We start from the raw sequence: 71591 nt of genomic DNA, 5'->3' as shown, positions 1-71591 counted from the left end.
CTTTGTTGAATGGATCATGTGAATTATATTGCCCGTGATGTGTTTGGTGTCCATTTTCGAATGATTCGATTGATTCGAGAGATAGCACCGATGATACATGAAATTTGGAGTGATTTAGTCATACTCCTGCCTAGGCGTATAATATGCATACTCGTAGTCTTCATAGTCGCCGCCGTTGTACCGGTAGTCGTCGCCTTCTAAGTTACCGCCGTCGTCGTCGGCTGCGTCGTCGTCGCTGTCGTCGGGCGGCGCTCGTGGCTCGAGCCGAGGGTAGCGCAGGCGGGGGATATCGCCGGCCGTGATGTAGTCCATGACGCTCCGCAGAGTCCGGCCGTACCACCATAGCCGACGGCCGGCCTCGTGGAAGTTCCCGGGAGGCGGACCGTCCTCGTCATACTCGGCGAGCACCCTCTCACGCCGATTGATGAAGAAGGCGTCCCAAGTATGCTTGGTTATCGGGATGCCGGCGGATTCATCCGCTGCTCCGGCGTGAGGTCGAGGTAGTAGTGGTTCGTGATGGCTGCCCGGCGCGCGGTACCCGAGGGAGGGAGGGACCGGCACGCCGCCGGCGCTCAGGCTCCGGCCCGGCGGGGACGCGGTAGCCCGGTGGGCAAGGGTAGTTCGAGGCGCAAAGCTCCTCCACCTGCTGGTAGGTTAGAGTGGGTGCGGTGGAAGCCATGAGAGAGTGATGAGAGATTGGAGAGATGTGATAATGCTGGCCAAGCCGGGCAACATATATGTAGTGAGAAATGGCGGGAAGAAAGAGGCGGGAAGAAAGAGCTGGCGGGAAGAAATTGGCGGGAAGAAAGAGGCGGGAAGAAAGAGCTGGTGGGAAGAAATTGGCGGGAAGAAAGAGGCGGGAAGAAAGAGGCGGGAAGACAGGTAAGAAATGGCGGGAAGAAGAGGAATCCAGAGCTGGGTCATCTAATCTTTAGTCCCGGCTGGTGGGTGCAACCGGGACTAAAGGCGGAAAGACAGAGGCGTGAAGAGGGGGCCGGCGCCGGAAAGACAGAGGCGGGAAGAGGGGGTCGGCAGAAAGACAAAGACTTGGATTTTTAAGATTTTTAAATGAATTAGTTTTATTTTTCTGAATTTTTTGATATATTATTTGTATTTTTAATATTTTTAAATGAATTAGTTTTATTTTTCTGAATTTATTGATATATTATTTGTATTTTAATATTTTGAATTGAATTAGTTTTATTTTTCTGAATTTTTTGATATATTATTTGTATTTTTAAGGATTTGAAATGAATTAGTTTTATTTTTCTGAATTTTTTGATATATTATTTGTATTTTTAAGAATTTGAAATGAATTATTTTTATTTTTCTTAATTTATTGATATATTATTTGTATTTTAATATTTTGAATTGAATTAGTTTTATTTTTCTGAATTTTTTGATATATTATTTGTATTTTTAAGGATTTGAAATGAATTAGTTTTATTTTTCTGAATTTTTTGATTTATTATTTGTATTTTTAAGAATTTGAAATGAATTATTTTTATTTTTCTGAATTTTTTGATATATTATTTGTATTTTTAAGAATTTGAAATGAAAAGAATTTCAGAAAAGACCTTTGGTCGCAGTTGGCCTGGCCAACCGCGACTAAAGGGTCTTAACGCGCGGGAACGAAATTTCCGGCGAAAATACCTTTGGTCGCGGTTGGTGAGATCAACCGCGACTGAAGGGTACCCTTTAGTCGCGGTTGGTCTCACCAACCGCGACCAAAGGGGGGGGGGCTATAAAAGCGCGCGGCCGTTCCGCGCCCGCCATTCTTCTCCAACTCGCCCGAACCGCCGCCCCGGAGATCGATCTGCTCCTCTCGCCAACGCCGCCGTTGCGCCGTCCCGTCGTCGTCCAAGTCGCCGTCGTCAAGCGCCGCCGCCGTCGCCGCCCTTCTCTGCTCGCCGTACGTCGTCGCGCCGCGCGCCCTCCTCTCGTCTCGCCGCGCGCGTCTGCACATGCATGCCGGCCCAAAGCGCCGCCACCGCCGCCACACGCACCGCGCCGCCACACCGATGGTCGCCGCCGGCGCCCACGCTTGCCGCCGGCGCCCTCGCCGCGCGCGCGCTCGGTGCGCCCCCTTTGGCCTGCGCGCGGGGCTTCGATCGGCGCCAGTAACGAGAGAGGAGAGGAAGAGAGAAGGGCAGGGGCGCCCCCTGGCCCATTTTTTTGTTTTTTAATTTGTAACTAAGTTTTTTAATTAAAAATGTAACTTAATTAAATTGAACTTGTATGAAAACTTTAACTTAACAAAAAATTGAACTTCACAAAAAGTAACTTAGTTTACTTAACAAAAAAGTAACTTAACAAAAAAATTGTGAGGATAAAAAATTGATTTAATAAAAAATCTCCCTCATTTCTTTTTTACTTAACAAAAAAGTAACTTAACTAAAATTTTGACTTAATAAAATTAAAACTTAGACTTCAAAATTTTGACTTAATAAATTTGACTTAAAATTTTTGACTTCACAATTTTTACTTAATAATTTTGACATAACAATTTTGACTTAATTAAATACACCGTACCCTCGCGCGAACCGCCGCGCCCCATTCTTCTTCTCCGCCGATCGAACAGAGCTCCGCGGCGACGCCGTTAGGCTTCCCCTCGGCACCGCCACCTCCCTCCGTTAGCGAGCCCCTCGTATACGCGCGGCTTCCCTCTCGGCACCGCCACCGCCCTTTCGCCACCGCCGCCCTTTCGCCTCCCTCGTCTCCATCTCTGTTTATATGTACAGAAGAGATGTGATAATCGTCGGCATATACACAATTACTTAGTTTTTACTACATGTTTTCGGGACCGACATATGGCGGACGATAGAGCTGACCCGATTATGGAGAACTATGATCAAGAAATTGAAGAACAGCTATTTGGCATCATAAAAGGCGATATTCCTTATGTGCCGAGCGAACAAGATGAAGAGGATATTTCTTCTTATCCGAATCTTGACGGTCAAGATGAAGGCCGTCGGCAAGATGATGGGGAAGAAACGTCGATCAACGACGATCTTCAATTGCAAGTAGCAACTAGCTCCGGCGCCGAGGTATATATATATACATTTTTCCTCACGGTGATACAAACTTACTGATTTGAATAAATATGTGTGTACTAACACGCGCGCCTCTCTTTCTTATTTTAGCCCTCGGCCGGATCGTCGAAAAAATCGAGTACGTCGTCCTCAAAGCGTGGCGCAACCAAGACGCTGAAACCAGGAGAAACATATACCATCGAGGTTGTCGACAGTGCAACCGGCGGGCCGCTGGAGCCCCGAAGTACGCCACCAAGTTTATCGGCCAATGCGGAGCCGTTGTTAGAGACAACATCTCGATCACCCTCCGGGAGTGGAATGAGCCAAAGAAGGCACGTCTTGGTTTCACTTTTGTTGACAAGAGAACTAAAAAGGATTGCTTTCAAAAGCTTATGGAGCATTTCATCCTACCTCCGGAATACCACAAATTCGATGAGGCGGGTAACAAGATTCAGGAAAACAAGGAGAGGAGGAGGCTACTCAAACACTTCGCTCTTGGTAAGATGGCCGATACATTCCGGAAATTCAAGCGAGAATCTAGCCCGTGACTATGTCAACGAGAACAAGACTCCGGAATTCAAAGGACGGTATGAGAGACTTGAACATGATTGGCCAGAATTTGTGAAGCGAGAAGAAATCGGAGCATTTCATTGAAATATCGAAAAAAAATAAGGAAAATGCGGCTAAGAAGGAGTACAATCATGTTATGGGGCCGGGAGGGTATCGCTTTTGGGAGCCTAAGTGGGAGAAGATGGAGAACGAGCCGAGGAGGCGAGGAATCCGTCCAGTGCGGAGGGATGGGACCGAAGGGCCAAAAGGCTGGTGGTACGGGCATGGGGGAACGCTAGACCCGGAGACAGGGGCGTGTGTTTACGGGAACAAAATGTTTAAACCCACCCAAGCCCTTATTGACGCAATGAGGGATGCTCAAGAGGGGAAGATCAAGTTCAACGGAGAGAACGACGCGGCGACAAGAGCCCTCGGGAATCCCGAACACGGAGGACGTGTACGAGGCATGCCCGGGAACATTACGTGGAAAGAAGGGTTCTCCCGGGACGATGACCCGTACGGTTACGTGAAGCCGTAAGAGAAAGTCGGATCGGGATGCCGATGTTGTGGCGCGGTTGGCATCGGAAGTCGATGAGATGAAGAAAACCCTGTCTATACTAGTACGGGAGAGATCGGCAGGCTGGGACGCATGAAGATCATCCGGCGGATCTCGGAAGCCGACGGCGGAGAAGCGGCATGGCTTCCACGGAGGTCCAGCCGGCTGCGATGCACCGGAGATCCAAATTACTGCACCGGAGCCTCCTCGCTACCCCGTGGACGATGTAAAGGAGATGAAAGAATGTCATCTGCATTATCCTACGGGAACATGTCCACGAAGGTAGCCATCGGCGGTGCTTTGTCATGTGAGCACGGAGCACTCCACCACAACAAACCCATTGCGAGATGGCTATGCTCGTGTCACGGTGGAGGAAATAGTCCCAGGGTTTGAGGACCTGGAGATTGACATTGCTACACCCGAAGGGGAGACAAGACTTGGAGGTGTCAAGCGCCAGTTTATTCTCTGGAAAAGAAGTTTATCAAGTTTCCAGACGAGGCGCCAAGGCGAACAAGTCCACCCCCTCCGGTGGTGGTGGCGGCGGCGGCGGCGGTGGTGGTTCACCTACACCCCTTCCACGTCGGCCCGACGCCGCCCCCAATTCACCTCCGGCGGGTAGCGGGCACGCCGCCCCCGGTCCACCTCCGGCGAAGAGCGGTCGCCCCCGGCAAAGAAGCGGAAGCGGTCCTGGGTTATTAACCCGGATCCTTATGTACCTAGGACCACAAAGATACCGGAGCCATCACCGAAGCCTCTCACCCCGAGACCTTGGGAACTTAGTGTCGAGGAAAATGCAAAGGCCGTGGCTGCTCGGCATGAGAAATGGCGGGCGGACTGCAAGAAGAAAAGAGAGCCCGAGCCCAAGCAGTATATTCGACAAGCAAAAGAAGTGGGCTAAGTCATTTTTGACCGAACCGTCCCAAGCCGCGAAGAATCTGCCGACTACTATTCACATGAACTTCGTAGGCAAGCATTCATCTTCAAGGAGAAGCAAGAGTTGGCGGAGAAGCAGGAGAAGAAAGCCTTGGAGGAGGCCGAGAAAAAATTACAAAGTAAAAAGAGGGGAAACAAGTTGCCCGGCTCGGGGAACAGAGTAAACAATCCATCGCCCCTCTCATAGTGAAAGCCGCCGATCCGGATGACCCCCAAATCATAGCAGCTGCGGCAGCACATGGATTGACCGTAGCGAGTGCCACGGAACAAGCGGCCAACTTAGGTATCACTCTTCGTGCGGTGTTAGGCCTTGATGAGGCGCCAAGAATGAAGGACGTAGTAATTACATATGTGTCGAATGGGCCTCTCGTCGAGCACTGCGCAGGAAAAGGATCTACCTCCACAAATGACGAGGTCTGCTAAATTGGTACAAGGCTTACATAAAATTAAAAAACGCCAAAGACTATATTTATGCGGAAGTTAGAGCTGAGCATCACTTCAAACATTACTATGTACAAATTCATCGGAGTGAATTGTTCCAGCTTTTCAATCTGCGCGAGCTCGACAAATCTATCATCAGTTGCTACGTTACGTAAGTGATTTATTTCTACCCCATCTCGTTCATTGCCTGCACTATATATATATATATATTGTCCTAACTATCTTGTTGTGTATGCGAGAATGAAGAAGCGGGAATGCATAATAAGGAACATCCATGATGTTGGGTTCATTGACCCACAAATCGTTAATTCATATGTGTTACAACATTTTCCCGCCGACATGGAGGCCGACCTGTGGATGTTTTTTTCAAGGCAGGAACTCAAAAGTGATATTCTATTTCCTTACCATTTTGGGTGAGTGTTTCTCGTCTTGAGCACATTCTCTTTTGTTTACTCCATGCAAGGTATGTGGCTAATCGATGAGTTAATTATGCATGACTGTGCATGTATCGTGTCCGCAGGTTCCACTGGATTCTGCTAGTAATTCAATTTCACGACTCCACGGTTCTCATCCACGACTCTCCGAATATGAATGCAAAGCTTTGGGCCGACTTGAGAAAAATGATGCAGAAGTAATTATATATATATTTTCATTCACTTGCGCTCTATATCGATCGGCCTATTTTGTTCATTTCCTAATATCAAGTAACTAATAACTCTCTTGTTCATTTAATTTTCTTTGCCTCGTAGGGTTTGGACACGGTTCGTAAACACAAAGGTCGGTGAATTCAAAAAAGAGCTACGAGTGGAAAAGGGTAGTGTACGCGACCCAAGATATTCAGCCAAAGGGGACCAATCTATGTGGATACTATGTTTGTGAGATGATCCGGAGATACACCTCCGAGCGGATTTCGTGTCCGAACAACATTAGCAGGAATAACCTTCGGAAGACGCTTAGTCTAGAAGCTCGCTTCCGACCACTTCAAGAGGAACTAGCTGGATGGATCGCGAAGCAAGTCATCGATCCTAGAGGAGAACACTATGTAGAGGACGTAGAACTTCATATGCGGTAAATCATATGTATGAAAACTAGTTCAAAATTGTATATGGCGGTCATCGATATTGAATATATATTGTCAATTCCTCTTGAATTCTTTTTGGTTCTAATTTCAAATTTGTTTGAAATTGTACGTTCATATGCATGTATATGTAGTATATAGTAGAATATGTGAAACTCCTTCAAAATTAAAATAAAACAGAAAAAGAAAATAAAACAATACAAACTAAAAAGAAACCAGGTTTAGGGGGGCTAAAACCCTAAACCCGTGGCGGTCTTTAGTCGCGGTTGGCGAGGAGAACCGCGACTAAAGGTCCTCCGCCCGAAGGACTGCTGGCGGCCACGTGGAGGCGCCTTTAGTCGCGGTTCGTAAAGAACCGCGACCAAAGGGGGGTGGGCTTTAGTCGCGCTTGCTTGGTCGCGGTTGCGCAACCGCGACCAATGGCAGTTACGAACCGCGACCGAAGCCCTTTTTTCCACCAGTGTGATATATGTGGTCTGATCAACACCATGCATCATACGTTATACTACTATGTCCTTTTACTGAAGTACTTGGCTCTTTATTGGTTACATTTGTACTACACCAATGACTAGCTCTAAATTCCCTTCAGAAAATACAAGTGACCACGTTACACCTTTTTGCCCCTAACAAAACTTGCAGCTATTAGAATCAATGGTCTCTGAAAAATGCAATTTTTCAAAGAAAATTGTGGAGCATATATACTCCCTTGTCCAGCAAATCATCAACCACCAACCTACACTTTTTTTTCAACAGGCACATTGACCAGATTATATTGTGCATCATATATGGAGTTGCAAAGGTATGTTTAAATCACTTGACTTTGAAAATCTGAAGAGAAAAGTCCCGCTCAATACAACTTTTGTATTGTTCATTTATCGTTATATGGAGATATCTAAACTGGCATTTACATTTAAGAAGCTTATTTTCAGCTACAGAAAACAACCTCATTGCAAACCACAGGTTTTCCGTAGTGTTTATGTTCATTGGCCATCAAGAAGCCGCAGTGGGATAAAGCGCCATCTTGTTTTTGAGTGCATGATGATTATTTTCTGTTTCAGAGCATGTGAGAGTATATGCCTGTAATTGGGTGAAACCTATCATGATTTAAATGGTATGGAATCAAAATCTAGGTGAAATCTAAGATGCCTGTAATGCTAATTTTAGACATATGAAAGAACAAATGGTATTCTTAGATGGTTGGCGAGGGTGCTCCTCGACAATGCCCTCCGATTGGGGCTTAGGGTTGATGAAATCCTGTAGGCTGACATGAGACATCGGTTAACAGACAAGCGGGAAGAGCAATTTACCCAGGTTCAGGGCCCTCGATGAGGTAACACCCCTACGTCCTGCCTGTCTAATCTTGATTATGAAAATATCGGGTTACAATGGGGTGCCGAAGGTTTCGGCTGTGATCTCGTCGAGAGGCTAAGTGCTACGGCGACCTAGCTCTAGACTTCTGGTGGCTAAAGTTGCTAAGATTGATCGTGTCCCTCGGCAGCCCCTCTCCTGGCCTTTATATAGGAAGCCATGTCTCAAGAGATCTGTCCGGGTACGACTAAGTTTACAAAAGACCTAGTACTAAACTTTCCTTGTTCGGCTCTTCGTCTTGTACTCCAATGAATCTTCTCCAGCACCGTCCTAGTGGCCCACCTAGCCGTCGAGTATCTTCATGGGCCTCCAGTTGGGTCGTACAGGATAGGGCAATGTCAGTTACCCGAAGGGTAATGCCCATGTCAGTAGTCCCCAAGTGTCTAGCCGAAGATTTTTAGGGTAGAGACTAAAGCATGCCTCCACTGAACGTTCTTCTCCCTTGATTGTTCTTGTCCATCTTGTAACATCTTCATCTTCTTCTATCGGGTGTGCGTCCTGCGCTCCCGATGGGAGTAGCCCCCGAGTCTATATATGGATGCTTGCAATCCGTGTGTAGACTCAAGTTGTACTACTCGAATGTTTTCCTCTGCCGAAGTTTCTTGCGAGTCTTCATAAACCATCCGATAAATTCATATCGAGGCTTGTGTTCTCCCAAATGCGTAAAGGGTAATGAGTAACGTGTCCAGATTTTGCTGATTAACTGACGTTGACAAAACAACGTTACCCTACACAGAATCAAGTCCCCGGGCATGATCCTGGAGTGTAAAAAACTTTTATCGGGTGCGCGTCTTGCGCTCCCGATGGGAGTAGCCCCCGAGTCTGGGCACGGGCACGTGTGACCGAGTGCAGACTCGAGCCAAACATAATGTTCTTTTCTTCAAATGCTTTTTCACGATCTTCTTTGTTGAAAAACCTTCGAGTGCACGTTTATCGGGTGCGCGTCCTGCGCTCCCGATGGGAGTAACCCCCGAGTCTAGGTTCAGATGTTTGCAATCCGTGCGTAGACTCAGGTTGACCACTCGACAATTTTGTTCCTTCGACTCCTCAATCGAGCTTTAAGACATCAGTGATGACGCAACTACTGGCGCAGTCCTGACATGACAAGACACGGCCTGTCGGGCCCATCCTACTCTTGTGTGGTCCTGTTTTTTGAGAAACGACCGCTTCCTGCGCGCGGTTACCAAAACGTCTCCTCGATTCTTGCGACTTGTTGATGAAAAAGAGACTCTTTCAGTAAATTGAGGGCACGTGCCCATTCAATCCTTGACTCCGCATCTTATAATCTCTCGTGGCAAATCTTTTCCTCTTTACGCTTCATCATTGCTTTCTTGTCTTCCTCATTCTTCTTCCGCACTCAAACCTACTGCGCCGCCGTCAAAACCAGATCCCGCGAGAATCCGTGAGATGGGGAAGAAGAAGGTCCCCACCATAGCTACCGATGCTACGAGCAGCGGCGCCGCCGCTAAATCTGGTGCAAAATCCTCCGAAAAGGAGCAACTCTCATGCCCCTCCTTCAGCTCCGGTGCCGCCAGCGCCATCGAGTTCCGCCATTGGGTCCGCCCCCGGCGATTGGCCTGCTTCCACTGCTACGAAACGGGACGAGAAGAAGGCTAAAAGCCTCGGATACATCCCTTCCGAAGAGGGGAATGTTATTCTTCCAGGTGCAATCTCACGGCCCAATCCTCCTGCTGGTTTTACCGTGATGTTCTTATCTTTTTTGCATTGAGGTCTTTCGCTTCCTGCCCACAAATTCCTTCGTCATCTCCTCCGAGTTTATGAGATCCAGTTATGGAAGTTAACTCCCAACTCTATCCTCCATCTTGCCATTTTTATAACTCTCTGCGAATCATTCTTGGGCATCAAACCACACTTCGGCCTATGGAAGAAAATCTTCTTCGTGAAAAGATACAATAGTAGTGGCGGATCCTTCGTTATTGGCGGAGTTGGTTTCGTTGCCCGCAAGGAAGTGAAGTACTTCAATTTCCCGATGAGGGAGTCTGTACAAGGGTGGAGGCTGAAGTGGTTCTACATTAGAGACTCTTCGACTGCCGAACTTCAGCTTCCTCGCTTTTCCGATGTCCTTGAAGCCAAGCCCAAACAATCTTGGAAAAAAATACCCTTTCACCCGACGAAAAACCAGCAGTCGATAGATTATTTGCCAGATTCCTTCGGATCAAGGGAGCCGATGGACAAACCATGATAGGCACAGAGGTAGCTGTTGTATTCTTGAAACGTCGTGTCCAGCCAATCATGGCCAGAGCTCACCCGATGTGGTTGTATTCGGGTCCCAAGGATGAGACTAGGATAAATGCTGCCGAATTATCTGAAAAAGAGTTACTTGACGAAGTTCGTCGTCTTACTCACTTCAGTCAAGAAGACTCGATTCCTCTCATATCTTCTCATATACCTTTTGATGTTGATCACCCGCCAACCGAGGTAATCCATTGCTCTCACATTCTCATTGTACTGTTGCCCTTGGTTAATACATCTGCCGTTGTACTTATTTGTTTTACCTTTGACAGAATCTCATAAATCCTGATTATGTGCAAGACCTGCCGAATGATACTTCCGAACGGGGAGATTCCAAGTCCCCGTGGGGTCTCATACCGAAGGAAACATAAACTTAGAAGCCGAACATGATGACCCAATAAATCCTGAAGCCACCCTTAACGATCCCAAATCTGCAGCTGATGATATTAGCGATACAGCGGGATCAATGCACGATGACGACGCTGATCACGCTGCCTTTGTTGATGCAGCTGCGGAGGAAGCTGAAGCTTTGCCTTCGAAGAGGTCATCCGGCGGTTTTGCCGATGAGGATGATCTTTGGGATCTGTAAGTCCATGCTTTTCCTTTATCTTTGCCTTTGCCATTCTCTGTTTGAATTCTACAATCCACTTGCTTCCATAGTGATGAAGACTTCATTGAGCCTCCGCCCAAGAAGCCTAAAACCGGAGCTGCCCCGTCACACCTTGCAGCTTCTGAGGCTTCGGCCCCTGCCACAATTCCCGTGGCCCAAATGTCAACTGCGTCTTCCCTTTCCAAAGGGAAGAATATTCCTTCGGCTGACGCTGCAGCAGCTCCTCCTTCTGGAAAGCCTGTAAGTCTTCTCTCCGTTTAAGCTCAACAACTCTCGAATAAGCCTTTCATACATCAGTCAATAAAACTTTCCCCTTTATCTTCAAGGACCTGCGAGCTGTGATATCCTCTTTGGAATCTTTCGCCTCCCACTACGCTTCCTTGGAGGTTGACAAGGCGCAGCTGCAGAAGGAGGTCGAGTCCTCCTCCTCCTCAAAGTTGGAAGGCGCAATTAAAATTGCTGCCGAGGCTCGCACGGAAATCGACACTTTGATGGAGGAACTCAAGGAGCTGAAGCAGAGGCTGAAGGATGAAGAGGAAGCCAAGCTTACTGCCGAGGCTCGGGCGTTGGAGAAGGATGAACTTCTTCGCCAGTCCTCCTTGGCTTTGCTCAGTAATGTTCCTCATCCTCATCGTAATTCCCATGGTTTTGATTGTGTCGAGGAATATCAAGTTGAGCCCGTTTCCACCATCCATAAAAACTTTGCTCATCTTAAATCCTCCAATTTGCGCTTCAACCACTAGCGCGGCATGTCCCGACTTTGGTATTGTCATCGGGTGATCCGCTCTGCTGAACATGATACTCTGAGAGGACCAGTCGATGTACTCAGGGATGTTAGCCATGATGCTTTCTGCCAGGTTGAATTCTTGAGTGAGCTTCTTCATCTCCCTTCTCGAAACACCGGTTCTGTGGATCATGCTCATCTGCCCACGAGGTGGTTGAAAGGACTCGTTGGGATTGTGAGGCTGAAGTTGCTGAACTTGGTGCTGAAGCGGGGGTGGTGGTGGCGGTGGCTGCTGCTGGATGAGCTTCTACATCTCAATGAACTGTCGACAATCTCTGAGCAGATGGCTTGACTTCTTCTTATTGTCTTTGGAGTCGATGTATGCGTGCAGGTAGCAGGGTGCGTTTATCTGTTTGGCGAAGGGCAATTCGGGTGTCCTCTAGGGTCGTGGCTTGTAATTGCTACGGTTCCCAGAGTTGCTCCGGTTGCCGTCCTACCGATCATCTCGCCTATCATCATACCGATCGTCTTGCCGATCAGAATATCTAGCAGCTACTAAGTTATTGTCATCGTAACTGCGGTCTTTCCTCTTCTTGCGTCGATCTCTGCGACCACCCGAATCATTCTTCGGCTGATCATCGTCTTCGTCATCGCTGTGCTGTCGTGGTCTTCGCACGTTGTCCTCGCCATCAGCCCAACTGTTGGCGATCTCCATTAACTTGGTTATAGTCTTTGGCTTCTTGCGTCCAAGTTCTTCTATGTAAGATTCACGTCGGATGCCGTCGCTGAAAGCGTCGATTGCTCTGTCGACGGAAACATCTTCGGCGACGTTCAGGAGTTTTGTGAATCTCCCGATGTATGCACGCATTGATTCTTTCGGCTTCTGCTGGCAATGCCGCAACTCTTCGATCCCAACAGGCCTCTTGTATGTTGCTTGGAAGTTGGCGACAAAAGCATCTACCAGGTCGTCCCATGACTTGATAGATCCTTTCGGCAGGCCCCTCAGCCAGGCTCATGCCGAATCTTTCAGGTAAAGCTGCAAACACTGCATCGCTGCAATCTGGTTTCCTTTGTGTAGGATCACAGTCTGCAGGTAATCATCTATCCATGATCTTGGCTCCTGCTGTCCATCATACTTGGCGGCGTCGGTAGGGGTAGGTTTGAACTTCTTGGGCGGCATCGTCTCTCGAATCTTGTAACTCAAGCAGTCAGCCCACCTCAACTCTTCGTCATACTCCTCACTTTCTTCTGAGGTATCGCTGTCGTGTTCCCCCCCTCGCGGCTCACCGTCGCCTGGCTTTGTCGATTCTGCTTTGGGTAATCTCGTCTCGAGCGTCCCTTGAACGGTGTTTTGAGCCTCCGACTTGTGGTGAGGCTTTTTCTTTTCGAGGAACCAATTTATCTCCCAGAATTGCAAGGCTTTCTAGAGCGCCACGATGAGCCTGAACCATGGAACCTTCGGGTTGTTGGTTAACGAGGTATGCCGCGAGATTAGCAGTTGCTGCCTCGACGGTTTTTGGCCTCAGCATTCCTGCGGTATCTGTGGTCATAAATGACCTGGATAAGTTTGATGTTATCTCCCTAGCATCGTCTTCCGAAAGCCTGGATAATCTCGATCGGTGTTTCCCCGCACCTTTACTGCTTCGAGAAGTGCTTCCGCGCGAAGCTCTTCGTTGTTCGCTGGATCGTTCTGCCGCACGCAGGTGTCTCTCGAGGGTGGTCTGCTCGAGGGACAGCCGCTCCCGATTCTTGTCCAGTATTTCACGAAAGGCGTTGAGGGTTCCGACCAAAGCTCCAACAGGGAGTGGTGTGTTGTTTTGCACGGCCGCGCGGGCAGCTGCCCATTCTTCCTCTGCGATGGTATAATCGCTATCATGGTTACTGGCACTGTTTTTGAAGCTTCGTCGTCTGCTGGAGCGTGGGGTGCGATCTCCTTCTCCCCCTTTCCTTGCGTTTCTTGTGTTATTGGCAGCGTAAACTTGGTGGCGCGCTGCTTTCCAGGTACCTTTTTTGACGATGCTGTCGACGTTGTCCTCTCCCGATGAATACTGGGCACTACAGATGAATGGTGTGTCACTCGATCCCAACCCGTGCCTTGTGTCGCAGTTCAAACAGTAGTACGAGGTCATCTCTGATGGCACGGGGTTGTCAGACCCGACCGACATTGAGGACGTTGATCGAGGAGTCGAAGGTGCGGACGGACCAGTCGAATCTGTCAGCCCAGCCGAGAGATCGATCGATGATGACATGATCGGCCCTGCAACCGATATGAGCGGCTTCCTTGCTGATCTGGGGGCGTGCGGCTCTAGCAGTCGAAGGATTCCTTCTGCGTTGACGTTGTAGTGGACGCTCCCGAACGCCATCTCCATATTTCCTCGCAAACCCGAAAAATTCGAGCGAGAAGAGTCGTTGTGCAGGGTGAACTCGTAGGAGCCGAATCGAATCGGGCTTCCCAAGATCGGTGATGATGATGATGGTGTCGATGAAGCTGTCGACGACATGGTTGGATCTGCCGATGACGGATCTTGTGCCAACATGTTTCCCACAGACGGCGCCAATTGGCGAGGGTGCTCCTCGACAATGCCCTCCGATTGGGGCTTAGGGTTGATGGAATCCTGTAGGCTGACACGAGACATCGGTTAACAGACAAGCGGGGAGAGCAATTTACTCAGGTTCAGGGCCCTCGATGAGGTAACACCCCTACGTCCTGCCTGTCTGATCTTGATTATGAAAATATCGGGTTACAATGGGGTGCCGAAGGTTTCGGCTGTGATCTCGTCGAGAGGCTAAGTGCTACGGCGACCTAGCTCTAGACTTCTGGTGGCTAAAGTTGCTAAGATTGATCGTGTCCCTCGGCAGCCCCTCTCCTGGTCTTTATATAGGAGGCCAGACCTCAAGAGATCTGTCCGGGTACGACTAAGTTTACAAAAGACCTAGTACTAAACTTTCCTTGTTCGGCTCTTCGTCTTGTACTCCAAGGAATCTTCTCCAGCACCGTCCTAGTGGCCCATCTTGCTGTCGAGTATCTTCATGGGCCTCCAGTTGGGTCGTACAGGATAGGGCAATGTCGGTTACCCGAAGGGTAATGCCCACGTCAATGGTGGTAAATGCTTTCAAAGTATGTGTCTTTTTGAGCATATATCCATTAGTTTCGACCCGCTGCATCGCACGGGCAAATTTTCCTAGTATACTATCTATTATAAGAACACAGGTAGGCATCACCATAGGAGGCAAGGCGATTAGCGGTACTCCAATAACACATACCATGAAAAACTTATGTGTTGGTCCCTGGCTCGGGTTAATTGGACTACACAGTGGTGTCGCGTACTCTCATAGTGGAAGTAACATAGATAGTAACATCACAGAACCCAACATATTTTGGTGTCACACACCCCAAGACAAGATAAGTGTACAATATAACAAATATGAGTTTGCATTATACCACACATTTGGTACTCCCAACTATGAAGGTAGTAACACAGATTAGTAACATGTGCATGTTACTAATCTGTTACTCTCCACTATGACTAGCGTCACACGTCCGCAAACCAACACCGGTGATTGACCACGGCCTTACCGGCATCGCTAGGTGCCTGAATTGAGATGATGCACCTAGCGGAGAAGACGAGACTAACACAGGCTGCAGGAAAATCGTCATGAAAATCGACTGTCGACGCATCGACAAAGCGTTAAGTCGGAGCAGCTGCTGCCGCACTGAATCGTGGAGGACTTAACAGGCGAGACCTCTAAAATAGTGTCTAGTTGGTGAAGTTAGGCCTGTAAATTAGTGTGCTCTTTGGGCTCATGAGGCGGTTGTTCTCTCGCTAATGGCCGGAAACTAGCAATGATTAGTGCCAGAGAGACCGCAAATTAGTACTACTAGCCACTGCCTGCCTTTGCTTATATCTATGTGGCCACTGCCCGCTTCTACTTATACCTCTTATATGTCTTTGTGTATACTGTTTTTAAGTATAAAGCACCGTAAAAACTAGATCGAGATCCTTGAATCACCTAAGGACCACTACCGCTAGAGAAGAGGTCAACGTGCCGCTGTCTCCTCTCCTTGTCCGGAGCAAATCTGACTTTGTTGATGATAGCCGGCAAATTTTCATGCTTACGTCTATAAGTACCAAGGCCTAAGAACCGTAGTTGTTGTAATTGAACCTTTTAATCGATCGGAATCTTCTGACTTAAATCAGCAAGACACATAGTCCAAACAAGATACATTTGGAAGCAGCGACCATACAATTCCATGTCCTCGTCAACGCCATGGTGAGAGCGCCGCCAACGAGGAGGGAGAGAAGACATAAAACATTAATCTTATTGTACGCATCGCTACCATATACACTATAATGTGGATGTCTGTTGACCATACTCTGGCTTTAGGGCCTACTAGAACATCAAGTGCAGGTCCGAGACCCCCCCCCCCCCACCCTCCTCCCACTGCGGAAGCGACAAGCAGAAAAGGTAAGGACCCATCAGTTGTCGCATAGAGATGGAGGAGGCAAGGACTGCTAGATTTTCTCTTATTCCGGTGGTGATTGTTTCTCATGAAATGTAGGACACTTTGGCTCAACGTGTATATACTCGATTTACCGAACAAAAAATAGACAAGTATATTTTTTGGTCTTTCAACTATTCTCAAGTTCACTTTTACTCTTTTCAAATATCTTTGGTTCTCTGTCTTTTGAAATCCGGTAAATTTTGTCCCATACACTACCACAACTGATTTTCTCGATGATGTGGCGTGTATTTTTACATGACCTCCCACATGTACCTCCATGCCCGCTTCTTCTTCCCATTACATCACATCATGTCTTTATGTTTGTTATCTGAATTTTTGTTTCTTTCTTAATTTGGTTGTTGGCGTGGTAAATTCACATGTGCTAACATGCATGTATAACAATTTAGGCAAAAAAAAAACACGCCAAGAAAGAATTGGGTAAGAAACCAAGTTTAATTATATGTTGCTGGTAAGTTCCTTATCCGGTTAACCTACTCTACTCATACACGTGGGGACCTACTATTGTATCAGATATTTTTGGAAATATAAGAGTCAAGCTCGGAAGCTTCACTAGGAGCTTCCTCGTCGTTGATGTGTCACGACTATGTCAATGTGCACACATAGAGACCGATCAAAATGTAATAAATACAACTTTCTAAGTTTTTTGTGTGTAGAAAAACTCGTTCTTTCTTGAATAGGTCCCTCAAACGCTCCCCCAATCTCCTTTCTTCACTGATTGCACCTTGATTGCCACCTACAAGCCGCATATCCTCTCCAAACTGTCATCCTCCAATATCTCAGGAATTTAGCCGTCATGGTTACTTCTTAACCGATGATATTATTGGGCCTCTGATCTTGTGTTGAACTATTACATTGTTATATTAATTTTGAGAACTCTAATGTAATTGTTGGGTTTTCATAAAGTTGATGATCAATATAAGAAAGGTTGTCATCAGAAAATATGTTCTTGCTTTTGTGCTTTTGATTCTCTGGGGCTATGCTAGTAATAGCGAAATATATGTGTGATCCTATTGTTCTCGATGTACCATGTCTTTTCCTCCAAACTCTTGCTCGGACCATAAATTTTATTAAAAATAGTCAAGTGATATTATTTTTTCCTACTGCTAATAGATGTTTTTTTTATCTTAGTGACTATCCTTTACTTTTGGTACACAACAAGAATAACTAATTATGTTAGCAAGGGAGGTGGAACTTGTGTAACATATTAAATTTTGTGATATATGGACACATTTATCATAATCATTTGTTATATAATTATATCTGAACATTTTCTGTACATAGTTGAACAAAATTCACAAACTACAAGAAAAGTTTGGAGAACATGTGGAAATTTTTTAAAATATATTTCTTCTATATATTTTTGTTAAGCATGATTAAGGTAGGCTGGATTTGGTGGGCTCATAGCGCTCCCTGCAGGGGTTATACCTTTTTGCCTCCTTCGATAGTAGACTACCAATTCCTTCAACATGTTTTGTTTTCAGATAGTCAACAACAGAGGATACAACCCCTTAGTGGGTCAAACGATTTTCCCTCCCTTACCGAGGTAGGCAATGGCGAGCGGCATGTGAGATGCGACGCTTAGTTCCTCCGGCGAGGTGAGGCGAGTAGGTGTCGGTGCCATGCAGTTAGGCCTCTGGCGGGAGGTGTGGAAGGCCCTCGGGAGGGCAACAACGAGGCTATGGGGAGCAACAAGAGAGGACAACATGGAACGGGCGACGCGGGAGGAGTCAAACAACACTGAATAGCTCCGCCGAGCCAACGGCTAAATGGTGTTGTGGGAGCGGATGTTAAGGGCAGTCAGATAGTGGAAGTATGCTGCGGCAACGCCATGTCTCCAAAAGACGATTTATCTGTGGATGTAGTGGCTGAGAAATAGCCCCCGCTATTAAGAGTGGGATGCTTGACATCCTACATGTAAGGTGTTAAATGGAAGTTTTGGTGGCTGACAAAAACGTTAGGTATGAGGGTGAGATTCATAGTATCTTGAGAAAGAATGTAATTTTTTAACATTTTTATTGACATTGGTAGTATGCTGGAAATGTTCTTGTTTTAGAGAATAATGTGATTTCCTAGCTAATGCCTAATGTGGTGATGGAGGTGTGTCTGCACTACACTTATTTTCTCTATTGGCCTAGCCCACTGATTTTATAGGTTTAGGTTGTTATTTGCATTATTTTCTTTTTCTTGTATAGTTTCCCATTATTCCATTTAATTTTTTTACTTAATGATATTTTATATTGTGGTTTTCCTTTCTTTCAAAATTGCTTGTTTCCAATTTTTATTTTTTTATTTCTTATTTACTTAGTTTTTGTTTTATTTTTTTTGTTTGTTTCGTGAGTGTATCCACGAATGTAATTTTGTATTGTACACATTGTTCGAAAAATCGGCTGAGATACCGATTTATCAGCCGATTAATCGTGAATGGGGTGGTAACCTGTAAGATTTCGGCATATTGGCTGATTTACCGTTGGCACCGATATTTTGGCTGATATTTTTTCTAATAGCCAATATTTCGTCCGATATTGAATCTGACGGTCGATATTTCGACCGATGTATGTGCATTAGCTCAAAATTTACATTTTTATTGATTCAAATACAACGAAAAAAGGTTTTGTAACCTCTGATTCAACCTTTTTTATAAATTGATTGGACAACTCATTAGATATGCATGAATAATAGAACAAATTTAGAGGGTAAACCATATTTTTAATGAATACAAATTTTACATACATATCAAGTTATCTCTATTGAAACAAATTTTAGTATGTCCTAAAAACATTATTTGTCATACATGAAAATATTCATAGATATTGGAGCATATTTTCACATTTGTTTTTTTGCATGGAACACTTTCTAAACAAAGCCATTATACATGTAATACTTTTTATGAGATACAATTTAAAATTTATTTGTGTTCGGAAATACTTTTGTACACCCACGCATGGGTGTGGGTGTTTCCATCACCGTCTATTTATTTCTTGAGATTCGTGCCCACTATGGTAGATGGAAAGATTCCTTTCTCTCTCCTCTTTTTATCCGAATCTCAGAGCACAATGGACGGAATAGACATAGGTGCTCCCTTCCCTTGGAAGGTTGCCTCTATCTTTTGACGAGTAGGCACCATGCTCTCTCCCACTAAATCCTAGAGCTATTTGGATTCTGATATCGCCCTTCGGAGATCTCACACTCTGAGCAGATTTAGTCCATGCCAAACGAAGATATGGGTTTCTTCTTTCCTTTTCCCCTTGTTTTTTTTTACTTATAAGTCATTTCATAATTGTTTTAGTATATCATTCTCTCCTTTTTTGTTTACTTTCCTTTTTATGTATTCGTTTTTTTGTAGTCATAATACACATGCCATTGATGTCATTGGATAAAAATGACCATGTATTATTGTAAACCAGATATAGGCAAGTTGTGTTTGTAGCAATGCTTTTGAAGGAAAAAAAAAGAAGAAATTTATTTTATGGTGTTATTTTCATCTAATTTTCGTATAAAAACAAGTAACATGTTATGTGAACAATTTTACAAAATAAGTTAACATATAATAGGGATAAAAATGTTCTCCATACAAATATGTTTGTCTACCAATTAAATATTTTCAAAAAAGTGTGATTGAACAGTTTCTTAGACGTATACAGATATTTTAGTTAGTACTACACAAACATGTTTATCCATTAATGTTTTAAAACGTCCAGTGGACATTTTGTTTGACGTACGTGCATATTTTAGTTAGTACTACATAAAGAAGTTTACCTATTAATGTCGCGTGAACATTTTGTTTGAGATACATGCATATTTTAGCTAGTATACATAAATTTGTTTCCATATATTATGAAACATGTAATTTTTTATCTATGATTTACTTTTTGTTTGAATAATTATTGAGAGTTGCATGTATGAGGTACCTTTTGTAGGTAGCTCGACCAAGATCTTCTTTCGTATAAGTCAATTTCTAAAATAATGCAATTTTAAGTTAGCGAAAAGCGCCTCAGGGTTAGGAAAACCATATTTTATTTTAAAACCCTCACATTTGTTTGGCATAAAATATCATTAAGTTTGATCATTCTGAACATATTTTTATGAAAGAACCTTGGTGGTTTTAGTAGACATTTAAATGAATTTTCAACAAAAATTGATATTTGTATATGCTATATATGAAACCTATTTTTAGAAGTTCCTTTTTTCGACATGAAATGTATTTTCAGAAGTCCCCACGGTCCATGATTCCTTCTTTTTTCGGTATGATGAAATCTGGGTACTTACCTATTAGGCCGTCCAAATGACACACCAATAAGACTAAGGGCCTTTTCAGAACAAAGGAAAATCATAGAAATTTTGGAGGATAGGATTCCTGTAGGAAAATTTCCTATCATTTCGTTTTGGAACAAAGGAATAGAAATCCAAGATTCCTTTAAATTTTTTATAGGATATTCACATAAATTTTAGAGGACAACTAACATGAGGTCTTACCTCATATTTTCATCTCCTTGTGTCTAAGATTTCTATGCTTTTTCTTTGTGACATCCAAATGATATTTTTAGAGTTTTCCTGTGGTTTTGGTTCTTGTAAAAATCTAGGATACATGTCATTTTAATTCCTGTATTTTTCTTATTTCTAAATTTTTCAATTCATGTGTTTTACACATGGCCTAACTAGGCCATTGGACTGCTATCAGCCCATCAAAACTTGTTATAGAACCTGCATCTAAAAATAATCGTCTCAATTTTTTGTAGATACGGATATATTTAACACGAAGATGTGTCTACATCCTCATACTTAGACAAAATTACCTATTTTTAGACGGAGAGAGTATTATTATTTGCTCCGCACACCCCAAGCTGCGCCCACCGATCTATCCACCGAAATCCCCAATTCGAGTTCTACCACCTCTCCTCAACCTCAATCATCCCCAGCCGGAATGGATCCGCCGCCCGCCGGCACACGGCGGCAGGCGGAGCAGTGGATGAAAGTTGCCGAAAAGCTCCTAGTGGCGAATGACCTCGAGGGCTGCAGGGAGTTCTGCTCCCAGGCCCTCGCCGCCGACCGCCATACCCCGGGCGCCGAGGATCTCCGCGCCGCCGCCGACGTCCTCCTCGCCGCCCAGCGCCGCCGCATGCCCAACGGTCAGCCCGATCCCTACGCTCTCCTCGGCATCGACCCTGCCAACCCCGCCTCCCGCCACCCAGACGCCGTCCACTCCAGCTACCGCCGCATCTCCCTCCTTCTCAACCGATCCCACCAGGGCAGCCCCTGCTCGGCCTCCGTCGCCGAGGCTGCCCGCCTCGTCGCCGGTGCCTGGGCCTTCCTCTCAAACCCCGGTCTTAAATCCGCCCTCGACACCCAACTTGATGCCGCCACTCCAGCTCCCACTCCCACTCCCACTCCCGCCCCCGCTCCCGCTCCGATGCAACAGCCTCAGCCGCAGCCATCGTCGCGTCTACGGCAGAGCACGATTGGGGCAGCTGACCAGCCACCGCCGCCTCCGCAGCCGACTCCGCTGCGAGCAGCTCCCCAGCCACCAGCCAGAACAGCTGCCCCGCCGCCGCTCCCACAGCAGAGCCCGATGTGGGCAGCTCCCCAGCCACGGCCGCCTCCACAGCAAAGCCCCACACCAGCATTTCACCAGCCACCGCTGCCTGAGCAGCCAAGTCCGCTTCGAGCAGCTCCCCAGCCGCCAGCAAGAGCAGCTGCCCCACCGCAGCTTCCACGGCAGAGCCCGGTACGGGCAGCTCCGCAGCCGCGGTCGCCTCCACTGGACAGCCCGATACCGGCAGCAGCTCACCAGCCACCACCACCTCCACATCTGAGTCCGCCGCGAGCAGCTGTCCAGCCACCCTCCGAAGCAGCACCCCAGCCAGTGGAGTCTGGCACATCGCCTTCATCGGCATTCTGGACGCTCTGCAGGGCCTGCTCCCACATTCACCAGTACGATCGCATCTATGAGGCGCGCAAGCTGAAATGCGCCAGTTGCCACCAGCCATTTGTAGCCGAGGCAATGGCCGAGACACCGCCAATTGTGGCGGGCACTGACATGTACTACTGTACCTGGGGTTTCTTCCCCGTTGGGTTCCCAGGGTGCCCTGGGTTTGAGAATCTGGTCAATAAGCAGCCACAGGGAGCAGATCAGCTGGTTGCGCCATGGCTTGGAGCCAATGCTGGTGTGGAAGCCAATGGTGGTGTGGAAGCCAAAAGTGATGCTGATGTTCAAAATGGGACACCCGTTAGTGCCGCGGTGGAGTTGCCAGTGGTGCTGGAACCTACACCGGAACCTTTAAGGCGCATGAGAGTAGAGGTGCCAGCTGCGCCTGCGCCCGAACCTGTAATGCCCAAGAGAGTGGAGGTGCCAGCCGTGCCGGAACCTGTAATGCCCACGAGAGTGGAGATGCCAGCGGCGCCGAAACCTGTGAAGACCATGACAGTGAACTCAGTGAAGGTAGGAGGGAAGAAGCGTGGTCGACCCAAAGGCAGCAAGAACAAGAAAGGCACCAAGAACAACAAGAAATTATGACTTGATAGCCATGAAGACGGTTGACATGGCATGATCGACTGAAGTCTTTGATCAGTAGGTTGTTTGCTCGTTTGCTGCTGGCAGTATCTTCCGTGAGTAGCATGTCAATTTGCTGCTGGCAGTATCTAAGTCTTGCTCAGTTGCTGACTTATGCGCCCTCTCTTGTCACCAAGATTTAGATGTTAGCTGTTGTATGTTGTCAAATTTCGTCACTTTCCTTAATAAAGCTAGACCTGTGGTTCTAAGGTTATTGGGATTTGGTAGTACTTGATGCTGAGCACTGTACATTCAAATAATATGCTTTTGTAAGCTCTGCTCTGCACAGTGTTGCAGCAGTGAATGAAGTAATCTCAGGTTATGTTATTTTTGGTGTGTCCTGCTCATGCTAATGTCCAAGTCCCTGATTTGAACATTTGCTTCCATTCTTAATGCTATATCAGCTGTTGCCAAGTGCCAGCAGTGCCGAAACCTGTGAATACCATGACAGTGAACTCAGTGAAGGTAGGAGGGAAGAAGCGTGGTCGACCCAAAGGCAGCAAGAACAAGAAAGGCATCAAGAACAAGAAGAATTTATGACTTGATAGCCATGAAGACGGTTGACATGGCATGATCAACAGGTTAGTTGAGCTATTCATGTGATCCTGTTGTTGTCGTGGACTGAAGCCTTTCATCAGTAGGTTGTTTGCTCGTTTGCTGCTGGCAGTATCTTCCGTGAGTAGCATGGCAATTTTCGTGGCGGGAGAATTCTTTGTTTCTCCGGTAGTCTTGCTCAGTTGCTGACTTAGATGTTAGCTGTTGTGTGTTGTCAAACTTTCATCACTTTCCTTTAGCTAGACCTGTGGTTCTAAGATTGCTGGGGGTTGCTATTTGTTACTGAGCATTGTACTTTCAAATAATATGCTTTTATAAGCTCTGCTCTGCACAGCGTTGCAACAATGAATGAAATAATTTTGGGTTATGCTATCTCATGGTAATGTTCAAGTCCCAGAATTTTGCTTGCTGCTGTTTGTTTGTGAGCTTGCTATGACTTGTGCATACCGGTCTCCTCGAAGGAGTACACATCTTCTATGAATGTACTGAATTACCTTGGTTTATCAGTCGTTGCCATGTAAATGAACCTCTGTAAAAGAACCTGGATGGCTGTTGAAAGATGATAGAAGGCTATAAGTGCATCCTGAATATTTTTGTAAATTCAGTTTTTAAAATTGCTGGTGAAATTTGAAGAATGTATCGCACATGGTTAACGCTATGCATTTTTTCTCCAGCTTTGACGAAACCTTCCAAACTTGTTTGTGCAAAGCTAATTTTGGTCTGATTCCTCACTTAGTATGTCAGTATGAGAAAGATACCTACTTACCTACATCTATGGGATCGGCTTGAGCATTCAGCTGTCAAGCGAGTGGTCTGTGAGACTACAGGCATTTTATTTTCGACATAACCATGTTACTGATCGTGTCTGGATTGAATCGTGTTGGCCGAACGGTGCCAGGATCCAATTTCAGCTTGAATTGGAATCTGACACTCTGATTCTTTCTGAAAGAGGACTCCAAAAAGAGAACTGATTGCATTATGGTGCTCTGAAATATGAAGGGAACATGGGCGGCACCTACATGTTTGAACAAGGAAATTTATGGAGCCCAAACGTTCCCGCGGGAGTATGACGTCGGGATGGAACCCTAGCCGACCGATTTTTTTCACCAATGGTGCGATGACAATTCCGGATTTGGAACTTGCTACATGACAAATTACTATTGCGTCGCACCCTTAATTGTTGCTGCCTATTTGGATTCAAAGGAAATTTATGGAAGGCGAACGTTTCCGCGAGGGTGCACCGGTACAATTGAACCCAACCGGCCGATTTTTCACCAATGGTGCGATGGCAATTTTAGATTTTAAACTTGTCACCTGGCAAATTACCATTGGGGTGCACCCTGAATTGCCACACCCTCTTGGGGTCCAACAAGAAAATTTATGGAGCGCAAACATTCCTGCCATTGTGCGACGGAACCCAGCCTACCGGGTTTTTTTACCGAGAGTGTGATAGCAATTCCAAATTTTGAGCTTGCCCCGTGGTGAATTACCAATGGATCACACACTGTGTTGCAGCGCCCTAAGTGTTACCTCGGTGGACTCTTTTTTTAAAGCCTAACTGTGAGTTTCCTCACTGCATTTTTTATTTTTTATTTTATTATTATATAGAAAGTTATTTACATATGTGGTGCTAGAGAATAGCACCAAAGGACACAGAACTAGCTATGAAATTACACAAAGCTATCCACCCAGGCATTAAGTCTCATATAAGATTACCCCAGTGGAGTCTTGTGATGAATAGTAAGATTTATCTGACGCAGTAGTAGTTTTGTAGCGATGCAACTTGATCGAGCTCGTCTACTGCAGTTCTTGCCTAGCATTTTGTCTGCTGCTGTGATAACTTGTCGCATACTAGTACTTGTTGGTGATCTATCGAGAGGAACAAACAATTATCCAGGTTTTTTTTTTGCAAAAGGGCCTACCGTTATACTCCCTCCATACCGGTTGATGAAAAAAAAATGCTACAAAATATATCATTGGGTTCATATTTAAAAGGAGTTTTCAATGGTCTAATTTTTATGGCATATATCTTACTTTTTTTTGACCAAATTTATAGTCAAATTTTTTTCTCGAAATACGTAATTGCCCTGTAAACCGGCATGGAGGGAGTACTAATGATCATCAACGGGTAGTACAAAAAGTCTTAAAAGTTGTGAAAGATATAAAAAGATCTTGAACCATCTAGCAACGATTACAAACACTGCACGAGTCAAGGGCACGCCATCATCCTCACCCCTTTACCTGAGCCGGTTTTTTGTTGTTGTAGTAGAGCTTATTCTAGTAGACAAATGCAAAGTCGTCATGCTAAGTCTCCAAAGAACCAGTGCATAAAAGCACTAACCATTGCCAACAATGAAAATAATAGATCAGAAGAGCTAGACCCGAAACCACATCAACATGAACACGAAAACCGACTGGATCCAACTAGATCATCTCGATGCACAACCCCACATGCCTTTTGCCAGTCATAGACACACCATCAGAGAAGGATTAGGATGGGAGGACCTTTTTATTTTTTTACTTCAGGATGTATGCACAGCCTCCATCCCGAAGAAGATGCAAAATAAACCTAAAACAAGAAGTGAGAACCCTCGCGCCGGCGGTAGACCCGATCCGCCACACCTCCAAACCATGAAAGGCAATCGGAGGCAAGGCAGCCCGGCGGCGGTGCCGATAGAGGGGATAGAAACCCTAGCCGCCTGGGGATTTTCTTTTCCCCTCTCCCCCTTGTATCGGTTCCGGAGCGACTTAAAATTATCTCATTTTTCCGTACCGAACATCTTTGTTTGCTATTAAATTCCTCGTTAATTTCCTACGAGGATTGAGACCTTTCTTGTGAAATTTCTTCATGAATCACGAGGTACATACAGAGTTAGAAATCAATGACAGAGATACCGATCATTTCAGATGAAAGAGCAAACATGAGGAGCTCGGCCTAGTCTTCGTGGAGTGAAAAAGAATCAACCAGTTAGTACATACATGTTTGAACAAGGAAATTCATGGGTCCCAAACGTTCCCGCGGGAGTATGAAGGCAGGACGGAACCCTAGCCGACCAAATTTTTTTAACCAATGGTGCGATGGCAATTCCGAATTTGAACTTGCTACGTGGCAAATTACTAATTTGTCCCACCCTTAATTGCCGCGGCCTACTTGGGTTCAAAAGGAAATTTATGGAAGGCGAACGTTTCCGCGAGAGTGCACCAGCACAACGGAACGCAACCAGCCGATTTTTCACCAACAGTGTGATGGCAATTCTGGATGTTAAACTTGCCACCTTGCAATTACCATTGGGATGCACCCTGAATTGCCGCACCCTCTTGGGGTCCAACAAGAAAATTTATGGAGCGTGAAGCTCGTTCCCACTATTGTGCGATGGAACCTAGCCTACCGGCTTTCTCACCGAGAGTGCGATAGCAATTCCAAATTTTGAACTTGCCCCATGGTGAATTACCAATGGGTCACAGACTGAGTTGTGGCGCCCTAAGCTTTACCCCATTGGATTCTTTTTTTGAAGCCGGACAGTGAGTTTTCTCACTGCATTTTTTTTATTATATAGTAAAATTATTTACATATGAAATTACAAGAAGCTATCCATCCAGGCCTTAAGTTCCATATAAGATTACCCTAGTGGACTCTTGTGATGAATAGTAAGATTTATCGGACCACAGATGTTCAGTTTCTCTTGCAGTAGTAGTTCCGCATCGCTGCAAAAACCTCGACTGGATCGGGCTCGTCTGCTGTAGTTCTTGCCAAGCATTTCGTCTGCTGCTGTGATAAGTTTGTCGCATACTAGTACTTGTTGGTGATCTGTTGAGAGAAACTAACAATTATCCAGGTTTTATTTGTAAAAGGGTCTGCCGTTATATTAATAATCATCAACGGTAGTATAAAAAGATTTAAAAGTTGTGAAAGATATAAATAATTTTTTGAACCACCTAGCAACGATTATAAGCACTGTACGTGGCAAGGGCACGCCATCATCCTCACCCCCCATCACCTGAGCCGGATATTCTTTTGTAGTAGAGCTTGTTCTAGTAGACAACCGCAAAGTCGTCATGCTAAGTCTCCAAATGACCAGCGCATCAAAGCACCAACCATTGCCAACAATCAAAATAATACTAGATCAAAAAGAGCTAGACCTGAAACCACACCAACATTAACATGAAAATCGACTGGATCCAACTAGATCATCTAGATGCATAACCCCACCTACCTTTTCCCAGTCATAGATACACCATCGGAGAAGGATTAGGATGGGAGGACCTTATTTTTTTTACTACGGGATGTATGCATAGCCTCCATCCCGAAGAAGATACAAAAGAAACCTAAAACAAGAAGCAAGAACCCTCGCCCCAGCGGGAGACCCGGTCCACCACACCTCCAAGCCCTGAAAGGCAACGAGAGGCAAGGCGGTGCGGCAACGATGCCGGCGGAGGGGATAGAAACCCTAGCTGCCTGGGGATTTTCTTTTCTACTCTCCCTCTAGTATCGGTTCAGGAGCGACTGAAAATTATCTTGGTTTGCCGTTCCGGACATCTTTGTTTGCTAGAAAAATGCTCATTAATTTCCTACGAGGATTGTGACGTTTTTTGTGAAATTCCTTCACGAATCACGAGGTACATATAGATTTCGAAATCAACGATACAGATGCCGATCATTTCAGATGAAAGAGCAAACATAAGGAGCTCGGCCTCGTCTTCATGGAGTGAAAAAAAGAGTCGGCCAGTTAGTAAGAAAGGAGATACGGCCGAAAACAAAATGGGTTTGCTATGTAAAGTCGACTGAGACACCCATAAAAAGATGTTCCGGTTTCATTTTTCTGCTCAAATATGTAATTGTATTTTTTTTTCTTGCAAAAAATTGGAACTGAACTGAGTTATATTTTCTTTAAACTAAATTTGTATTTTTTCTATGATGACCGAGACTTAAAAGAAAATCTCAGCTGATCTAGACATAGGCAAACCCAAAAGAGAAACTTCGATGCACCTCTAACTTTGTAAGCTGCCTTAGAGCATCTCTAGCAGAGCCCGTAAAAACGTGAACCGAAAATCTGGAGTTCAGTGCACCGAACTCGCGTATTCGGGCCGTAAAATGGTTGGTTTACGGGCTCTGTTCTGCGCCAGCGGCATCCGAACTCGTAAAAATAGGGTTTATGAAAATTTTGAGCATATGATCGATCAAACGTCACAATAAAATGCAAACAATTCATGCATAGTTCATAGTGCAGACATCAAATGACACAAGCAAATGACACAGTTCATAGTTCCCCATCTCCTCTCACCGCCGGCATCAAACCGAGGTTGGCCCGCCATCAGCACCATCGACAGCAGCTCCTGGAGTCACATCGCCACCACCTCCTGGAGTCACATCGGCGGCACCAGTTGTCTCTTGACGAGCTGCTCTTCGTCTTGCCGTGATCTTCGTTGAGGCCTCCTTCCACCACTCCAATTGAACCTCATTCATGTCGTTGGTGTTCATCATCATGATCTCCCTCTCTTCGGCCAATAGTTGCTTCATTGCTTTGGCCTTCCTCACATTGATCCTCATCTCATCCAACTTGGCTTTGTTCGTTGCTTCCTCTCAGCTAGCTTCAACCTTTGCAAGGCTCACCTCCTTCTTCGTCTCGATGAGGACACGCTTGGTCTCCAAAGTCTTGGACGCTATCACCTCCTTTGACTTCATCATTTGATCAAACTTGTCCGTCAACAATGCAGCCTCCCCCTCGAGTCTGAGCCTTTCCTTCGCCTTCTTGTTCCCCTCCAGCTTCTCGGTGTTTCGGCCCTCCTTCTCGTCCTCAGTGTTGTCGAGCGCAACAATTGCAGCTTTCTTCGGTGCTACTTCTTCATCCCTCAATTTCCACTTGGGGAGGTGCTGAAGCACATCAAAGCAATGACACATGGTGAAGCTCTTGCCCTTGCTGCCGGCCATGTCTCTGTATCTTGCATCGGCAATGTGATCCTACATTTGCAAAAGGAACCAAGAAATCGTCAATATGTCACCAAACCTGAACTACAATTAGCTTTATCAAATATGCACTCACATATTCGTCGACAGTTGCGCCGCTAGGAGGATTGAACACCACTTGGTCCATTGCTGCTGCCCACCGGCTGCAAGCCGGTTTGATCGCGTCCCAGCGACCTTGGAGGGATCGGTACATGCGATTGATAGGATGGCGAACGCGCGGCATAAGCTTATGGAACTTGTCCTCGATGCGTTGCCAGTATCGCTTCCCTGTTTGATCGGTGCCGGAGACGGCATCCATCCCCACGGAGGCCCAAACTCGGCACAAGGTGGCGTCTTCAATCTCCGTGTAGTTATTGGCCCGCCTCTTCTTCCTATTTCCATCGGTCGTGACCTCCACCACACCCTCGTCCCCTTCATCTTCCACTTCGTCCCCTTCTTCCACCTCGTCCCCGTAGTCGTTCTCCTCTCCGCCCATCCCATTGTCAAACGGAGAGAGTGGGTTAATGTTCACCTCCTCCAACATCTCCATGTACGAGGCGTTCTCGTTCCTAATCAGACGAGGCCTCAGTATCTACTCGCAATCAAAAAACGGAGGAAGAGTTCACGCGTACCTTGTTGAGCCCTCGTCGAGCACGTCATGAGCGACGTTCGCGGTGGCTTCCGGTGGTGGCGGCGGCGTTGGCGTGGAGAGGACCGGAGGAGGGGGGCCACGGCAAGTCGCCGCCTTCACTTTCATCCTTTTCGGACCCGGATTCTTTGGTCTCGCACGGCCTGCCTTCGGCTTTGTTGCCACCACCGATACATCACCGGTGGCCGCCGCGGCACCGGATTGCGGGACCACATGCGTTCCAGCGAGCCGCCGCTTCACCCCGCTCATCGACGAGACCTGCGTTGCAACATCTGCGGGGGTCGCAGGGGTGGAAGCGCTCGCCGAGGTGGTTGGTGGAGCGGCGGAAGTTCCGGCGACCACGGGAGAGGGTGGCGGCGCCTATGAGGCAGCAACGGCGGCCGGCGGGGTCGATTCGAGACTCATCGGGGAGAAATCGGAGGGTGGTGGCGCAGAGGAAGGTGAGAGCGCACAGATCGGCGGCGGCGGTTGGGAGGAACTAAAAGTTCCCTCACGCGCAAAGTAGGGATTGTGTTCGGGCTGTGTTCGGTTCACTCCGTCGGCCCCTACAAATACAGGCCGACGGAGCCGAACGCAGCCCGAAAAAATATTTTCAGTTTTGGCTCGTTTAAGGTCACTGGTCGGCGCCATTTTTCCATAAACTGACGGTTATTTTTCGATTTTGGGCCTTTTACTGGTTCTGCTAGAGATGCTCTTAGCATGATCATATGTTTGTGTAGTACTTGGTTTGTGTGCTTAGAATGTTGATAACCCCCTTATAGTTTTGGGTGTTTTTTGTTTTGTGATCATAACATCTTCACTCACTATCATGTCAGCTCGGTTTTGTAAACTAGCATTAAACTTTAAAAATAGCCTTTGTTGTGTAGGTGTGAACCCTCATTTGCTTCTCTCTTAATTTCAAATATATGTCAAAACTCCAAAACCCCCTTTCTTTTTAAAGTTTTGATTTCAAACCCTAGAACTTTCCCTCTTTTTTTTCCAGAATTTCTCAAGCCCAAAACCCTAAGTTTTGGTTTAGTAAAATTCCCTAAAGATTTATGTATAACCTACCTCTCTCTCTCTCTCTCTCTCTCTCTCTCTCTCTCTTATTATTTATATAAAATTTATTTTTAAATCAAGTTAAACTTGTTTTAAAAATTTTCAGGTTTTCAAATTGCCTTTTCTTTCTCTGCTTTTCTAGAACTTTTAGTTTCTTTGTTAAATGAGAAATTCTCTAAAACTGATAAGAGGCCGTGCCTACCTTTCGGCCTGTAACTTCTTTCGGCCTATTTGCTTCTCGGCAGCCCATCTTTCCCAAAACAGGAGCAAGGATATCCCGGTATCATCGCCCGTCTTCCTCCCATATCGGGTAAAGATGAGCTTCGCTCTCCGCCACGTCGCAGCGCCCTCCATCGACGGCCTGCCGAACCAACCCTCCCTTATAAAAACGCCGCCGCGCCGTGGTTCGAAACCCTAGCCCTAGCTCTTTGTCCGCGCCGCTCCGCCTCTCCCCCACTTCTCCTTCCTCCTCCCGAAACCTGGCCGGAATGTCGAGCTCGACCTAGCCGGGTAGTCGCCTCCGAATCCTCGTCTGCTTGGTCTTCCTCAAGGAAATCGGGAGCAAGTCGCCACCAAGGACTCCAAGCTCGCCGTCTACCCGGAGGTCGCCGCCGCAATGAGGAGGTTATTGGACCGAGTCCACATCAACACCAGTCTCCACATCGACCATTTGGTGAGCTCCGCATCCAAATCCGCTCTCTGTCTCTCGTTTTACCCTCCAGTTTGTGCTGCTCGATTTTGGTGGCCGTAGCCGTCTCAGGCCGCCGTGGTCTTCGATTTAGTCGCGAGGATAACTAGAAGTGCCGCGTATATGCTCCCTGTAAAGATCTGTTAGTTCCAGGATAGTTTTTTATGCTTGTCTTTCTTTTTTTTTTTAGGAGGGCAGTGCTCATCGGATGAGGAACCTGAGGTCATCATCTTTCGTTGAAACACTAAACTTTATGTTTGCTGTTGCGGGGGGATTAGGCACGATACTCTACGTAGTCCACGGGATTACAGACAACAAGGGTACTGATCCGAAATCCATCAAAAACTTGGAGGTAATATCCACGTTGGAGTACGTCGCAGCTATCCTGCTGCTCCTGGCCTTCACATTATTCTCGATTGGTAAGCTGTGTTTGTTCGGATATGAGCGTGTCGTGGGGGTGGATCCAGCAGAAGAGGCGGATCGTATTAGGAAAGCAATTGAGAAGGAGGAGATGAACACAGTGGTGAAGGATAATCTCGCAAGGTTGAGGATTGACAGGATGTTACAGGGAAGAAGAGCATCTTTCAGATTAGCCCGTACTGATATCTCTGGTGAGAGGCGCAACCTCGATCTCGCTATATCAGAGCTGGAGGATCTACTAGATGAGCAGGTTATTTCTCCAGCACCCCTCAGAGGCATAGCTCGGCTTCCACAGAAGGTCCGACGCTACGTGCGTTACTGTCTGTTTGGTGGAGCTCTCTGCTGTCTTCTCGCCACCATCACAACTTGTGTGGTTTTCTTCCTGTCATTTCTGTTCAAAGTTGATCACACATCACTTGCTGTCCGCCTTGTGTTTGCTTGCGCTATTTGCCTGGTGGCTTGTGTGGTTGTGGTCGGTAATGCATTGGTCATGGCTACTGCGTTATCAAAGGACTAGGGCTTCTATTGGGATCGATCAGTGGACTCGAGACTACCAGCGAAGTTTGTTTCAACATCCAAGCAGTTTGCACTCCAGTTTGCCACTACTACTTTTTCACCGTCATATGTACTTTGACTACTTTCTGTTTGTTTATCTGCCAAAATGTATCTTTGTTTGTATGGAACTTTGTTGCTCATCTGTAATCAACTGTATGGACATCTTGCTTATCTTATTTAATGTATGTGATTCATGTTGACGCGAATCTATCATGTTGCTGCACCCTTGTATAATAGACGGTGCACCATATTTTGTCGTGTTAAAATCACCTTCTGTTTCTGGTTTACATGATTCATATCATTGGTAATACCAAAGCTAGACCTGTGGTTCTAAGGTTATTGTGATTTGGTACTTGATGCTGAGCACTGTACATTCAAATAATATGCTTTTGTAAGCTCTGCTCTGCACAGTGTTGCAGCAGTGAATGAAGTAATCTCAGGTTATGTTATTTTTGGTGTGTCCTGCTCATGCTAATGTCCAAGTCCCTGATTTGAACATTTGCTTCCATTCTTAATGCTATATCAGTTGTTGCCAAGTGCCAGCAGCGCCGAAACCTGTGAAGACCATGACAGTGAACTCAGTGAAGGTAGGAGGGAAGAAGCGTGGTCGACCCAAAAGCAGCAAGAACAAGAAGGATTTATGACTTGATAGCCATGAAGACGGTTGACATGGCATGGTCAACAGGTTAGTTGAGCTATTCATGTGATCCTGTTGTTGTCGTCGACTGAAGCCTTTCGTCAGTAGGTTATTTGCTCGTTTGCTGCTGGCAGTATCTTCCGCGAGTAGCATGGCAATTTTCGTGGCGGGAGAATTCTTTGTTTCTCCGGTAGTCTTGCTCAGTTGCTGATTTAGATGTTAGCTGTTGTGTGTTGTCAAACTTCATCACTTTCCTTTAGCTAGACCTGTGGTTCTAAGATTGCTGGGGGTTGCTATTTGTTACTGAGCATTGTACTTTCAAATGATATGCTTTTATAAGCTCTGCTCTGCACAGCGTTGCAACAATGAATGAAACAATTTTGGGTTATGCTATTTCATGGTAATGTTCAAGTCCCAGAATTTTGCTTGCTGCTGTTTGTTTGTGAGCTTGCTATGACTTGTGCATACCGGTCTCCTTGAAGGAGTACACATCTTCTATGAATGTACTGAATTACCTTGGTTTATCAGTCGTTGCCATGTAAATGAACCTCTGTAAAGAACCTGGATGGCTGTTGAAAGATGATAGAAGGCTATAAGTGCATCCTGAATATTTCTGTAAATTCAGTTTTTAAAATTGCTGGTGAAATTTCAAGAATGCATGTATCACACATGGTTAATGCTATGCATTTTTTCTCCAGCTTTGACGAAACCTTCCAAACTTGTTTGTGCAAAGCTAATTTTGGTCTGATTCCCCACTTAGGATGTCAGTATGAGAAAAGATACCTACTTACCTACATCTATGGGATCGGCTTGAGCATTCAGCTGTCAAGCGAGTGGTCTGTGAGACTACAGGCATTTTATTTTCGACATAACCATGTTACTGATCGTGTCTGGATTGAATCGTGTTGGCCGAACGGTGCCAGGATCCAATTTCGGCTTGAATTGGAATCTGACACACTGATTCTTTCTGAAAGAGGACTCCAAAAAGAGAACTGATTGCATTATGGTGCTCTGAAATATGAAGGGAAGACGGGCGGCACCTACATGTTTGAACAAGGAAATTTATGGAGCCCAAACGTTCCCGCGGGAGTATGACTGGGATAGAACCCTAGCCGACCGATTTTTTTCACCAATGGTGCGATGACAATTCCGGATTTGGAACTTGCTACATGACAAATTACTATTGCGTCGCACCCTTAATTGTTGCGGCATATTTGGGTTCAAAATGAAATTTATGGAAGGCGAACGTTTCCGCGAGGGTGCACTGGTACAATTGAACCCAACCGGGCGATTTTTCACCAATGGTGTGATGGCAATTCTAGATTTTAAACTTGTCACCTGGCAAATTACCATCGGGGTGCACCCTGAATTGCCACACCCTCTTGGGGTCCAACAAGAAAATATATGGAGCGCAAACATTCCCGCCATTGTGCGACGGAACCCAGCCTACTGGGTTTTTTTACCGAGAGTGCGATAGCAATTCCAAATTTTGAGCTTGCCCCGTGGTGAATAACCAATGGATCACACACTGTGTTGCAGCACCCTAAGCGTTACCTCAGTGGACTCTTTTTGTTTAATCCTAACTGTGAGTTCCTCACTGCATTTTTATTTTATTTTATTATATAGAAAGTTATTTACATATGTGGTGCTAGAGAATAGCACCAAAGGACACAGAACTAGCTATGAAATTACACAAAGCTATCCATCCAGGCCTTAAGTCTCATATAAGATTACCCCAGTGGACTCTTGTGATGAATACTAAGATTTATCTGACGCAGTAGTAGTTTTGTAGCGATGCAACTTGATCGGGCTCGTCTACTACAGTTATTGCCTAGCATTTTGTCTGCTGCTATGATAAACTTGTCGCATACTAGTACTTGTTGGTGATCTATCGAGAGGACCAAACAATTATCCAGGTTTTTCTTTTTTTGCAAAAGGGCTTACCGTTATACTCCCTCCTTACCGGTTTACAGGGCAATTACGAATTTTGATGAAAGAAGTTTGACTACAATTTTGATCAACAAAAAATAAAATATATGGCACAAAATTTTACCATTGGATTCATATTTAAAAGGAGTTTTCAATGGTATAATTTTTATGGCATATATCTTACTTTTTGTTAACCAAATTAGTAATCAATTTTTTTTCTTGAAATACGTAATTGCCTTGTAAACCGGCATAGAGGGAGTACTAATAATCATCGACGGGTAGTACAAAAAGTCTTAAAAGTTGTGAAAGATATAAAAAGATTCTTGAACCATCTAGCAACGATTACAAACACTGCACGAGTCAAGGGCACGCCATCATCCTCACCCCTCTACTTGAGCCGGTTTTTTGTTTTGTAGTAGAGCTTGTTCTAGTAGACAATGCAAAGTCGTCATGTTAAGTCTCCAAAGAACCAGCGCATCAAAGCACCAACCATTGCCAACAATGAAAATAATAGATCGGAAGAGCTAGACCTGAAACCACACCAACATGAACACAAAAACCAACTAGATCCAACTAGATCATCTCGATGCATAACCCCACATGCCTTTTGCCAGTCATAGACACACCATCGGAGAAGGATTAGGATGGGAGGACCTTATTTTTTTACTTCAGGATGTATGCACAGCCTCCATCCCAAAGAAGATACAAAATAAACCTAAAACAAGAAGTGAGAACCCTCGCGCCGGCGGGAGACCCGATCCGACACACCTCCAAACCATGAAAGGCAATCGGAGGCAAGGCAGCCTGGCGGCGGTGCCGACAGAGGGCATAGAAACCCTTGCCGCCTGGGGATTTTCTTTTCCCCTCTCCCTCTTGTATCGGTTTGGGAGCGACTTAAAATTATCTCATTTTGCCGTTCCGGACATCTTTGTTTGCTATAAAATTCCTCGTTAATTTCCTACAAGGATGGAGACCTTTCTTGTGAAATTCCTTCACGAATCACGAGGTACATACAGAGTTAGAAATCAATGACAGAGATACCGATCATTTCAGATAAAAGAGCAAACATGAGGAGCTCGGCCTAGTCTTCGTGGAGTGAAAAAGAATCAACCAGTTAGTACATACATGTTTGAACAAGGAAATTTATGGATCCCAAACGTCCCGCGGGAGTATGAAGGTGGGACGGAACCCTAGCCGACTGAATTTTTTCACCAATGGTGCGATGGAAATTCCGAATTTGGAACTTGCTACCTGACAAATAACTATTTGGTCCCACCCTTAATTGTCGCGGCCTACTTGGGTTCAAAAGGAAATTTATGGAAGACGAACGTTTCCGCAGGAGTGCACCGGCACAATGGAACCCAACCGGCCGATTTTTCACCAACAGTGTGATGGCAATTCTGGATTTTAAACTTGCCACCTTGCAATTACCATTGGGATGCACCCTGAATTGCCGCACCCTCTTGGGGTCCAACAAGAAATTTTATGGAACGTGAAGCTCGTTCCCGCTACTGTGTGATGGAACCTAGCCTACCGGTTTTCTCACCGAGAGTGCGATAGCAATTCCAAATATTGAACTTGCCCCGTGGTGAATTACCAATGGGTCACACACTGAGTTGTGGCGCCCTAAGCTTTACCCCAGTGGATTCTTTTTTTTGAAGACGGACAATGAGTTTTCTCACTGCATTTTTTTTATTATATAGTAAAACTATTTACATATGTGTGGCTAGAGAATAGCACCAAAGAACACAAAACTAGCTATAAAAATTGCACGAAGCTATCCATCCAGTCCTTAAGTTCCATATAAGATTACCCTAGTGGACTGTTGTGATGAATAGTAAGATTTATCGGACGGCAGATGTTCAGTTTCTCTTGCAGTAGTAGTTCCGCATCGCTGCAAAAACCTCGACTAGATCAGGCTCGTCTGCTGCAGTTCTTGCCTAGCATTTCGTCTGCTGCTGTGATAAGTTTGTCGCATACTAGTACTTTGTTGGTTCTTTGTTGAGAGAAACTAACAATTATCCAGGTTTTATTTGTAAAAGGGCCTGCTGTTATATTAATAATCATCAACGGTAGTATAAAAAGACTTAAAAGTTATGAAATATATAAATAATTTTTTGAACCACCTAGCAACGATTATAAGCACTGTACGTGGCAAGGGCACGCCATCATCCTCACTCCACCATCACCTGAGCCGGATTTTTTTTTGTAGTAGGGCTTGTTCTAGTATACAACCGCAAAGTCGTCATGCTAAGTCTCCAAATGACTAGCGCATCAAAGCACCAATCATTGCCAACAATCAAAATAATAGATCAAAAGAGCTAGACATGAAACCACACCAACATGAACACGAAAACCGACTGGATCCAACTAGATCATCTGGATGCACAATCCCACCTGCCTTTTCCCAGTCATGGACAACCATCGAAGAAGGATTAGGATGGGAGGATCTTATTTTTTCTACTGCGGGTTGTATGCATAGCCTCCATCCCGAAGAAGATACAAAACAAACCTAAAACAAGAAGTGAGAACCCTCGCGTCGGCGGGAGACCCGGTCCACCACACCTCCAAGCCCTGAAAGGCAACCATAGGCAAGGCGGTGCGACGGCGATGCCGGCGGAGGGGATAGAAACCCTAGCTGCCTGGGGATTTTCTTTTCTACTCTCCCTCTTGTATCGGTTCGGGAGCGACTGGAAATTATCTTGTTTTGCCGTTCCGGACATATTTGGTTGCTAGAAAATTGCTCGTTAATTTCTTACGAGGATTGTGACGTTTATTGTGAAATTCCTTTACGAATCATGAGGTACATACAGAGTTCGAAATCAACGATAGAGATACCGATCATTTCATATAAAAGAGCAAACATGAGGAGCTCGGCCTCGTCTTCATGGAGTGAAAAAAAGAGTCGGCCAGTTAGTAAGAAGGAGATATGGCCGAAAACAGAATGGGTTTGCTATGTCCGAGGTCGACTGAGACACCCATAAAAAAAATGTTTCAGTTTCATTTTTCTGCTAAATATGTAATTGTATTTTTTCTCTTGCAAAAAAGTGGAACTGAACTGATTTGTATTTTTCTTTGAACTAAAGTTGTATTTTTTCTAAGATGACCGAGACTTAAAAGAAAATCTCAGCTGATCCAGACATAGGCAAACCCAAAAGAGGAACACCGATGCACTTGTAATTATGAATCTCCCCTCGACAAGCTCCCGCAAACTTTGGACGAACGACGATCCATTGTTACCAAGTTAGGGGGACCGATGTCACCAGGGAGCCTGGCTTGGCTGTCGTCCCTTTGACGAGCGCCGACGGGATCGATGCATGCACGCTGTTGCCGGCCCGATCGCCGGCTGCGAATTACAAGCCTGTCGGTCGTCGGCAGCCGCTCCTACGCTGGTGCGTACAGCGTGCAGACCGACCATATGCGAGGATCCAGCTCGCCATTGAAGGCAGGCAGCTAGCCGGAGCGCACGTCGTCCCTGTTCCGCTACATCGACGGCGTGTCAGCCCGGCACGGAGCACGGAGGCAAAGTGGGGGCCCGAACGCCACACGGCTCTGTTCGGGTGTTCCCCTCGCCGGCCGGCCGGACCCCGGAGAGAAGCACGAGTCCTCACTGTGCCGCCGCATGGTAATGGACTGCTGGTGGTGGATGCGGATGAGAACCTGAGCCCGGCGCGCGCTGCCCCTCATGCTCATTCAGCGGTGGCTTTGTTTCGCTTCACTTTTCCTTGTTGCTTGCCTTGTGTAACCTAAAGGGGCCGCGCGTTGTTACGGCGGGAGGGAGCATGCTGTAGGACTAGGACACGGTTAAAGCAGTTAAGCAAAGCAGTGGTCATCACCTGCCCATCGCTTTTGCTCGACGTTTTTACTGAATCTAGGGGAATGGATCGGAGGTGGAAAGCTTCAAGACCTTTGACCGCTGCAGGGGATTTACGCGACGCTGCGCATAGGGTTTCATTGCAGGAGGGACCCGGCCGTCCTTGTTGTCATTCCTTTGGGGGAATCGTCGTTCGTCTCTGGCTGTCCAGCCCCGACATACATCGCACAGGATCGATCGATCAAGCTCAGGCACATGTACTGGCATGGCACGTACAGAGAACCAGCACATCATTGCCTGATAGTGTAGCACGTACTGCGCGGCCGGAGGAAAAGGAGGAGCAGTTCGCCGGCCGGCAGCACCGTGTCCGCCGACGTTTTTCTATCTCACTCCGGTAGAATTACTACGTGCCCACATTCCAAAGGTCCGGCAAGAGCAGCATCCATCACTACACGTCCCGCGCGCGGCAGGGAGGTGACATGTAGTTTGCCGCTGTCGTCTAGATCGTTTTACCGTCCCTCTTTCACTGCCAGTGTAGGAACTAGGAAGGCATGCGTGTCAAAGCACAAGAATCATGGTCAGCGAGACCGCAAGAAGCAACTTTTTCTCCTCTTAGCCCAACCGGCGCCGCAGATCGGGACACCGCTCCCAACGTCGGTGTCTGTCTACCTACGTACCTCCCCTTATTTAACGGCTTCCCGCCTCTTAGGCCGTTTCAAACAGCTCGAGGCCGAGGATATGTACAAGATGGTGGTGGTGCCGACACGGAGAGGTGACACGGAGGACGCGGGAACGGACGTCGAGCGCTCGGCGCCCGCTGTGGCGGCGGCGAGGACGAGCAGGAGCCACAGCGAGGCGGAGCGCAAGCGGCGGCAGCGCATCAACGCCCACCTCTCCACGCTGCGCAGCCTGCTCCCGTCGGCTTCCCAGGTGAGCCGTTGATTGATGCTCGTGACCATTACGGCAGGGGTGATGCAAGTGCCAACTGATCGAGCCCATGTCTGCAGATGGACAAGGCTGCGTTGCTCGGGGAGGTGGTGCGGCACGTGCGGGAGCTGCGTGGCGACGCCGACGGCGGCGCGGCAGCCGGCGTGGCCATCCCGGGAGAGAGCGATGAGGTCGGCGTGGAGGAGGAGCGCTGGGACGACCGGGAGAGCGCCAAGCGCGTCAGGGCGTGGGTGTGCTGCGCCGACCGGCCGGGCCTCATGTCCGAGCTGGGGCGCGCAGTGCGGTCCGTCAGCGCGAGGGCGGTCCGCGCGGAGATCGCCACTGTCGGCGGGAGGACGCGGAGCGTCCTGTACCTGGACGTCGGGCAAACCATCGGCGCGTCCCGGCCGGCATTGCAGGCGGCGCTCCGTGCCGTGCTGCTCAGCCGGGAGGATCAGCTGCTCGCCGTGGAGAGCTACAAGACGCAACGCTTCTCGGCGCTCATCTCCCAAGGTTTAGGATGATACTACTATGTTGTCCCTTGATCCATAATATTTGTCGTGATTTTAGTTTAGTTTAAATTTAAACTAAAACCACGACAAGTACTACGGATTATTCTTTTCTAATGTATCATCATGTGCTACTAGTATTAATGTAACGTTATAGATCACTTCATAATTTTGATCTGCTTTCATTCAGTTGGCACTGCAATCACTTAAAACTCTGTACTTCCCGTTCTGTGATGACAGGACGAAGTACAGGCAATGACAGAAAATGAGTTAACTGCCAGTAAAGTGTCCTCTAGATAGATATGACACGTCAGCCACTTCCTGCTTGTTTGCCAGTAGAACAGGGAGCACATCTTCTGCTGTTGATGCAAGAAAACTGTTGACTGATAAATTCTAGCAAGTCCAGACCCTACGATGAAGGGAGATGTGAAATAAACAGTAAACAGTACAGACCCAAGAAAAGGAGTCAAGATAGAGTACTCCCAGATAACAGATACCTCCCAAAACACAAATAAATAGGGATGACAACAATAAGCTAAAATAGTTCCAAACAATAAGCTCACACAAAAGAAGTACAGATTCAAAACGACATTGCAGCGCAGCTATGTTCCTCTGAGCTCCGAAATGTATTCAAAATAATACACTGATAGCACAAATCATTACAAAGCTGTATCTTATTGTTACAATGATACATTGAATGATACTAGATGTTACAACAACACAAGGTCTGAGCCAAATGTGGCAGCATTGTACATTGTTTTGTTTCACAGTGGTTTTGCAGTTCACTGAGTCACTGCTTGGTGATTCTATGATAGAAAACAATACATGGTAATTGTCCCTGGCGATTTGACAAACTTTACTATGGTACTATATTATTCGATGTGCTGCACTTTACTCCATTGCAGGAATATTCATCGGCACTGAAAAGAGTTTCTATATCAATACCAACTGGAGTAAGTTGCAATGGAAGAGTGGCAGAGTAAAAACATGACTAATTACAGGGGCAGACTGAACTTTACCTGTGTTCACCGATCAAGACCAGGTAGACATGTTCTTTATGGCATACTTGCTGCCACCTTCCAACCCTGGAGGGTACACTAATGTCCACTTCTCAAATGTACAACCAACAAAGTTGTAGTATCCGGCATTAAGATTCAAAGTTCCATCCTTCACCCTTTCGGCCTTTCCTCTCTCCATGGGTATGTTCAGCAGCGAGCTGCCAATACATTCCTGCACCAAATAACTTATGGTTCTACTTCAGAAAAGTAGATAATACTTAGGCTCGGGACAAGGGTGTTTTGGCTCATAGGTGTAGATGCATTTATTATGAAAAATGTATTTTAAATTTATTTCAAAATGTTTAAAAAATTGGAAATAAAATCCTGAGTGTGCATCCTCACATTCTATGTTTGCTCACAAAAATTTGGCACGAAAAAACATTTTGTGTGCACTATGTAAAAAGAGAAAAAAAATGTCTCATTAAAAGCTATTTTGGAGCGTCGAAAATTGTTTTTTTACACTGGCCATAAAAAATAATAATTTCTGTGAAACTTCGTGCGCGAACATAGAATGTCTGGATAACATCCTGATACTTTTTTCAGAATTTTAAGACATTTTAAAATATGATTTTAAATAGTGGGATCATCTACACCTATGAGCCAAAGTAGAATTCCCTCGGCTCTATGTTCAACTGTCTAAGAGCATCACTAGTAGTACCCTTAAACCCTCCAAAATAACCGTTTTTTTACAGTTTGTGGCCAAAAAAATACGTAGACTAGAACCCCTTAACTGTCGAACCCTCAAAAAGTTTTAAAGACCCAACCCCTACCCCCCTCCCAACCTGTACATTTGAGGGTTGGAGAGGCCGAACCCCTTCAACACCTAATCCTCCACACGCGCGCGCGGGCGGGAAAATTCAGCCCCCGCCTCCTCCTCGCCGCCGCCTCCAAGCACGCCGCCGCGCGCCATGGAGCCGCCCCCGACCTCCCGCCCGCCTCCTCCTCCATCGCCCCCCCCCCCCCCCCCCCGCCTCCCTCGCGGCCCCGCCCCCACCACCGCGGTGGAGCACCCGCCCCTCCCGAGCGGTGCAAAGGTGGCCGCGGTGGTCGCCACCACCCACGTCGGCACGAAACGGCGACGTGTTGGGCAGCACGTCGTCCAGCCGCAACCCGCCACCGCCCCGGCCCCGCCCGTCGCCCCGGCCGCTCCGCCCGACGCCCACCACCAAGGGCCGTCGGAAGAAGCCTGCGGGCGCCAAGCCCGCCGTCAAGAAGACCACCTCGCGGAAGAAGGCCGCCCCGGTGCCCACAATCGCCGACCCTCCACCCATCGTGCACGAGGTGCTCGATGTAATGCCCACAACGACGACGTTGTTCATGGGGCTTCTCCAAGACGCAGGTTTGAGGGTTCTAGTCCCTGCCCTCAGTTCTCAGTTTTAAGGGTTTGAGGGTTCTAGTTTTTGCCCCTGTTTTTCACCTCTTAAAAGTGCTAAAAAGCCCATTCTCAACCCTTAAACTGCTTTGAAAATTTGAAGGTTTAGGGGCTCTACTAGTGATGCTCTAACAAGCTAAAATTTCATGATACCTTGCAGAGAAAAAAGGTAGGAAACGATTGGCATCTAGCATATGAAGAAAATAAAAACCACATGGTCCGCGCGGAGATTGCCACTGTCGGCGAGAGGACGCAGAGCATCCTGGAGCTAGACGTCGGGCAGACGGCCGGCGCATCCCAGACGGCATTGCAGGCAGCGCTCTGTGCCGTGCTCCTTAGCATGGAGGATCAAGAGGCAGCGTTTTTCGGCGCTGATCTCCCAAGGTTTAAGGTAGCTGGTGACCTCATGATGAACACCACTGGGTAGCCTGCCTTTTCTCACTCAGTTGGCTTTGCCATCATTAACTCTGTTCTTCAGGTTCTGTGATGACAGTTAGAACAATACTTGCAGTTGCTAGCACAGTTATCCTCTGGAGCAACCAATTGGTGCTTGTTTGCCAGTGACACATTTTATGCTGTTCAGGCAAGAAAACTGTGAATGGCAAACTAATACAACCAAGTCCACACCTTATGTTGAAGGAAGAAAAATATGAAATAAGCAGTCGCCTAGAACATTATGAATCTTAGCAGTACATAACTCATGAATAGGAGGTAATATATAGTGGTCACAGATAACAGAAACCTTTCGACACAAAAATATATAGAAATTACAACGAGCTAAATTTTAGTATGTCATGATCCGACAAAATGACATTGCAGGGCATGTCCGAGTTCAACATGTATTCAAAATAATTATCATTGATAGCAGCAATCATTACAAGGCTGTAACTTATTGTTACATTGATACATTGAATAAATAGTCGTCTAGAACAGTCTCAATGTCAGCAGCACAGAACCCATGAAAATGAAGAAATATAGTGGGCTCACACAACAGGAACCTTTCAACACACAAACATATAGGAATTACAATGAGCTTAAGTTTATAATGCTACGGTCTGGCATTGCAGAGCAGTTTTGTTTGTCTGAGTTCAACATGTATTCAAAATAATTATACAATGATAGCACAAAACATTACAAAGTTGTATCTTATTGTTATAATGTTACATGGAATGATACAGATGTTACAACAACAACACGAGGTCTGAGCCAAATGTGGCAGTATTGTACATTGTTTCGTTTGACTGTAGTTTTGCAGTTTACTGAGACACTGTTTGGCGATTCCATGATAGGAAACAAGACATAGCTAATTGGACTGAATTTACTTTGTCCCCGGCGATCTGACAAACTTTACTATGGTACTATATTGTTCGCTGTGCTGCACTTTACTCCATTGCAGGAATATTCTTCTGCACTGAAAAGAGTTTCTATATCAATACCAACTGGAGTAAGTTGCAATGAAAGAATGGCAGAGTGAACTATACCTATGTTCATTGATCAAGACCAGGTAGACCTGTTCTTTATGGCATACTTGCTGCCACCTTCCAACCCTGGACGGTACACTAATGTCCACTTCTCAAATGTACAATCAATAAAGTTGTAGTATCCCGCATGAAGGTTCAAAGATCCTTCCTTCACCCTTTCCTCTATCCATGGGTATGTTAACAAGTTCAACAGTGAGCTATTAATGGATTCCTGCACCAAATAACTTACTCATTGTCAGACCATGATGATGGTTCTACTTCAGATAAGTAGACAATATATCTTTATGTTCAACTATATCAGATGCTCAAATTTCATGACACTTTCAGAGATCAAAGATAGGAAACGGTTGGCATTTAGCATGCATATGAAGACAAATTTGAGGTGTAGAGATACAAACCACACTATATCTAATTAAAAAATTAAGAATTTGAAGGCATATGAACTCAACCAAGAAAGTAGCATGTAATCAATAGCGCGTTTACCGCCTTAAATCTTGAGATGACTTGGAATATACAAGGCTGGAAATGACTAATATGATAGTTCAATGTTTGCAATCGCGCATCACAATGATATGAAGAAAATCACCTTTTCACAATGTCTACACTGTGATTCGAAATTCAAATTTCCAGCCGCTGCTTCAGTGCTCAATCTTGCGCTCTTCCCAAGAGAGACCCAGTCTCTGATAAAGCTTCTGTTCAATAAAAACAACCAGCCTTGTATCATGTAAACGTACAAAAATGGAATATGAAAAGGGGAAATGGGGGCAAGCATTTTACCTAGAGCTGGAATCATCTTTCTTATTTTTCATGCTCATTAGTGCTTGGATGCCACCACAACGACTATGACCGACCACTAGAACATTCGGTACCTGAACAAATGCAGGTAATTTTATCAATACTGGATACCTAGTTGCTGCATAGGTTCTGTCACATCCATGTGAGGAACGAAAAATAGAAGCCATATCACAAGAGATTCTTGCCTTAAGTGTGTTAACAGCAAACTCTAGTGCTGCAGTAGTTTCTGAAGCTCCATGCTGATAATGCAACATTTTTTTACAATTAGAACTTCCACAATAAAAACTGCATATACTGCTTTAGAAGTTCAACAAAACCTATTGATATGCTAATTTGATAATACCTCGTATGGTGGAACCAAATTTGCTATGTTACGAACAGTAAATGCATCCCCAGGCTGAAGCCCCAAAATACTAGTAGGGCAGACCCTGGAGTCAGCACAAGCAACCACCATGAACTGGACACAGGAACATGAAACCAATATTAATACACATAAAGGATCAGTAAATTGAAAAAAAATACAAAGACTTGGAATCAACATTGCAATGCTGTACCTCTGGTGTTTGCTGCTCAGCAAGATTCTGATACTTAGTAGAATTTTCCCTGAGCACAGTTACAGATACAACAATGTCAAGAAATAAATACATTCATCTAACATCTGGAAGAGAAACATTCATTATGTACTACATGGTCGACTTACACATAGTTCCGTTGCTTGAAGTCCATGAACCTTGCTTTCAGCTGACCCAACGGATCATAATCCCCATCTGGCTCACTTACTGTATCATGTTGAAAATCCAGAAGTTGCCGGGTCAAGCCAGAATGATCTCTGGAGGCCTTTGTACTGCATGAGATGATAAACTTTATTTTCTGATACATAATATGTTATAAAACAAAAATTCTCTGTTCTTTTAAAAACGAAGATTTAATATCAAGCGAGCAAATCGTAAAAATTGGTGCTTCCCAGCACTATGTTTGGTTGAAGGCTACTGCTTTGTTAGCACGTCAGCATTTCATTTCAGAGATGGCACTATCCAGCTATAAGCATAAGTGCATAACCCATCAACCAGCCCAGAATTATCAACGGAACAAAATGTGACCACTTATGATAGACAATTGAGAGATCTTATCTGTGCAACCCATAGCATAGCGGGCTGCTGGAACCAGACCAGTGGTGTTAGCATATTGACAATAGGAATCTGTGACTAAACAGTCCCAAGATTTGATTTTTAATGCTACGGTATGGGCGTATGGCCCTTGTATTGTGTTAAAACAGGGAAGTAGCGCACTATGCTTATCCATTGCCATAGTGTTCCCCACTGGGAAACAGCAAACTATAATTTGAATCATATCAGTGCGACATAATAATACTGAGTTAACAAAGTTTTGTATTACACCGCTGTCTCCTCTGAAAGAATTTGGGCGTGCCAAGATTTATTATTCCCCAATTTTGGATCTGTTTCCTTCGATCTTCTACACAGTCATACAGCACCCACGAAATGGAAACAGAGCCATGGACATTAACTTCCTAGGCACTGAGGAATGAGAAAGCAGGTAAATTAATCCGTAAGCACACGTGCATGCAAGCTGGCCAAGTGAAACAGCACAACAGCTCCGAACACTAAGGAAATAGTACCGCAAACTTGTAATTTTCGCACCAAAATGGCGTAATATAACAGGAGAATTCAGACAGGCAGGAGATAATTCCATGGACTGGTGAGTCATCCAAACTAATAAAGCTACAAAGCTCCGAACAAGAAGGAAGTCCAGGGAAGCAGTACCGCAAGCTTGTAATTTTCGCACCAAAATGGCGTAATGTAACAGGAGAATTCAGACAAGCATAGATAATTGCACGGTCTGGTGGTGAGTCATCCAAACTAACAAAGCTACAAAGCTCAGGCCTGAGATCGGTTAACTCACCGTCCAGATCCTCCGGCCCTGAGGGCACCGCCGCGGGCTCTGGAATCAGCGACCTGCCGCACGCCAAGAAAAGCCACAAAATCAAGAAACGGAAGCACGAGGAATCTGGGAGAGCCCCGGGAACGGGCGGGCGGGGAATCTGACTCACCGACACGGTGCCGCGGGTCCGGCCGGAGTCGGCGGCGCAGGGGGCCGGCGCGAGGCGGGAGGCGGGCCGGAGGAGAGTGGGAGCCATATGGGGGCGAGTGCTCGGTACCAGCGCGCGGCTCAGGGGTCGGTGGGCTCTCGGGCATTTGAGGAAGGGGCGGCGATGGCCGAGGCTTTTCTACGGGCGCGCCGAGGTGGTGGAGGTGCGAGGAGCGGGCGACGGCGATGTGACGGAGAAACCGAGGCCCCGGCGGTGCGGCGCGGTGGTGGTAGGAGCAATAAATTAGGGTCGTCGAGCTGTTTAGCGGCGGAAACGTCGATGATTAATTTATGCAGTTGGGAAGTGGACGCGTGCAAGTGTGCACGGGAATGGCGTTTTGACGGTTTGTTCGGATGCGGTGGGCGCATCCTGGCCGTCCGATTCCGTAGATGTTGGAGTGGGTGCCGTGTCAGACTTATCGAGTCGCTTGGCCTTGGCGTTGTCCACTGGATGGATTAGTTTGCAGCTGAAGAGAGCACGGGACCACCGTGCATCATATCGCGAGGTATCATTACATTATGTCATTATCTCTCAAAAAAGATACAGTATCATTTACACTGCATTACATTATGTCTAATAAAAATAACACATACCGAAACACTGTGGCACTAATCTTCAAAAATCAAATACAAACCGACGTGCACGGGAGAAGAGCAGTTATCCAACCGTCAATTCCCACTTTAAGATTCGTGTCACGGTGTTTCGCAAAGTATCATTAAGATTAATTACGTTTCAGTTTTATCAGGCATATTATCATGCAATGATATCTAATGGTATGGTGCACGAGAGGTCCTGTGCGCAAGACAATCGTCGGGTTCTTTGCAGCTGATGTTTCGTCGGAAACTAAGCAGAATGTAATGTCATGGTTTTATTTAAAAAAAATGGGTTGGTTTTTTTATTTGAGTTGAAAACTAGAATGAGTTGATTCCCTTCCCCTTTTTCGTTGGAGAGTAGAATACGACAGAGAATAGAAGATGTGAACAAGCGTGAGAGCAATTAGCAAAAAAAAAGTTGCAAGAGAACACTAGATGAGGGTGACTATTGTGTGGCTTTACCATAGAGGAACAAAGAGATTTTCCGTCGACTTTGAGGAATGCGTGTATTTCGAATCTGAAGGGAATATCCTCTTTCAAGAAACCACATCATTTCATTCAATTTCTAAACCGACGGAACGACCATTAGGTGTAAAACTATTCTATTGCATTCCACTCCGTAACCTCAACTGAACGCACAGATGATGCAAAATAGGAATAGTGCCCTATAAACTAACTTTTGTATTACTTGTGAAAAATAGTTTTCAATGAGTGCTCTATATGCATTCGGTGTTGCAAATGTTTTATTACCTCCTGCAAATTTGAGGCAAAACAAATCCCCACAACGCGTGTATCCCTAACTGTCATGCTGAATATTCCCTAAGTGTGCTGCCCTGCCTAATACATTTTGTCGCTGCCATCGTCGATCTACTCTCCTTCGTCCAACCATGTCGTTGTCGTGTTGACCAGGAGCTTCGCACCGCCCACTCGAAGGAATCGACATGGGGTTTCCTAGTTTGTCGTCTTCATCGTCGTCGATGCCCTCGCCTCCGTCCATCCCCATCACCGCAGAGCACACATTCGCGCTTAGGGTGAGCTTGCGGTCCTGGTGGACATCTCCTCCCTTCCGGCGACAAGTAGGTCGCGGCGCGACCACTATTTGATTCGTCGCGAACCCCCACGTCGAAGGCGAACCACCCCATATCCCATTCGCTTTTCTTCGTCGAGAGCGCGCTCAATGGTGCGGACGCAGTGCTGACGTTATTTTAGAGCTCGTGTCCTAAAATGCATCACCTTGAAAAGCCAAAAAAAACTGCTTTTGTGTCCTATAATTTGTAGGGCACTAATTTTAGATGTCGTATTACACATCATTTGTTAAGGATACTCTTAGAAAGTTACGGGCTTGCCTATAGGGTATACTAACACGATCGATACTGGTAAATAAATACATGGATGGATGGCAGCTTGAAACAATACTGATGAAATGCACGCTCACTGGTGTATGCAAAGCGCGAAGCAGGAGGACAAGCATGCGAACTGCCAAACAGAGGAGTTCCCCTAGTAAACTGTAAGAAAGGATTTCTTTGATCAAGTGCACGCTCACCGGTGTTGTCGACGGAGAGTCTCCAGCTGCTGCCCGTCCGGCCAGAAAACATGCTCCTGCACGGCGCTGCGCTGCCGGGGCTCCTCGCGGTCGTCGTCAGCCTGCGGCCTTGCAGTTGCCGTTGCCGTTGCCGATGATCGCGCCGCCACCGAAGCCGGAGCTGCCGCTGCTGCGCGTGTGGCCGAAGCCAGGCGGCGAGCTGCTGATCGCAAGGTCCACGGGAGCATAGAACGCGGCGAGTTCCGGTCAGAAATGGCCTCCTCCTCCTAGCTGGACGGAGCCACATGGAGGTAGAAGAAACACCAACGATCGAGTGGAGCTCTACGATTCCGTGTGTACTTACTACAGCGGATCGAGCAGAGAAGACAGGAAGACGAAAAGAACAGTTTTGTTGAATTCGTTCGTGGGCTGAGACTGAACGTGTGGTGTGGCGAGGATGGTGAAAGAGAATTATCACGGACTCTTCTTAAAACTCTAGAAGAGCCCGTGATGATAACGGCGTGTACGTGATCATTCCAATTTCCAGGGACCGTGCAGATAGGAGCTGTGAGTCACGCACCAATCAACCCTCACCTTACACGTCAGTCAGCTCGAGAACGCAACTTCCCTGTTACGTGCGCTGATTTTGTTCCTCGTCGGGGATTCAGGAACGCTCCTCTCGTGCCGAGGAAATCAGAGGTTCAGTCTCCTGCGCGGTTCCATGTGAAAATTGCGTCGGCAAACCATAATGTGTTCGGTTTCGGGATGGTGTGGAATGGAATGGAATCATTCCATTCCACTGGCACGGAACCGTTCCATTCCTGTGTTCGGTTTGGATAAAAAATTTGTCACGGAACGGTTCCATCCTTATGTTCGGTTTTGGAATGGGATGAGAATGGAATGGAATGGGTCAGATAATCACCCGATTAATTATTCTAAACTCGATTAATTATTTACTAAACTTGATTAAGTAGTGCTAAACTTGATTAATTATTGCTAAACTTGGTTAATTATTGCTAAACTTACTTAATCAGCGTGTGACAGTCACCCGTTCCACCTCGTCCGGCCGAATCGGAGGAATCACTTCATTCCGGATCTAGAGGGAATATTCCATTTGGAGGAACCACTTCATTCTATTCCAGTTTGCAACCGAACGCAGGAACGGGCTCTGGGTGCGGAACGGTTCCATTCCGTTCCACCCCATCCCCAAACGGAACACACCCTAAAACTCTAAATAAAAATACTTTATCTTAACGATCTTCGAAAGGCAATAATAAAAAAAGGGTTTCAACCTAGCCGCCATCTCCATTTGCATGGTCTCCATTGTACCAGTCCCTGCCTCCTCAACATGCCACTTCAACGGCTTGAGGGGGGTTGGTCCCCAAAGTAAGAGATTGGTCAATTGAATAAGATGTTATGGTGGTTATGGCATCGTTGTAGGGGACACACATAAGTTCGTAAAAACTTAGTTAAACTTGACATAGTTTAACTTTATAAAAATAATACAAACCTTAAGATTTATGATGTAGGTAGTTATACTTTTGCCTGTAATACCATTAAATATCCTACAAAAGTATTAATTTGGGGCCTAATTATTTGTAGGCCCTGTGCCATCGCACATTCTGCACATCCTTGTGATAGGACTGCTAGCTTGCTAGAGGTGTTCAGGAGATCGGAGATGGATCTTGTTTAGTATACGCATGTTACAAGTTTGGTGTCGTAATATTGAAATCAACTCAAGTGTTCACACCGGCGACCACTTTGGCACTCGAGCGTTGGTCCTTAGAGGCACTTGCACAAAGACTTTCCCACTGTCACGAACAATGCAGTCCTATCACAAGAATGTGCAGAATGTGTGATGGCACAGGGCCTACAAATAATTAGGCCCCCAATTAATACTTCTGTAGGATATTTAATGGTATTACAGGCAAAAGTATAACTACTACATCATAAATCTTAAGGTTTGTATTATTTTTAGAAAGTTAAACTATGTCAAGTTTAACTAAGTTTTTACGAAAAATTATTAGCATGCAAACTATAAAATCAATATCATTCGATAGATAATGAAATATATTTTCACATGATATCTACAAAATATCATATTTTTTGATAGATTTTTTTAAAGTTGGTCAAATTTTACTTGGTTAAATTTTTTTAAAAAAATTATAAGCCCTATGCTTTGGGATGAATCATGAAGGTAGTAGGTTTTTGGTAGGTGTAGCGTTGAGAAGTGTCCCTTCCCTACAGGTATCTCACATTAATTCCATGGTCCAAATTGGTATCCAATTAAATTTATTTCTCTCTCAACGTGTTTTGCACTTCTATTGAAAAAGTACGAAGTAAATGATTGCACTAATTGGATAATAAGGGGAGAGCTGCATTTAATTGTATGGATTATTTTCTGTTGTTTTTGCTAATGCAACTGTCATATTTTCATGGACTATTTCAATAACGTAGTTGCATCTTATTTGAGAAGTTATTTTTCTTCTAAATTTAAATAGGCGAAGTTCTATTTTCATCTATCGTGACAAAGAAAGTTAGGATATGAAAAAAAAAGGTACTCTGGCATAGTTAGGATAGGAGATAAATATTGTTGAAGTGTATAAGTAGATTGGCTAGCCATTTTCATCAGTTCGGACTTTTGGTTCAATTGGCTAGTGCAACAAGCTTAAAATGGTATCAGAGCCCAGGGTCTCGAGTTCGAGTTCTGACTTTCACAATTCATTCTAAAAATTATCTCCTCTCCCCTCTCTTCTCGCAGCCGCAGCCACCGCGCCCGGCCGCCGCCGCTGCCTCTTTGCCTCTAACTCTACACGTGTTGACTTATCTTCTCGTCTTCCCGTCACATGTGAGAGGGGGTGTTGAAGTGTATAAGTAGATTGTCTAGCCCTTTCCATCAGTTCAGACTTTTGGTTCAATTGGCTAGTGCAACAAGCTTAACAAATATCACTATTTGAAGAAGTTTGACTACAATTGTGACAAAGTATATTAGAACCATATCATTCTTAAATTGGATGGTAGATTTGTAGTTTAGAGGAATAATACATTTTTTCGGCAATGTGCAAGATTTTTGTTCCACAATATGTTTTATATGGGCTTTCACATTGTCTCTGCATGGATATGCTAGTAAAATTCATAGAACTATTTCTCCATATTGTTGTCATCAAATTTCATTGAATTATTTTCACTTGATCAATCAAAATATTAATGCATACGTAAGAAACTTACAAAAGTAGGTTGATAGTATTTTCGGGAAAGTATTGCATTGCAGGTAAAATATTGGAGAACAACATTTTTGTGGTTATCCTCTCCTTATTATATAAGGAGCCTAATTTTAGATTTTATACAGGGCCACCAATATCTCAGATACGCCCTGCAACAATGTCGAGCCAACTGCGTTAAGGGGGGCGGGGGCTCGCTTTGGCGGTGGTAGTTGTTCTTAGAGTGGTCTAGGGACCTCATTACCTCAATGTAATTTTTAGGGTGCTTTGTACTTCATGTAAGCTTCTATAACAAATTCGGATTTTGTTCTGGGGAAAAAGAACCTCGTGCTGGCCATAGCCCGTTGAGTATATGGATGCTTGATTGAGAAACAAAAGAGAAAGCAAGAAGTTAAGCATTGCATGATTTCACAAGGAGGCGTGGTGGTATCTCTAGTAATTTTCTCGTGTGGAGTGATTTAATGGATGTACTCCCTCCGTTCTCAAGTAGGTGTACTTCTAGGTTCAGAATTGGCGAACGCTGGGCGTCGGTCGCCAGATCGTGACCCCAAAATCGGTTGTCCTCCGCACCATCGGATCGCCATCGAACGTCCAGAATCAGTCGCATTAGGAAGTTTACATTATAGCCCCCGATTTCTGGAGAATCAACCCGCAGTACTATATTTCTCAGATAATAGTTTAAATGTAGTTTTACATTTGCCACCCTCCTTTTTCTGGAAACCAACCCGCAGTACAGATACTCCACTTTAAAACGACAGTGCACCCCTAATGTGAAGAGTATTACAACAAAAATCCTCTCTCCGCGTACAAAAAATATATACTATTACAATAAAAAGTCGCAACATTTTTTTTAAAAAATGTCACAATAAAGTGGTTAAACCAACAAATTGTTTTGTTGGAGATCAATTTACAACAAAAGTAGCATTATTATTAACAAAAACCGGAGACTATTACAACAAAATCCATATGTTCGCAAAAAAATGGAAGAAAACATTAATTTGTTACATATTGAGTTACAACAAAAGACACCAACTTTTTTTTACAAAAATTCACAAACGATTACAATAAAAAATCAATATGTTTGCAAAATGATGCAAAGTGGTCAAGCAACATTTAATTTGCTACAGATTGAATTACAACAAAAGTCGCAAACTATATTTACAAAGGGTGTCAAACGATTACAACAAAAAAGTCTATATATTTGCAAACACTGCAAAAAAGTGGTAAAACAACAATTAATTTGCTACATATTGAATTACAACAAAATCACCAACTATTTGTACAAAAGAAACAATTAAAACAAAAATATATATGTTTGCAAACACTGCAAAGTGGTCAAGCAAAATTTAATTTGGTACATATTGAATTACAACAAAAAAAAACACCAACTAGATTTACAAAAAGTCACACACGAATACAATAAAAATCTGATGCACAAAATAAACAAAGCAGCGCACACCAGCAATTGGCCCCTATGTGTTTTAAGTGTTGTGCCAGAACGTATGGGTGAAAGTGATGGGCCATACGGACGAAAAGGTGATGGGCCAGATTCCAGCCAAACCAACGAGTAGTGGGCCCAGAAGCGAGTGTGGAATCGAGCAACCGATCTTTTCCCTCGATCGGTCGCCGGATACAAAACGTTTTCCTTCAGAATTTATCCCCAAAAAAAGTGTACATCTACACATGTACCTCAACCACCAATCATCATTCCTCTCCTTTAATTAATAGAGTGGACATTCATAAAAGATGAGAGAATTAAGTTATCTTCCATTTTACAACTATTCGCAGACAGAGGAAGTAATAGCCACTGATATTTTTTTATGTGTACCTTTATTCTGATATGTAAGAGGAATTATCTATTGTTTTATATCGTGTTGGTTGTGCCGTGATATATGACTGGAGTGAAAGCCATTGAACCCCGCCGGTGGCAACGGGGAGCCTCGCGGCCGTAGCAAGGCGCCGGTATGGTCGTGCCCGTATGAGCTCAAACTGTTTTGCCCTTATGCTCATAGTGGGAGTAACATAGCTAGTAACATCACACATCTCAAAGCATTTTTTGTGAGATGGCATGCCAATAAATGAAGAAAGAGAGTGAGGTGGTAACTAGCTATGTTACCATAACATCACACCCCAAGGCAAAATGAGTCTACAATATAATAAATAACATAATGCATGACACCACATATAAGTTAGTACTCACTAGTATGAAGGTACTAACCTAAACTAGTAACATGACATATGTTACTAGTCTAAGTTACTCCCCACTATGACCAGCCATACTGGTAAGTATCATGTAGTAGTATCATGCATATAATACTTGTGTATGATAATATCTCTATAGTGGTTAGTATCATAGTCATGCTATATTTATTGCTTTTTAGAATCTCAATGCAAATTTGTGCACAAGATTTGTTTGGCATTAACTTTTCTCGTGACATGCGCTATGATACAGTATCTAGCTATGTTACACTAATCTCCTCTCTCCTACTTAATAAGCTGTCATATCAGCATTTTTGTGAGACCAATGTGCATGATACTAGCACTGTGGCTAAACTCTCCTCCAACAAAACGGGGTGGAGAGAACGTGCGTTCGGTCCCAACGTGGGCCCGGCCCCGTGCTGTGCTTGTCTGTCGTTGACGCGGTGTTCGATCGGCGACCAACAGCGCGGCGCCGGCGCTGTGGCCACGTGACGAGAGGCGCTCCTCCTCTCAAAGATGCTCGGTGCCGGTGCGAAAACGCTGTCCCGTGGGCGACGGGGACTTGGATTGGATCTACCCGAGGCGTCCCGCCAGATCGAAAGAGCTGGCCGGCTACTAGTGGTGCGCTCGCCAAGAAAATGGGAGATGCCGTGCCCACAAGGAAGAAAGTACAACAAGGCCTGTAATAAATTTTTTTGAGAAACACAGTACAAACGCAGACGCTCACATACACGCGCATACACTCACCCATATGAACGCACACACGCACACCCCTACCCCTATGAGCACCTTCGGAAGACTGAGCCGGCGGATTGGATCTTGAAATTGACGAAGTCACCACAGGCGCCTCGCTGTCAACGGGAACGTCGCCTCCCACTGAATGAATATTCCGCCTTTATGAGACACACGGATGTCAAACGCAGGGTTTGAACTACTGGTGGTGAGGTACAACCACCCTCCTAACCACCCAACCTCAGGTTGGTTCTCAGGCCTGTAATAAAATTCGAACGATCTGGAGTCGTCTCGTCCTACTGCCTAGCCGCACAGCTTGTCTTGCACGGGCGCAGAGGCGAGAACGACCCTCTCTTTCGGTCCACAGTTTATTTTTTTTACGAAAAAAAGTACAAACATAAACCTTCTACAGTTTCGATCTTGACCAAATTTCTATCAAGTTTGGCAGACATGGTGTTGCCGCTACCATACCGATCCCATCTGCTCACGACTAAACAGTAAGATGGGACAAAAAATAAAGGCAAAACACAAAATATAAAATAAAAAATTAACTTTTGTAGTACATCACGAACATATGTCGTATGCCGAAATCCTTACATAGAAGATATAGGGAGTACACATAACAGTTTCTGCAAAAATGATAAACCTAAGTTTCGTAAATAATACATCTAGATGCTCTGAGCAGCACCAATTTTTTCTTGGTTTTCCGCTTTGAAAGATATTCGATTTTTAAAAATAGATTTTAAAAAGTCCAAAAAATGAAAAACGTTTAAATGTGAGAAAGTTCAAATGTCACCGAGGGTGCGTTTGGTAGCCCGGGACTACACAGATATTCTCACCTAAACTTAGCTCAACCAATTATTGGTTGTTTGTTAGCCCGGCTTGGTGCCAACCTCGTACGAAAAAGGGCTCTCGGCTAGGCCATGTCGTGAAGCTCAAATCTAGCTTCACAACTCGTCGAGGCTGAGCTTATACCCGCAAAAGACTGTAGCAGGCCCTCGCGCCCCTAGACCCACACCCCTACCTTTTTTCTCCTCATTTATCCCACACCCTCCTCTCGCTCTGACCCTCCTCCCACTTCGGCCCTTCTCTACCGACGAGGAGCTTGCACCGGCGCCCTCGAGCTGGCCCCTGCCAACAAGAAGCTCGCATGCTTTCCCTCCTCCCTTTCTGGCCCTCCTCGGCCAACAAGGAGCTCGCGTCAGAGCCCTCTGGCAAGCCCCCGCCGATGAGAAGCTCGCATAACGGCCCTCCTCCTGCTCCGGCGTCCTCCGCCGAAGAGGAGCTAGCATCGGTGCCCTCTGGACCGCCACCGCCGCGTCGCTCAACAACCACCACCCCATCGTTCCTCGCACGTCCTCTGTCGGCGGGCGCCCTACCACTCCTCCTTTGCCAACAGGCGTCATTCTCTGCCGATGAGAGCCATGCTATCCCCTAGCGCCGCCGACGAGCTTGTCCCCCACACGGGTAGACCTCCATGCCGTGGAAGAGACAATTAAGGACCCAATTGCTTTTGCCTTTTCTATTTAAGGACTTTCATGTAAGCAAGTTGGACCTCTTTGCAATTTCACATTTTGGGACTAGATAGAGCCTACCAAACACACTCTAGGTTCAACATGTCTTGCTGCCTACAATCTACCAAACATACATAAAATCTCAGCCTAACTAGTATGCCATGGGCAGTGCCCACATGAGAAAGCAATTCCAGGTGAATCGGGCTACCAAACACACCCTTAGGACCTATATGCTGACACCGCGTACGCTGTGTCATGCACCCTAGAAACAATGCTAGGATTCTTTCCCTTTTTGTTTATTTTTTGTTGTTTCTTTTCAATTAATATTTTCCGTATTCAAAGTCTAACAACATTTTCAAGAAAAAACCAAAAAAAAATTAGAGAAAATTTTGAAAACAAATTACATCCGAAAATTGTGGAAATTCAAAATTTGTTCATATTCAAAAATTATTCAAATTTTGGAAAAGTTTTCTCAAATTTCATGAAATTCAAAAATTTGTCACAATATTCACGTTCGATTTTTTTTGAAATTCAAAAAGTATTCAAATTTTTTAAAAATTCAAACTTTTGAAAATGTCTTAAATTTATTGGTTTTTACTATTTTTTTTAAAAAAATTGGAAATTTAAAATAAAAAATATTTATTTCAAATTATGTTCCAAGTTTTGAAAACAGACGAAACCAAATGGGCGACAACAATACATATCGCAAATTTTGGGTCGGCCCACATTCCCACGCCTCGGGTGTGCGGTGCTGGCAGATCCTATACACGGACCAGGTCGGTGCATAGTGATCGTTGCACACCCTCTGCGGGGCATGGGCCTGGTCCATATATCTCAGCCTTTGGTTTTTCTTTTTTCCTCTTCATTTTTTTTATTTTCTTTGAAAAATGTTGAAGTTTGAAAGAATGTTCAAAATAAAAATGTTCATATTCAAAATTTGAACGAATTTCTTAATTTGATCAATTTTAAAATTTGAATAAATTTCAATATTTAAACGAATTTCAAATTTTGAGCGAATTTTGCAATTTAAACGATTTCCAATTTCTCGAATAGAATTTGAATTTTGAACGATTTTCGAATTTTAAACAAATTTCGAATATTTTTAAACCATGAAAAAAATTAAAATCGTGCATTTCTAAAATATATATACATAAAATTTCTAATAAATTTTGAAAACATAAAAATAAACAGAAAAACGTTAGTTTTAAAAACCATAAACAGAAAAAAGAATAAAAAAGAAAAATGCGTTTCCCTGATGGGCCGTGGCCTGATTAACAGCCACTGGGTCGGAGGGGTGTGCGGCACCCCGTGCACGCTGACCCAGTCGGTAAATAGCAGCCCGCTTCGGTGCTCGCCTCACGTTTAGTCCAGCGCCCTCGCTCCTGGGCCTTTTCTGCGTAATGGGCTGCAAGCAGCCGAACCTACACTAACGTCTGAACCGAACTAAAGAAATTGTGGGTTCAAAACCTACACAAAAGCCTTAAGGGAACTATAAGAAACTCCTGTGGGTTTGGCCCTGCGCTGAGGGTCTCTTTGATTCCGATAATTCGCGAGGGGCTGTTGAAGATTAAATTCATAGGAATTTTTTCTATCGTGGTGGTTTGATCTTAGAATTGATTCTCACTTGATTTTTCTTAAAAGTCATTGCACTACATTTTGTAGAAAATCTAACATCAATCTAAAACTCTTTTCAAAAACCATTTAGTCTTCCTCTGATGGAAAGCATTTGCTCCGATACAATCCTCTCCTTTCAAAATTAAGCAAACTCGGTTAAACTCAAATAAAAGGACGGCTAAGATCGCTCGATACCCTTTCATCATTAATATTAAACAGTTATATGTTGCCTTGTACAAAATTCGGATGACCCAACTAAATTATACGGACATGTAGCATATATGTATACATACGAGCGGTGATGATCGTGGCCGGCGGTACTGGCCGGTAGTCGTGGCCACCAGCCTCCCCAACCACAGGAGCAAACCTGGCACTACGCCCCCTTGCTTGAGTGCCCGTGCCGGTGCGCATAAGCGAACATGTGCCTGCAATGTGTGCTATCACTACCAGACAACTAGCACCTAAACCGCGCTAGGGTGCCGGTGATCCCTGCAGTGACGGACGAGCCGGTATTGGAGACGGAGAATCGCCGCTGCAAGTGCTTCCCACGAGCGATGGGCTATGACTGCGCATACATGCGGCCCGAGTTCTGGCGGCATTCCTCGCCCGGGAACAAGGGATTACAACAACCTTGCCAGGGCCACTCACGAGGAGGAGGACGACGACGACAATGACGGCGATGAGGTCGCGCCTCCCGCTGCGGTGAAGCAGGAGATGCTCATGCCTGACGACTACGATGAGGCCACAGCCATTGCCCACGCCATGGAGGAGTCAAAAGCGAAGGCAGGAGGCCAAATAGACGTGGGACTGTCTGGACGAGGTCGTCCGACTCACAACCATGGTGGAGCAACACACTGCCTCGCAACACACCGCCACCACTGATGCTGCCGCACGCATCGCCGCTAGGTCTTGCAGAGCTTTTCTTCATTTTTCTTGACGATCGATAGAGGTACATATGTTCGGTACATATGTTCGGTGTCTAAGATAGAGGTACATATGTTCGGTGTCTAAGATACTGATCTACTTATTTGACATCATCGACGAAAATGGAGTTGTTTTCAAAGGTGTCAGACCCTCCACCACAGGAAATGTATTTTTGATCTCATGTCTTGGCTGCAGTTGTTAAAGAAGTCTGTTTTCTTTAACCATGTACACAAACAATTCGTAGAAGAATGGCCTGTAATAAGGCTAGTCCGTCTTGAGTGGAGGGCGGCGTTTTGGAAGGCGGGCTACGGTGACCTTGGCGTCTTCAAAATTTGAAAACTGTATTTAGATTTTTCTCTTTTCAAATAGATTTCCCAGTACTCCGAGCTCCATTTGAAGTTTCTCAAGTGGCCTGCCGCCCTGCCGTCTTGATGCTCGCGATGGAAGCACTTGCAATAAAAATGATGCCCTCGTCACGTCACATACCAGCAGTCCGAGCCATGCAGTGCTACCCGAAATGAAAAACAAAAGAGACCAGCTGAGGCGGTCAGCCGGTCAGGGCATGCAGCGCAGAAAAGGCAAGCTACGCCGCGCTAGCTCACTGAGTCTAGCGCTTTAGCATTCCGGGGAGATGCTAGATACGATCGCAGGCCATGAACAGTGATAAAGTACAAGCAACACGAGCAAAGCAAAGCAGAAGGCGTTCAGTGCAGAGCCTGCAAGAAACAAGTTAAAGCACCGCGTGCACCCTTCTGCGGCGCCTTTGGTTCTTCCTCCCGTACATGCATGACGGGTAAAACCCTATCCAAACCTGAGAAACATCTAAACCTCCGTTGAAACCAATAACGGCTAATCTTACCTGTCGAACTATTTCCGGCTCCTTTGATTCATATAATAGAAAAAATATAGGAATATGAAAAGCATAGAATTAGGGATATCATGGCTAGTTGAATCGTATGGAAAGAGGAAGTTCTCTTTGATTGTACCAAAGAAAAATTTCATGAGGTATGACTAATGTTTTTGGAATTGCTAAGTTTCAGCTAGTTGAGACGTAGCTTATGTCTCAGTCACGTGCTCCATCGTTGGATTTTGTTTCTGCTTGAAGATTCGTGTTTGCTTATGTTTGTACTTTGTTTAGGCCCGAATCGAAACACGCTGATGTAATTCGACAGAGATATAATTTAAGTTTCAGTCGACATAGCGTTAGACACACCCAATGTTTTTTACCTATAGAATTTACACTACAAATTTTTTATAGGATTAGTTTCTATGGGATATATTCTAAGAATCTAACAACTAGCATAGAAAAAATTCCCATTGAATCAAAATCCTACACTATTTCTACGCAAATCTTATGAATCCCATTGAATCAAAATCCTACACTATTTCATTGCAAATCTTATGAATCAAAGGAGCCCTTTGAAATCTAAAACCCTAGCTCAACGCCAACAAGAATGAAACCAAAACATTACTGGTCAGCGCCAAGAGGCGTGGCGCGGAAGCAGGCGCCAATGAGTTTGGGAACACGTTGGGCCATTTTCTGAAAAAAAAATCTTTGACGCCGACCTGCACAACTACAGATTCATTTTCGTTACCGCTGAATTCAGTGGTTAGATTATTTCCGTCGGAGGGGCAGACGAGTGACTTGTCGAATATAGTCGCTATGCTACGTCGATCAACGTTGTCGAAGATGCTTTTCTTTTCAAAGCCCCTGGCCAAAGCCATGTCCAGCTTTCTCTACGCACCGATCAACTAGCCTTGCGCTTGTATCTTCAGATAGCGAAGATGCTTGCTTTCCTCTTTGCAAGCTACAAGAGTCCTCCAGAAAAACAGGTTGGAGACGGAGAGCATGCACTTCACTTGTTTAGCCGTACGTGTTGCATTTGTACTAGCAGCGACAATGTGCTTCCTCCTTTTCCATAATTTTACTGTGGTTAGTCCAACTTGTCTTGTCTTGTTTTGCTTTGAAGATGCTTCTCTTTTCAAAGCCCCTGGCCAAAGCCATGTCTGTCTTTTTCTACGCACCGATCAACTAGCCTTGCGCTTGTACCTTGAGATGTTGAAGATGCTTTGCTCGTTGCAAGCTACAAGAGTCCGCTAGAAAAGCAAGTCAGAGAGCATGCGCTTGTTACCCGTACGTGTTGCACTTGTACTAGCGGTGACAATGTATTTCCTCCGCTCAATAACTTTTGCTGTGGTTTTAGTTCGATTGTAAGCTAAAATCAACTACGACAAGTGTATTACGGAAACGGAGGGAGAGCGGTGATCTATAGGCCGTAGTCCATGCAAGTAAACACACATCAAAGACATGAAAAAATCGACTGTTTATCTACGGTACTGTTTGCCCGTTTGAGACATTGAGGCGGTGGCATGCACAGCACAGTGCTTCTCCTAGGACAAGGTAGCGTGGGACGGTGTGGGAGGGTGGCGCAGAGCAAAGTACAGCAGGAAGGTACCAGGCCACGCGGCGTACGTCCGGCGGGCCTGCATACCCTGCTCCTCTCTCTTCTCGATCCCCGTCGTTCTCCGGTCTCTGTTGCGCGTCGTCTCCGTCCGGCCTCGCCGCAGGCCTGCGCTGCTGCATGGTGGCGCTGCCTTTTGGGGCTTTGGTGCCAGGTTGATCAGGAGAGGCGAAGCCAGAAAAGCAGCGCCAACTTTCGGATCGGGTGGGAGAGTGAGGGGCCCGGACATGAACTCACTTCGATCGCTGCGTACGAGCTCGCTTCTTGAACCTCGAGCGATGTGTTGTGTGAGGTCGGGTCAGTGCAGGAATGGAAAGCGATGAGAGGTCTGGTCTTGACTGATACGCGGTCACGGCGCTGGACGCGATTTTAACAAAAATAATCTATTTATAAAAGAAAAGCACGAAATGCTGGCTAAACTATTTCACCGGACTAACTCTTTTGTGTGGCGCTTTTGCCATCGTCGCCACACCTCACTGTGTGGCGGTCATGCGAACGGCGCTACACATCCAGCCGACGTGGCGTGGTCAGCGCTGCGCGCCGGTGACCAGCCGACGTGGCAGGGATGTGTGGTGCTGTTCGTATGGGCGCTACACATTGAATGTGTGGCGCCGTTCCGAAGGCGCCACACATCCACTTAAGTGTGGCGCTCGCGTCCGCCCCAGCCCGACCCAACCACACTCCTCTCTCTGTTTCACTCGGTGGAGAACAAGGCGGCCGCTTCCTCTCTCTCCCCCTTAAATCCCTACCCAAATCTCTTGTATTTCCTCAGATCTACCCGTGGCCCCTTAAATCTCTACCCAAATCTCTTGTATTTCCTCAGATCTACCCGTGGAGATCGTTCCCAACCCGTTTCTTGAGGTAATCTTGATATGGGCATTGAGGCCTATGTGGAGGCCAATTTCAGGACTCCACCAAGCTAGGCGGTACGACATCGAGGATTCAGGAGTGACACACTAGGACGACCTACCCTATGTAATAATTAAGTCTAAGGTTGTGTCATTCATTCTATGTTAGAAAATAATGTAGCCAGATCATGTGGTGGGCCAATTAGGATTAAATTAGTGTTGTGTTTGGTTTTGGGCCTGTCCAAACCAAACCAGGGTAGGCCCATAGTGGGACGCCCCAGCCCAGCAAGGGCTGGCCGGCCACCTCCCCCTCATATAAGAAGGTGGGGCGGCTAGGGTTTAGGTAGACAAGTTTAGACTAAAGTTTAGGTTACAAACCATTGCGTGTGTTCACGTGTATCATCCCTCCGGGGGTACGGCGTTGCCGTTTATCTAATATATCCGCTGCGAATGTTCTTGTGTTCATCAAGGATTGTCGTGCTTTGGTCTTGAGGCGTGGTGATCTTCATCACGTTGCTTGCTGGATTTATCCCCTACTTCAGGTTGCGTTCCGCGCGTGATTGGAGGTATCTATCTACCCGGGTTCTCGCTGTGAAAGATCGGGCAACACCTAGGAGGATCTTCTGGGATCCCCCTTATCTTGTGGTATCAGAGCTCTGGGTTGCTCACGGCGAGGTTTTGTTGATCGATCTCTTCGGATTTGTTTGCATCGGAGGAGATTGGCTATAGATCGGAGAAGATTGGCTTTCGGTCGAAGGAGGTTGGTTGGAGGAAGTTCGGAGCTGTTGTGGTGCAGTTTGCCCATCATCCATGGCTGTTCCAGGTGTCAAAATCGCGAATGTTGGTGTTTGGAGTCGGGAAGAAGAAGGCAGATCGCGACAGGATCCGGTTCCAGGACCGGCCGATCGGACCCAGGACCGGCCGGACCGGTGCCAGACCCGGTCAGACCGGGCTCCCGACCGGCTTAGCCCGGCCAAAACTGGCCCTACAACTGGTGCCAACCGGGGCAATGTCCAGGGGCTCCGCCCATCCATCTGGTCGATGGCCCGGTCAAACCGGATGACAGGCCGGACCAATCGGTCACCCGCCCGGTCAGACCGGCTACTGGGCCGGACCAACCGGCCACAAGCCCGGTCAAACCGGATGCTGGGCCGGATTGGCCAATTCTCAGTTCAGCGCAACAGACAATTCAGCAGTCATACACGACGGATTCGTTTCCAGGCGATGTTTTGGGCATTCGGTGTTCTCGTGGCAAGAAGTCCAGTGCTATTTTCAATGATTATCTTGATATCAGGCTACGAATACAATGTTGGGCGACTGTTGAGGAGTATGAAGATTGGGAGAAGAACATGGAATTAGGTTTCAATCGATGTCGCACATACAATAAGAAGTTCAGTGGGTATGATGCATATATTCTCGCTCACCGGCGTGTTGACGAGGAGTTAGACAATTATTGGTGTGATGCAGTTGATAGAGGCGACTTTGTTTGTACTTGGAAGGACTTCAGGACTTTTCTTCGTGCTGGTTTATGGTTACTGTTGGAGGAACGTGAGCAGCCGTCCAGAGTTGTACATGCAATAGAGGAAGTGGGCAAGTGCATAGTTCCTATTCAGGAGGTTGGCCCATTACCGACAGTTACTAAGGGCGAGGTGATATCTTCAGAGGAGAAGAAACCTGGCTCTGATACCATGGGCACTATTGTGATTATGGAGGAGGATGTACCATTGAGCGGGCTGAATATGCAACTCAATAAGGTACAAGATGATGCTTGCAAGAAAGTTGACAAGGTTCAGCTATGGAGTTTGTTTCAGACTCAGTGCATTATAAAGGGCGAGGCTTGCAAGTTGATGATTGATGGTGGTAGCTATACTAATGGCATAAGCAAGGCGATGGTGGCAGCATTGGGGTTGTCTACATGGCGTCTTCCTGAACCTAAGCGTCTTGAGTGGTTTAATAGCTGTGGTATGCTGAAGATTACTCATAAGGTGTGTGTGCCATTTACAGTTGATGAGATAGAGTGCGATGTGTTGCCATTGGAGGTGTGCGGATTGCTACTTGGGCATCCATGGTAGTATGATCGTAATGTGACACATGCTGGGAGAGAAAATACATATTCTTTTATGCATGGTGGCAAACGGCGGACTTTGAAGCCTATAGGTGATGATCATATCAAGTCCGATGTGGAGTTAGTGGTGCGTAAGGAGAAGTTGCACAAATCTAAAGTGCAGCATGATGTGCATGATATTCCGAGCGTCGATGTTGGTGATGTTTCAGCCATGCATGTAGATGACAAGCCAGTTCTTGTTGGTGACAAGCCGGATGAAGCTAATCCTATTGTTGATGAAGTGGTTGCAGCATGTGCTACAGTTCCAGTTTGTGTTGATGCTAGTATACAGACTGATGATGTTTGTGCTGATGGTGTTTCAGTACATATGACGCAGATGCACATGGAAGGAGTTGGAGGCGAGCGTGTCACTGGAGACAGCGGGCAGCGGCACTACCGTGCTAGGAGTACTACAGTCCAGTTTTCCGCGACACCGCGGATGCATCGAGGCAAGGATGGACGTGTGAGACATTTATGTGGCCCAGGAATTACACATCTTGTGCAGGGTCATGTTCAGCGACACAGGGTTCCATCAAGACCTCCGAAGAAGAAGGTATTGGCGATGAAGTCCAAGCTCATGTGGAGAAGAAAGGAGGCGCCAAGTGCTGTATCAAGTCAAGCAGGCCGCGAGGGAGGATGTGGTGTGGAAGGCAAACAAGACTTGAGGACGGCGAGGACGTGTCATGTTCATATCACGTCACCTTTTCCAGAAGACCCTCACGCGTTGGGGACAACGCTTCTTGAAGGGGGGAGGATGATATGGGCATGGAGGCCTATGTGGAGGCCAATTTCAGGACTCCACCAAGGTAGGCGGTACGCCATCGAGGATTCAGGAGTGACACGCTAGGACGACCTACGCTATGTAATAATTAAGTCTAAGGCTGTGTCATTCATTCTATGTTAGAAAATAATGTAGCCAGGTCATGTGGTGGGCCAATTAGGATTAAATTAGTGTTGTGATTGGTTTTGGGCCTGTCCAAACCAAACCAGAGTAGGCCCATAGTGGGGTGCCCCATCGCAGCAAGGGCTGGCCGGCCACCTCCCCCTCGTATAAGGAGGTGGGGCGGCTACGGTTTAGGTAGACAAGTTTAGACTAAAGTTTAGGTTACAAACCATTGCGTGTGTTCACGTGTATCATCCCTCCGGGGGTACGGTGTTGTCGTTTATCTAATATATCCGCTGCGAAAGTTCTTGTGTTCATCAAGAATTGTCGTGCTTTGTTCTTGGGGCGTGGTGATCTTCATCATGTTGCTTGTTGGATTTATCCCCTACTTCAGGTTGCGTTTCGCGCATGATTGGAGGTATCTATCTAACCGGGTTCTCGCTGTGAAAGATCGGGCAACACCTAGGAGGATCTTCTGGGATCCCCCTTATCAAAACTCCTCTGTTCCCCTTCTTTTCATTTAATGAATTGATGAATTTGATTGGATCTACATGTGAAACCCTAGATGTGATACCCTAAGTTGATTTGAGGGTGGATGTAGATTTGGTTGGATCTTAGGGTTTGTTGAAATAGGACAAGTGGTAGGGCTAGGTTGTATGGTTAGAAACCCTAGGTTGATTTGTGTTGATTATGGCTAACTAATGAACACATGTATGTATGTGTTGTCCACATTATGCTAGGGGGATGGAAATAATTGTTCATGTTCATCATGTGGACAAGGATGCTTTTTTGAAGGGAAACCTAGAGCCGGACCCGGAAGAGGTTGACTTGGTGTTTGACCATAGCCCTAGCTTTGCCGAGATGGTAGCACAAGTGAGGATTGAGTTGAATTGGAATGGGCGAAATGATGGTGTTGAGCTAGAGGGAAGACATAATGTGGGGTTTTGAATGCACACCCGTTGGAAGACAATGCGTATCAACTCCGGGCAACGTTGGTCCGTTTACAAGGAGACGGTGGCTGAGTCATAAGACAAGGCTCTGGAGTTGTTTGCAACCAAGACGGTTGATGCTCATATCGAGCTTGACCTTAATCGGCGCTCCTCCCCCGTTGAAGCTAGGAGTCCACCACCCATGAGCCAAGAAGAAGCCACTGAATCTCCCATTGTCCAATCTCCCATTGCCCAAGATGCACCATTGGAGAAGGAGTATGACGAGCATGACGATGGTGATAATGGTTTTGAGATGTATTACAACAATGTCGGTTATTTGGAAGCATATTTGACGCAAGAGGACATGGACCACTCCATTCCTTATTCCCGATGCTATGCCTCGGACTCAGATGATGATGGACCCGATGAACAAGTTGATGAGGATGGCTTGACGGCTAAGGAAGCCGAAAGACCAGGCATCTTCAAGAAGGTAACCTGACGGGATATTCGGATACCATTGTTCTGTGATGTTAGTCTTGCGGATGGAGCCGTGGTTGATGGTGGCAAAAGTTTACTTCTTTGAGCTAGGCCAATTTCCAAGAGAGATGTGGATGCGAGGACGACTATGATCTTTAAAGGGCTCACATTTGATACCGTCTTGGAATTGAAGCTATGGTTGAAGGAATTCTCGATTAAGCATCATCACCCTTACAACGCTGTTCACTCGGACTTGAAGACGCGGTACACGCTAAAATGTGTAGATAAAAGGTGCACATGGGTTGTCCGTTCAAGACCTTTCAAAAAAGGGCCCTCTTGGCATATAACAAGTTGTGTAGCCACTCACATGTGTCGGGGGCTGAAGCTTTATGGAAAGGATGCGCAGTCGGACCACCGTCAACTCACATCCGAGTTCATTGCATACAAGTTCTCGGCTGAGATATCATCACTTCCAACCATGAGCATTAAGTCCGTGCAAGATACGGTGAAATCCCGTTTTTACTACAACGTCAAGTATGGGAAGGCATGGAAGGCCAAACAAGCCGCATTCAAGATGTTGTATGGTGATTAGGAGTAAGCATACAACCGAGTCCCTAGGTTGTTGTTAGCAATGGCCGCTACTAACCCGGGCATGGTTCATGTGGTGGAGTCTTCTAGTACCAAAATGACATTGCATGACGGTAAAAGAGTGAGGGTATTTCACCGTGCATTTTGGTCATTCGAGCAATGCACGAGGGTGATGACCCACAAGTATAGGGGATCGCAACAGTCTTCGAGGGAAGTAAAACCCAATTTATTGATTCGACACAAGGGGAGCCAAAGAATATTTGTAAGCCTTAACAGCGGAGTTGTCAATTCAGCTGCACTGGAAACGGACTTGCTCGCAAGAGTTTATCGAGTAGCAACAGTTTTATAGCAAGTAGCGATAGTGAAATATCGGCAGCAGTGTAACAAAGACATCAGTAGTGATTATAGTAAACAGCAGGATTAAAATACTGTAGGCACAGGGATGGATGAACAGGCGCTGCATGGATGAGAGAACTCATGTAAAAATCAAGGTAGGGCATTTGCAGATAATAATAAAACGGTATCCAAGTACTAAACAACCATAGACATGTGTTCCATATATAGTCGTACGTGCTCGCAATGAGAAACTTGCACAACATCTTTTGTCCTACCAGCCGGTGGCAGCCGGGCCTCTAGGGAATCTATCGGTAATTAAGGTACTCCTTTTAATAGAGCACCGGAGCAAAGCATTAACACTCCATGAACACATGTGATCCTCATATCACCGCCTTCCTCCGGTTGTCCCAATTTCTGTCACTTTGGGGCCTCGGGTTCCGGACATCAATATGTGTATACAACTTGCAGGTAAGATCATAAAACAATGAATATCATCATGAAACAATAACATGTTAAGATCTGAGATCATGGCACTCGGGCCCTAGTGACAAGCATTAAGCATAACAAGTTGCAACAATATCATAAAAGTACCAATTACGGATACTAGGCACTATGCCCTAACAATCTTATGCTATTACATGACCAATCTCATCCAATCCCTACCATCCCCTTCAGCCTACAGCGGGGGAATTACTCACACATGGATGGGGGAAGCATGGCTGGTTGATGGAGAGGCGTCGGTGGTGATGATGGCGATGATCTCGTCTAATTCCCCATCCCGACGGAGTGCCAGAACGGAGTTTCTGGTCCCGAGACGGAGTTTCGCGATGGCGGCGGTGTTCTGGATGTCTTCTGGCGATTTCGTCTAACCCCCGTGCGTTTTTAGGTCGAAGCCCTTAAGTAGTCCAGAGGGGAGCACCTGGGGCTGCCCGATATGTCGCCACCATAGGGCGGCGCGGCCCAGGGGCCCACCGCGCCGCCTTATGGGGTTGGCGCCTCGTGGCCCCTCTCCTTCTGGTCTTCTGGCTCCGTCCCTCTTCTATGAAAATAGGCCCATTGGAATTAATCCCGGGGATTTTCCCGAAAGTTGAGTTTACGCACAAAAACGAGACACCAGGGCAATTCTGCTGAAAACAGCGTTAGTCCGTGTTAGTTGTATCCAAAATACACAAATTAGAGGCAAAACAATAGCAAAAGTGTTCGGGAAAGTAGATACGTTTTGGACGTATCAGAGGGCATTCTAACATTGTAGGCCGGTCATCGCCGTCGATGGTACCTTTTTGACCGGGCAGTACAAGGGCACACTATTGGTGGCAATAGCAAATGATGCGAGCAACCGTTTAGTACCATTGGCTTTTGCATTGGTAGAGGTTGAGAACAATGATAACTGGGAATGGTTTTTCCATATATTGAGGACGAGGGTCATACCACCCTCAAAGGAAGTGTGTGTTATCTCGGATCGTCATCAAGGAATTCTCAAAGCGGTGGAGCTTGACATTCCAGGGCATGCTCCCGTGCACCACCGATGGTGCATGAGGCATTTTTATGCAAACTTCTACTGGGCATGTAAAAACAAAGAGTTATCTGACCTCCTTCAAGATTGTTGCCTCGCTTACTCCGAGCGCCGCTTCGCAAACCTATACAACGGCTTGCTGAAGTACAAAGAGCTCAACGCAGGTGGTTTTGAGTTTCTTTAGAGGCACCTTATATTTAACTCAAAGTGGGCACGAGCTTATGATGAGGATGGGAGGAGATATGGTCAAATGACAAGCAACATGGCTGAATGCTTCAACAATGTGCTGAAGGGTGTCCGTGCATTGCCCGAGATAGCAATAATTCAATACACATTTGAGAAGTTGAATGTCTATTTCCAGAACTACACCGAAGAAACGGAGAAGGAAATTGCTAGGAACTGCGAGTTCCCAAGGAAGGTTGAAGAGTTCATGGAATTTCAGGCGAGGAAGGCGGACTCCCAAACGGCTACATGTTATGACAATGTTGACTGGGTTTATCAAGTGACTAAGCCGGGAGGCACCACACAAGGTGGTGTCCAACACGGAGGCCGGGTTTTCCGTGTGTCCCTAAATATATGTGAATGCACATGTAGGAGGCATCTTTGCTTCATTTGGCTAGCTCCCACTTGCTCACAGCGGCACACACTAGACGTGTGGACTATAATCACCCGCTCACCGTTCGCGAGTTTGATAACCCACAAGTATAGGGGATCGCAACAGTCTTCGAGGGAAGTAAAACCCAAATTTATTGATTCGACACAAGGGGAGACGAAGAATACTTATAAGCCTTAACAACTGAGTTGTCAATTCAAGCTGCACCTGGAAAAGCACTAGTAACGAGGGGTGATGTGAAAGCGACGAGTAATATGAGAGCAATAGTAACGATAACACAACAACGATACTTGAGTAACACAGAGGCAATGGCACCAGAAAATAGTTGATACTACTTCTAATGGCATATAGGACCGAGTATTTGATGATGAAATATGGACCGGGGTTCCCAACTATCTACACTAGTGGTAACTCTTCAACAACAAGTGTTGGGTGAACAAATTACAGTTGGGCAATTGATAGGATTGAAATAGCATTAAGACAGAACATCAAGTTTACTAATCATGTAGGCATGTTTTCCATATATAGTCATACGTGCTCGCAATGAGAAACTTGCATAACATCTTTTGTCCTACCAGCCGGTGGCAGTAGGGCCTCAAGGGAATTTATCGGTAATTAAGGTACTCCTTTTAATAGAGCACCGGAGCAAAGCATTAACACTTGGTGAAAACATGTGATCCTCATATCTAAGCCTTCCGCTCCAGTTATCCCGATTCTTTGTCACTCCGGGGCCTCGGGTTCGGACATAGACATGTGCAAACAACTTGTAGATACAATCTAAGCAATAATTATAGAGCTTAAATCTAAGATCATGCCACTCGTGCACTAGTGACAAGCATTAAACACAACAAGATTGCAGCAACAATAACTTCACAAACTTTATAGATAGACTGATCATAATGTAACAATTCATCGGATCCCAACAAACACAACACCGATTACATCAGATGAATCTCAATCATGTAAGGCAGCTCATGAGATCATTGTATTGAAGTACATGGGAGAGAGAATACCAACAAGCTACTGCTAGAACCCGTAGTCCATGGGGGAACTACTCACGGAGCATGATGGAGGCGGTGGCGTCGATGGAGAAGCCTTCCGGGGCACTTCCCCGTCCCGGCGGCGTGCCGGAACGAGAGTCTCCGCCCCCGAAACGGAGTTTCGCGATGGCGGCGGCGCCCCTGGAGTCTTTCTGGAATATGATTGATTGATATAGGGTTTTCGCGTCGCGAGGAATTTATAGGCGAAAGGGCAGCGCGAGGGGGTGCCTGGGGGGCCCACCCCATAGGGCGGCGCGCCCCCCTCCTAGGCCGCGCCTGATGGCTTGTAACTCACACGTTCGTTGGGAACCCCAAGAGGAAGGTATGATGCGCACAGCAGCAAGTTTTCCCTCAGAAAGAAACCAAGGTTTATCGAACCAGGAGG

At 45.8% G+C, this 71591-nt stretch overlaps 3 protein-coding genes and 1 long non-coding RNA gene across 5 annotated transcripts; 3 read left to right on the top strand and 1 right to left on the bottom strand.

Moving 5' to 3' along the window:
- Window positions 1-20914: 20914 nt before the first annotated feature.
- LOC124653762 (pollen-specific leucine-rich repeat extensin-like protein 2) lies at window positions 20915-22625 on the top strand. The gene has a single exon (XM_047192826.1). It carries the CDS (start codon window positions 20991-20993, stop codon window positions 22578-22580), a length of 1590 nt encoding a protein of 529 aa, XP_047048782.1. The 5' UTR covers window positions 20915-20990; the 3' UTR covers window positions 22581-22625.
- Window positions 22626-22745: 120 nt separating this feature from the next.
- Window positions 22746-32917, top strand: LOC124653763. The gene is made up of 2 exons (XR_006988016.1): window positions 22746-22826; window positions 32801-32917. It is a non-coding gene; the product is annotated as an uncharacterized LOC124653763 (long non-coding RNA).
- A 6675-nt stretch (window positions 32918-39592) lies between these two features.
- LOC124657082 (transcription factor AIG1-like) lies at window positions 39593-40296 on the top strand. Its single transcript, XM_047195697.1, has 2 exons — window positions 39593-39775; window positions 39853-40296. The coding sequence occupies exons 1-2, from the start codon at window positions 39593-39595 to the stop codon at window positions 40294-40296; spliced, it is 627 nt and encodes a 208-aa protein (XP_047051653.1).
- A 3511-nt stretch (window positions 40297-43807) lies between these two features.
- Window positions 43808-49668, bottom strand: LOC124652192 (beta carbonic anhydrase 5, chloroplastic-like). Of its 2 annotated transcripts, none has more exons than XM_047191211.1 (9): window positions 49231-49668; window positions 45688-45831; window positions 45542-45590; window positions 45331-45444; window positions 45173-45226; window positions 44970-45061; window positions 44779-44884; window positions 44193-44403; window positions 43808-44117 (listed from the first exon to the last, which is right to left on the bottom strand). In XM_047191211.1, the coding sequence occupies exons 1-8, from the start codon at window positions 49455-49457 to the stop codon at window positions 44206-44208; spliced, it is 984 nt and encodes a 327-aa protein (XP_047047167.1). In that variant the 5' UTR covers window positions 49458-49668; the 3' UTR covers window positions 43808-44117; window positions 44193-44205. The 2 variants fall into 2 exon arrangements, with proteins under 2 accessions (XP_047047167.1, XP_047047166.1); XM_047191210.1 differs by having other exon boundaries at window positions 43808-44122; window positions 49231-49667.
- Window positions 49669-71591: the final 21923 nt, after the last annotated feature.

Source organism: Lolium rigidum, chromosome 5 (genome assembly GCF_022539505.1).
Source record: "Lolium rigidum isolate FL_2022 chromosome 5, APGP_CSIRO_Lrig_0.1, whole genome shotgun sequence".
In the NCBI taxonomy this organism is placed as follows: Eukaryota; Viridiplantae; Streptophyta; class Magnoliopsida; order Poales; family Poaceae; genus Lolium; species Lolium rigidum.
This window is presented reverse-complemented; position numbering and strand designations above follow the sequence as displayed.

What these genes read in the sequence shown, in the direction of transcription:
- LOC124653762 (XM_047192826.1), top strand. Translation starts at nt 20,991, where the DNA reads ATGGATCCGCCGCCCGCCGGCACACGGCGGCAGGCGGAGCAGTGGATG.
- LOC124652192 (XM_047191211.1), bottom strand. Translation starts at nt 49,457, where the DNA reads ATGCTCCCGTGGACCTTGCGATCAGCAGCTCGCCGCCTGGCTTCGGCC. An exon ending in ATTTGGTTCCACCATACGAG is followed by an intron (nt 45,227 to 45,330) that starts GTATTATCAAAT and finishes TTGCATTATCAG; the next exon opens with CATGGAGCTTCAGAAACTAC. An exon ending in AAAGATGATTCCAGCTCTAG is followed by an intron (nt 44,885 to 44,969) that starts GTAAAATGCTTG and finishes TTTATTGAACAG; the next exon opens with AAGCTTTATCAGAGACTGGG.
- LOC124657082 (XM_047195697.1), top strand. Translation starts at nt 39,593, where the DNA reads ATGGTGGTGGTGCCGACACGGAGAGGTGACACGGAGGACGCGGGAACG. An exon ending in TGCTCCCGTCGGCTTCCCAG is followed by an intron (nt 39,776 to 39,852) that starts GTGAGCCGTTGA and finishes CCATGTCTGCAG; the next exon opens with ATGGACAAGGCTGCGTTGCT.